Source organism: Myotis nattereri (assembly GCF_964212035.1).
Source record: "Myotis nattereri genome assembly, chromosome: 9".
NCBI lineage: Eukaryota > Metazoa > Chordata > Mammalia > Chiroptera > Vespertilionidae > Myotis > Myotis nattereri.
Genome location: NC_138084.1, coordinates 122,072 through 183,019, shown reverse-complemented (window position 1 = coordinate 183,019; position 60,948 = coordinate 122,072). Strand labels below are relative to the sequence as shown.

Genomic DNA, 60,948 nt, shown 5'->3' with positions numbered 1-60,948 from the left:
ATGAGCAGCACGGCTCTGCTGGGTGTGAGCCGTCGCTGCTGGTGGTCTGTGATACACTCGCTTTTCAGAAACAGCTAGTGGGCTTTGAGACATTAGAACACTTTTTGTGGTAAAAAATCCCCATGCACTGAAGTGGACACGGCCCCAGGGCCGGGTCCCCCGCCTCCCTCCTCCTGGGCCTCCTGCGTGGGCTCCAGGCCTGACGTCTCCTGGCAAAGCTGCGGCGATGCCAGCTGCGCAGGACGAGCGTGCGTCTCCAGGATATTCCTGCCCTGACGCCCGGTCGCTGCTCGCAGCATTCCAGGGCGGCTGTGCCCTCCCTGTGGTCACGTCGGGACCTTTAACCAGCGTTCCTCCTGCAGCGCCTGCTGGTGCTTCTGCAGATAAACAGCCGCAGGGAGCGGCCCTGTGGGCGCAGGGGCAGCTCGGCTCGGGGCCCTGGGGTCTGTGCCCAGAAAGTTCCCAGGTGCCTGCGGCGTCCGGCCCCGCGCCCCCTCCCGGCTCCCTCACGTCTCCCGGCGTTTCTCTCCTGCTCTTTCATGATGTGGTTCAACACTTTCAGGCTCAGGGTGACCGTCTTACGGGGCCCGTTGCATTCTGGGTGGGTGGTGAGTGAAGCGTGCCGTCCTCTAGGAGTGAGGGGCCAGCTCTGCCCTGTGGTCACAGGTGTCTCCCCACAGGTTGGGTGGTGTGAGTGTTCAGTGACTCTGGGGGTTTGGAAACACCTGCCCCTGTTTCTCCCAATGACAAAGGGCCACGTGCTCAGAGTCACCCCCACGCAGAGTGTCCGTGTCCGCGTGAGACGGGGAGTGCCTGCCCTTTCTCCTCGGCTCTGTGTGTGTGTGTGTCGGGGGGGGGGGAGGGGTTGTGTGTGTGTGTGTGTCGGGGGGGGGGAGGGTCCCGGGCGCCGGTGGGAAGAGGAGGCTGTGCAGATGCAGGAGGTGACAGCTGTGTCATGACCCCCGTCTCCCCGTCCCGGCTGGGAAGGGGCCCTTCCTCCTCACAGAGTAGAGGGGCTCCTGGAGCCCTCACTTGGGCCGACGTGGACGGCCCGTCCTGGACCCAGGAGAGGGAGGGGCTGCCCTGCCGGCCTCCGTGAGCCCAGGTGTCAGTGGGAGATGAACAGCTTCCCCCTGGGTGACGGGCTTAGAATAGAGGTTAACCTCCAGGAGGGGGAGGTGGGCTGATCCTGGATGCTGCAGGGGAGACCCCAGGGCCCCGGTGGGCCCACTCCCCTGTCCCCCGGTGGGCCCACTCCCCTGTCCCTGAGGCAGCCCCAGCCCAGCCCTGCAGCCAGGTGAGCTCAGCCCAGCCCACGCCCACACCTGCCCCCTGCTGGACAGCGGTGTCCCTGCAGACCTTTTCCATACACAGTCATGGGACCCTGGCCCAGGAGGCAGAGCCCATGGGATCTCACTCAGCTGATCTCAGGTTCAGGCTCACAGCCCAAGTCAGTGTGGGAGAGGCGGTCAGCGGGGCTCTGGGTGCCTGCATGTGCCCCCCGTGGGCTCTGGACGCAGCCCAGCACCCCTGATGGAGCCCCGTCTGCAGCTGGTTGCTCAGGCGCCTGCAGCTGTGGGCGCCCAGGCCCCGGAGGGGCCGCCTGCTGCTCAGGGCTCGCTGTCCTCAAGCCACAAGGTTGCTGGTGGCTACACGTTTGCTACATGTTGAAGGATTGCTGTCTGTGCAGGTGTCGCCTGGGCCCTGTCACTGTGCCCACTGCTGGGTGCTCTGGGCAGGGGGCGATGCCCGTGTGCTGGCTGGTGTTCCTGCCCACCCACAGGGATGAGTTCCTCTGTGCCTGACCCTCCCTGTCGCATGGAGCCCAGCTGGGGCACAGTCTTCCTGGGGAGCAGAGCTCCTGGTCCCCCGTGCGGCTGGAGGAGGTGGGGGCTGAGTGTGTTTATTTCCCCAGTGACCAGTCACAGGCTGAGGTGTAGCTTGTTACCTGTCACCCAGCACAGGTCTGGCATCAGCATCTTCAACCACAAAAGGTCACTTTCCATTCTCATCCTGTTGGGGCCCACAGGCCCCCGCCTGTCCCCATCTCTCCCCCTGTCTGTCCCCCTGCCTGTCCCCGTCTGTCCCCCCACTTCTCCCCCTGTCTGTCCCCCTGTCTGTCCCCCTGCCTGTCCCCCTGCCTGTCCCCCTGTCTGTCCCCCCACTTCTCCCCCTGTCTGTCCCCCTGTCTGTCCCCCTGTTTGTCCCCTGTCTGTCCCCCTGTCTGTCCCCTTGTCTGTCCCCCTGCCTGTCCCCGTCTGTCCCCCCACTTCTCCCCCTGTCTGTCCCCCTGTCTGTCCCCCTGCCTGTCCCCCTGCCTGTCCCCCTGTCTGTCCCCCCACTTCTCCCCCTGTCTGTCCCCCTGTCTGTCCCCCTGTTTGTCCCCTGTCTGTCCCCCTGCCTGTCCCCCTGTCTGTGAGACCCTGAACTCCCTCTGACCTTCTCTCTCCTCTCCTCCTCCCCCTCCCTGCTCTTCCTTTCTTCTCTATCTCTTTCTCCATCTCTCTGTCTCTCTCCATGACATCTGTATGCAAGGCATTCTCAAGTGACCCTCCGGCCACACCCCTGAAACCCACTGCCCAGACACGTCCTGGCTGCCTCGCAGGCACCTGCCTGCCAGCTCATCCCTGCATGGACTGCGTGACCCCCACTTCCCCACTTGGGGGTCACCGTCCCCCGAGCTGACCCCCCCATCCCACCCACAAGGGGTCCTGTTCAGCCACTCAGAACCCGGCCCTTCCCATGTCGGCTGCCAACCTTTGTGATGTGCCCAGGGCTTTCCTGTCCTGACGGGCTGTCCTCCACCTGTCTCCCTGTCCACCAGCCCGTGGCCATAGGAGGCGGCGGTGGTCTCTCACACCCCGTCCTAGCCACTGCCTCTTCTGAGCCTTGGTCACCGCTGCTGCGCTCAGGACAAAATCGAAGGGCCCTGCAGAGTCTGGGACTGGCCGTGTCCGGAATGTCCTGGGGGCCGTTCGAGACCACCCGTGAGTGCAGTGGCCCTCGGGACACCCCGTCTCTGGGACAGGGCTCTCCCCCCCGCCCAACTTTTATTGTTCAATCGAGGCAACTAATTCAGTTTTACAGCTGAGGCCCCTGTGTCTAACCTTTTTTCATTTCTTTCTGGCTATTCTGTGAGCTGGCCCCGTGTCCCTGGTGAAGCAGGCTGCCCCTCCCGTGTCAGCGGTCGCCACTGGACGGGACAGCGCGGTCTCCAGCGTGGGGCCGGGGCACAGGGGTCCCCCTGAACACACTGCTCCTCCCCGGACCCCACCCGCCAGGTCTCATCAAAGACCAGCCCGGGGTGCAGTCCCATGAGGCTTCCTGGGGTCTTTTTTCTTTTCCGTTTCTTTAACTTATGCTTTTATCTTTACGATTCCCTTCTCCTGGTTCCTTTCCGAGGTTTATGGAACTGGGAAGTTTGTCTCTAATTCCTGACAAGTTGTTGCCAGTAATGCGCTGGCTGTGCTCTGTGAGGACAGGTTTCTTAAGCTGCTCATTCCTCCATCGCGGCCGGACCCTCGGGCCAGGGTCACTGTTGCCAGGACCCAGAGTGAGGGAAGCAGATCAGCACCAGCACCTGCCAGGCCGGATCCGTCCCCGGTGCCTGGCAGCCGGCTGCCCGGTGCTGACGGGGATGGGTCTGCGGGCGCCCCGCTGCCCCCAGAACAGGGCTATGTTGACGTCACCAGGTGCGCAGCTGCGCAGCGTCCAGGCGCCCATCGTGGATAATTATGTTAAGCAGCTGCCCTGCGGGTGGACACCTGGCCATTCCCAGGCCGTTTCCATGGCGCCTATCTCGGGGGCAGGCACCCTGCTGGCGACGGCCTGTGCGGGCGCACGTCCCTGCCACCAGGTATTTGCAATTCAGATGAAAACAGCCCGCTGGCCTGCATGGGTGGAACATTGACCTGTAAACCAGGTCAGGGTTCGATTCCTGGTCAGGGCACACGCCGGGGCTGTGGGCTTGATCCCCAGTGTGGGGTGTGCAGGAGGCAGCTGATCCATGATTCTCTCTCATCATTGATTTATCTATCTCTCCACCCCTTCCTGAAATCAATAAAAATGTATTTTTAAGAAAAAGATGAAAACAAAATAAGACGAGTAGAAAAACAAGCAACGTAACTGGGAATTGGTAGAGGAAGGACACACTGACGGCGGGCGCACGTGGGCAGGCCAGTGCAGTCGGGCCAAGCAGATGCCCAAGGGCTCCCCGGGCCCTGGGGTGGGAGCGGGGCCTGCCGAGGCCGGGTGGCCTGTCGTCCCGTGTGCCCAGCCTCATCAGGTCTCTCCCTGAGCGTCCTGCATCCCAGGCACCCGCTCTGCCTGCCGCCCCCCGCCCCCAGCCCACAACCTGAGTGGGTCTCTGAGGAGTGGTCAACAGCCGGCACTGCCCCTCCCACGTGCGACCGCCCCCCTCCCCCATCTATCCCGGCCTCTGTCCCCCGCGTGGGCAGCACTGCCCCCTGCACGGTGCTGGCGAGGGAACTTGGTCCTCATTGTGGTGACCGGCCTCTGGGTGTCACATTTTAGATTCTGTTCCCGGGGTCTTTGCAGAACGGCCGTTTCCCTGTAAGGCAGTTTCTATCTCTGTTTGACAGGGTGGTTATGAATGGTTGCAGGCCTTATCTCGGGAAGCGTTAAGCCACCGGGGCTGGGGTGCCTGGGAAACTCATGAGTCATGTTCCAGCCCCGGGCAGAGCGGGTATGGTCATCCTCCACTCACTCTGATCACCAGCCAGGAGGGAGGGGGCTGGGCCCAGGCCCCCCAAGAAGCCTGTGGGAGCCAGGCCTCCTGCCCAGGCCCAGAGGTACCCTTCCCGGTGCCCAGACCTCACAATCCTGACAGCGTGTCCCTGCCCCACCCTAGGGCGGCCGCAGCCACGGGGCAGCTGAGACCCCAGTGCCTGTCTCTTTCCACATGGCACAGGGGCCGCCAGCTCATCTACGTGAGGGCCACCAGCGGGACCCCGCTCTGCCTCTGGTCTGGGGGACTCTGCTCGTGCCACACTGCAGGGCACCACCCTGGCCCCCACGGGGAGGGGGGGGGGGACAGCCCTGCTCCATCTGCTCAGTCGGGTCACAGGCTAGTGGCACTTAGGAGGACACCAGAGCGTCTCCTCCAAACAGAGGCTCAGGGACTCAGCTCTGCTTGTTCACTTGGGAGTCTTCCCCTTCCATTGATGTAGGAGAGAGGGACAGAGACAGAGAGAGACCACAGACAGACACACAGACACACAGAGAAGGACAGAGACAGAGAGAGGGACAGACACACAGGGACAGAGAGAGAGACAAAGGACAGACAGACACAGAGAGAGACACACACACACACCCAGAGCAGGAGGCTGAGAGGGAGTCTCAGAGGCGGCAGCTGTGAGCCGAGGATTTGGAGCATCCATGGAGTCAGCGGACTTTAATGGGTTAAAATTCTGCCTTTTGGGCTATTTTTTAAAAAATATTCTTTTATTGATTTTTAGAGAGAGAGGGAGAGAGAAAGAAACCTCTGACTTGACAGGGAGATGGCTCTGGGCTGGCTGCCTCCTGCACGCCCTCTGCTGGGAGCCCAACAGGCTTGGGTGTTTCTAAGACAATGGAAGGAACCTGTCACAATTCGAGTTTCTGGGGCCGGGGACTTTGGAGCTAAAGAGCAGTTGGGGTTGCCACCCCCCACCCAGGAGGCTTGGGCTGTTTCCTGACCATCACAAGGTCCCTTCCCTGTGAGTTTGGTCCACGCCGGGTAGCTGTCCAGTGCCCAGGCAGGTCCACCAGGAGAAACAGGGGGTGGGAAGGGGGGGATCCAGCAGCTGTGGGAGCTCCGGGGCCCAGGGAAGGGTCCCTTTACGTGCCTTTGGCGCTAACTTCTCTTCCAAGTCCCAGGCAGGACCGAAGGCCTGGGTGTGTTTGGTTCTCTTGGGGCAATGGAAGCCCAGGCCAAGCTGTCCCCCAGGGTCCCAGGCTCCCAGGCTTGCCCTTCCAGGCCCTCTGACTTGAGACAAGGAAACAGATGAGCGGGTGAGGGGCTGTCCCTTCGCCAGGGACACCTTGCCCAGGTGCTGGCGTGTTTGCTGCCATGGGGTCTGGGGGGTGCACTGCGGGGGGGGTGGGGTCCTCGGAGGCTGAACTGTCCAGGACGATCCATCCAAGCCGCTGACCACTCTGTCCCCAGTCAGGCTGGTCCTAGCAGCACCCAGGGCAGCCGATCTGAGCTCAGCGGTCAAGCTCCTGATGATGGCCGCTTGCTGACCACCAACACCTCTGGGCAGCAGAGCCGGTGGACAGGAAGTCCACAGAGCCCACGGGCTGCAGGCGTGCAGGGGCAGGACGGGCTGGATGGGCAGCTTCTTGGTGGGGCTGCCATGTCCTGCACACAAAATGCAAACAGTGAACCCACAGGGAGAGCTGGGTATACCCCATCGGCTTTAAGGGGCATCCACACACAGAACCAGTAACACTTTGTCCCTTAAGGGAAGGCCCGGCAGCCTCTCCCCCAAGCATGCCCCCTCGTTCTCAGTGACTCCCAGGCCAGGGCGAGGGCTCGCCGTCCCCAGCCAGGCACCTGCTCTGCCCTGCGGGCACTCACAGGGGGTCCCTGCACTTTCCCTTCCCCTGGAATGGGTTGCATCCCTCCCTTCGCTCCCATTTCCCGGGCAACACTGCCCCCTGGTGGCCAGCTCTGCCTCTCCTGCCGGTCCAGTCCTCTGGTGGGAAAGAACATTTCAGAAAACGCACCCGTACAAAGTGACTTTTCAAATCACGGAGCAGATTCAGGTGCCTGTCTTGGACTCAAGGCAAAGAGCTAAACGCTCTGGAAGCACAGGTTACAAAGCAACCCCTGTTCACGCACAACAGGTGCAGCCCCATGGGGGGAGGCGGGCCTTAGACGCACGGGAAGGCCGCTCTGCACAGGGGTCTGCGCATCAGTGGTGACCAGACCTTGTGCTCTCCAGGCCAGGGCTCCATGCCCTGGGTGTCCCTGACGCCCTTATCCCTGCTCTGGGGACACCCGTCCCGCCTCCCCACAGCCAGCGTGGGCCTCCGCCCCAGGCCGAGGGCTCAGGCCTCACACAGCCCGGGTCCCACGTCCATGATCAATAGGACGGTTTCCAGCGTCTCCTCCGAGGCAGCTCAGGTTGGGCCTCCCGGGGACATGGGGCAGGGACACTTACTTCGTGCGGCCCAGGTTTAGCGGGGACCAGGCTGTGCTGCCGCCTGAGTCTGGAGAGCCCAAACCCCAAGACCAGCCTGCAAGGCTGCACGGCCACAATCCCCAACACAGCACAATCCAACACGGCCGAGCACCGACTCTTCGGGCCTCGGGGCTGCCAGGCGTGTCTCCCTCACCCCCCCCCGCGCCCCCCCCACCCTCTTCCCAGCTTCCTGCATTCAATGAGATTAGAAAATGCAAATACATTTTTGTATCATTTTAAAAGCAGCCCACATCTCAAGCTAAAAGATGGTCATGTTGCCTCGACAGCATAGCTCAGTGGTTGAGCGTCGACCTATGTACCAGGAGGTCCCGGTTCGATTCCCGGTCAGGGCACATGCCCGGGTTGTGGGCTCCATCCCCGTGTTGTGGGCTCCATCCCCAGTGGGGGGCGTGCAGGAGGCAGCCGATCCATGATTCTCTCTCATCACTGATGTTTCTGTCTCTCCCTCTCCCTTCCTCTCTGACATCAATAAAAAAAATTATTTAAAAAATAAAAGAGGATCATGTGTGATGCTTTCACACTCACAAATCAAACTTCAGAAACGTCACCTGCTCCGAGCAGAAGTGGTGCTGCGACCGACTGGCCGTGTTCTCTCTCTGTGCGGAGACCCCGCCGCGGCCTGGCTCAGGGACACACAGAAGCTCCGTGCCCCGCCCCCAGGTGAGCTCCTCCGACAGCCACAGCAGATCTCAGCACAGGCAGCCGCCGCGGGAGGCAGTGCTTCCTAGGATGAGCTGCATCTCAAATCCTTTCACTTACCAGTGAGACAAAAACGTTTGAAATCACAAAGTTTCAAATAGACTGTAATATAAGCATGTCAAACTCACAGCCCACAGGCCACATGCGGCCCACAAGGAATATTTTTGTGGCCCAGCCAATATAATAGTCTGTAAGAAACGTTTTAATAAAAATTTCGTAGCTTAATTTTTACAATATCCTGTCATACATAGTTATTAATAACGAACTACCACATCCGCTAATGACTGATTACTATAATCGTGTTGCATTCATGTCCCTTACTCGCAGGCGCGCCATTTCTCTCCTCTAGCAGCAAATGTTTTAGCGGCCGATGGCCACGTCATTAGTCTTGGACTGACTTGTTTGGTGTGCGCAACAGGAAATATTTCGCTTTCGGAGAACAAGAAAAAATAGTTTATTTGTGTGACGCTTATTAATTTGTGCAGTTATTCAGCTTCTGGTAAGTGAATGTTCAAGAAAAAACATTCATTTGTATTAAAATGTTCTATTATTCTAACGATGACTCATTTGTTTCAGCCCTTTGTATTCAGCATGTCTCTATCGAAATAGACGTTTCTGTGAGAATGGAAGCTTTTGTCTCTGCGGCCACAGACTAGTCCACTTAGACCCGTTCGTTTGCCCGTGTGAACCTGTGAGGGTGACGCGCTCGCTGTCACGTCACGGAAAGGTATTTTGGGCGCGTGGCTCAGCGCCTGAGTGTCCTGGGCGGCTGTGGAGATGGGCCAGGAGGGTCAGGAGAAAGAGCCAGTGGCCTTGCCAGCGCCGGGACCAGCCCGCAGGACGTGCACACACCTCGTGCTGAGAGCTGCACAAGGCGAGGCCGCCAGGCTGCTCCACAGCTGTCCAGCCACACGCAGAGCAACGGCCCGGGATCCCCACAAAATAGCCACCCACCCCCCTGAAGTGGACGACTGACTTCCTCCTGGACCAGACACATCGAGACACCCAATCGCCAAATCCCCTGCTTCCTCAGAGCATCCCGTCCCCTGTGAGCCCCAGACCACCAACCAGTCAGCCAACCAGAGCCCCAACCCCACGCCCTCCCCGAGGGCCCTGAACTGCTCCCAGTGACCCGACGGTTCAACGCAGGTGGGTCCCGGGGCCTCTGCATTGCTGGGCACGGTGATGGGGAGCCTGGCGGGGTGGCCCGCCCAGTCGGAGAAGGTCAGGGGTGGCCGGAGCGGGACAGGTGACTCCATGCAGATGGAGGGGGTAGCAGTGCCACCGGGTACCACACACCTGCACCATATTCATCCCCCGGACCACTCACCACATCCCCACAGCTCCATCCAGCACCCTCCCTCACTGCCTCCAGCCCCACTAATTCCAGCTCCGTCACCTCCATTCCTGTAACTCTGTCCTTTGCTCCCTGAGCTCCAAACACACCAGGCTCCAGCTTCTTTGAGCCTCGGGACCTTTGCACGGGGTCTGCGCCTGGCTCTGTATAAGACGATGATGCCCTGGCTGGTTTGGTTCAGTGGATAGAGCGTCAGCCTGTGGACTGAAGGGCCCCAGGTTCAATTCCCAGTCAGGGCACATGCCCAGGTTGTGGGCTCAATCCCCACAGGAAGCAGCCGATCAATGATTCTCTCTCATCATGGATGTTCCTATTTCTCTCTTCCTCTCCCTTACTCTCTGAAATCAATATAAAATATATATATAATCGGGGAAAAACATTAATAAAATAAAATGATGACAATAACGTCCAGTTCACCTACTTCTACAACAAATATGTCAAATTCAGAGGCTAACACGGGCCAAACAGAGGCACGAGGCCCGCAGGCCGCAAGTATGACTTGCTTGTTCTACGAGAACCAAGCTGCATTCTTCCCTTGGAGCCACTGACAGCCATGGAACCTTCTGGCACTCACTGTGCCAGGGCTGCCACTCCCCTGCAGGCGGGAACCCAGCAGAGCCCAGCCCATGGCCAGGAATCTCCCTTTGCCCGCAGAGCAGCGACGGCTGGGCCGCGGTCAACAGCGACCCCTGGTGGCTCCTCCACGCGGAGCCGCGTCTCCTGCCCTGGCCACAGGCTCCCACCTGCAGCCCAGAAGCAGAGCGAGTTCTGGAACCCGGGCAGAGTGAGGTGAGGCCACACAGCCTCCTGCAAACATGGACTGAATTTCCAGTACCTGCTGGCCCTACTGATGGCGCAGAGCAGGGCGTGATCGAAACGCCAGAGGCGCTGTTCCTGCTGCTCATCCAGCCGGGGCCGGAGAGGAAGCAAGAAGGGCCCTCGTGGATGCAGAGAGAAGCCCTGAGAGGGGGCTGGGCTGCTGCGGCCCTCGGGCATCCTGGGCGCAGGTGTTTGCGTTGGCCTAGGAGAAGGGAAAAGGCAGCACGCAGCGTCCACGCCCACGTGGCCCCCACCTGTGCCGGCAGCTGGGCCCGGCGTTACCTGGGCACCCACTCGGGGGGAAGATGAAACAGGTGGGCGCCGCTCTGACCTCTGCTTTGCACCAACCACGAATCACAGGTGTGTCTCTTGTGCGCTCTCCTTTACCTTCTTATAATTTTCCTTATATTTATTTTTAAAAGTGTGAACAGCCCTAGCCAGTTTGGTTCAGTGGATAGATCGTTAGCCTGTGGACCAAAGGGTCTCGGGTTCGATTCTGGTCAAGGGCACGTACCTTGGTGACAGAATCTTCCCGGCCCAGCCTGGGACCTGGTGGGGGTGACTGCAGGGGGCAACCAATCGGTGTGTTTCTCTCACATCGATGTTTCTCTCTCTTTCCCTTCCCTTCCACTCTCTCTAAAAATCAGTGGGAAAATATCCTCAGGTGAGGATTAAAAAATAATAATAAAACAAATAAAAAGTGTGGCCACCCAGAGAATGTCTAGTGCCTTTCGAGCAACGTCCACCAGTGTGGGCTCGGCCCAGGAGGGAGGCGTGGGCAGGGCAGCCCGGTGTTGCCTGGAGAAGAGCTCCAAGGCCCGGGGGGCCGTGAGGGGCCGGGGCTCCACGGGGGAGAAGCAGCTTGAGTTTGGAGCCCCGATGCCCACAGGTCGACACCCCACCCGCTCAGCCGCAGCCCTGTGCCTGGAGCTCTGACCCCCCCGTGCAGGGAGTCTCCCCTCTCCCGGGTCCCAGGATGTGCATGGAGGCCCGTCCAGGAATCATCCACCACGCGGACGCTCTGTGTCGGCACTTAGCGGGCCCGGGGGACTTCTGTCAGCACCGTGTTAGGAACGAGCAGGTAATGAGACGCCTTTTCCCTGTCGATGCAGCGAAGCATTTGGTAGATTTATCCATATCACGCACATTTGTGTTCTTTTTAAAAACATTTCTATTGGTTTTATTTATTTATATATATTTTATTTCAGAGAAGGGAGAGGGGGATAGGAACATCGGTGATGAGAGAGAATCATTGATCGGCTGCCTCTTGCATGCCCCCCTATGGGGGATCGAGCCCGCAACCCGGGCATGTGCCCTTGACTGGGAATTGAATCGTGACCTCCTGGTTCATATGCTGACGTTCAACCACTGAGCCACGCTGGCCGGCAGAGATGAGAGTTTTATAGCACAGACATGAGAGAGAGAAACTGAGCTTCCACACTTTATCTGGAGGACCCAGGGTGGTCTGGAGGCAGAGGAACCTGAGGGCACTCCACCTCCTGAGCAGGGCCACCTCTGGGTCCCAGCAGTGAGCTGCCCCGTGTCCTCTCTGGGCCTGAGTGCATGTTCGATGAGGTCGGGAGCAGGAGGGACGGTCCGGGAGAAGAGGTGGGTGATGAGCCACAGGAGTCCCATGGGGAGAAGGTGGTTCCAGGTTCTCTCCATCCCATGGATGCATTTCAGAAGCTCGGGCGGGAGACGATGGAGTCAGTGACTGAAGTCATGGAGGCATGAAGTCACGAGGCCCAGATACAGGGCTGGGAGCCTGGGCCCTGCATTCCCAGAGCCACCTGAGGGAGGAGGTCAGAGCCTCAGATCTTGCACTGGCAGCAAACGGGGGCACAGCAGCTGGACTGGCAGCAGCAGGGTTTGCAGCAGCTGGACTGGCAGCAGCAGGGTTTGCAGCAGCTGGACTGGCAGCAAACGGGGGCACAGCAGCTGGACTGGCAGCAGCAGGGTTTGCAGCAGCTGGACTGGCAGCAGCAGGGTTTGCAGCAGCTGGACTGGCAGCAGCAGGGTTTGCAGTAGCAGACAGGCACACAGCAGCTGGAGCCACAGCCCCCCTTGCAGCCTCCACAGGAGCCACAGCCCCCCTTGCAGCCCCCACAGGAGCCACAGCCCCCCTTGCAGCCCCCACAGGAGCCACAGCCCCCACAGGAGCCACAGCCCCCCTTGCAGCCCACACAGGAGCCACAGCCCCCACAGGAGCCACAGCCCCCCTTGCAGCCCCCACAGCTGGAGCCACAGCCCCCCTTGCAGCCCCCACAGGAGCCACAGCCCCCCTTGCAGCCCCCACAGCTGGAGCCACAGCCCCCCTTGCAGCCCCCACAGGAGCCACAGCCCCCTTTACCGCAGCTGGAGCAGGAACAGGCTGGCACACAGCAGCACATGGGCTTACAGCAGCACACGGGCACACAGCAGCTGGAGCCACAGCCCCCGGAACAGCCACAGCAGCTCATGGTTCTGGTGGTTGAGGGTGGAGCAGGTCAGAGGAGCAGGTGGAGAGGGAGGTGGTCAGGTGTGGAGCCTCCTGGGCCAGGGGCCTTTATATACCTGCCGGGGTCCCCCCAGTCCCTGGTCCCCACATCCTGGAGTGCAGGGTACTTCCTGGATGTGCCTGTTTGTTTGCTGGACGTCAGGCTCTCATTGGTCCAGGCTGACGTTTCCTTTGTCAGATTCCTAATGTTGCCACTTCCCCCTGCACGGGACCCGTAATTATCTGAACACCTGCCTTCGCTGCTCCCCTCAGGTGACCTTAGAGGACAGTTTCTACAGCTGCCACCCCCACCCCAACCAAACACCCCCCTGAATTGGCTGCAGTCTCTAAAATATGATTAATAGCACCCATTGCTTCTGACTCCAAACACAAGGGGCTTGTACAGAAGAAGAAACTCAGAAATGCAAGGAGGTGCCGTCACCAGGCGCCCCGGCTCCCAGTGACGCTCGGACAGCTCGCCCTCCGCCATCATGATCTCTGTGGGGACCCCCGGGCCTCGCTGAACTGCCGTCCACACCATGAAGAAGCAGAATGGGAAGGAGCTCTGTGGCCTCGCCCCGCTTCGCCCACGCAGGAACATGCTAACTGTCCCTCGACCGCCAGAGCCTCGCCTGCTCCCGCTTGGGGCTGGGACACGCGGCCTCAGACAGTGTCACTGTGTGTGCTGGCATCTGCGTGGCGTTCACAGCTGGAATCTCTTTCTTCCATTCCTTCTTCGTGAAGGTGTTTTTTTAAGTGATATTTTTCCCCGAGGGCTCTTCGGCTGTACAGAGTTGTTTACAGGTTGAGGAAATGAATTCCTGGTCTCCAAACCAGGCCATTTGTTTTGCACCGGAGTTTACACGGGAGCCGCGGTGATGATGCTTTTAAAGCCATTTTCCGTTTCCTCAACGGCCGTGTTTGTTTTGTGCTGCTGCTGGTTTCCCCGGCCTGGCCAGCCCGGTCACTGGTGTGAGAACGTGTGTTGGAGGGATCGAGCCTCGTCTCGCTGGGAGAGGTGTTTCCAGCTAATTCGCATGGCTGAGGGTGGGCGGGCAGAGGCTGAGAGAAACAGGGAGGGGAAGGGACCAAGGGCTCACCTGTCACCCAGCAGGTCCCCTGTCTGCCTCCCCACCTGAGGCCAGTGCCTGGGAGGACTCATGGGCGACACCATGTGGCTGCAGGAAGAACAGCACGTGTCTGTCCCCTGACCCTGGGTGTATTGACACCAGGTAATATTTGGGACCTATTTATACTTAAACAGCATTTGTTGTCTCTCTGAAACCCAGGTTTCGCTGGGCGTCCTGAATTTCATCTGTCAGCTCTGCCACCTGGTTGATGGGCCAGGTAGACAGGCCTGCAGGGCCCTGAGCAAGGCCTTTGTGAGGACAGGAGACACCTGTGTGTGGGGAGCAAGCACAGTCCTAGGGGTGACACCTGACACCCACCTCTCAGCCACCCCTCGAGACTTCAGGGAAGCCGTCCCAGGTGAGGCATCTGCGGACCAGGGGGCAGAAGCCCCGAGCAGCCCGGGGGAGGTGGCCCTGCCAGGAACTCCCTGCGGACGAAGGAGAAGAGGCCCAGGCTCCCCCAGAGCAAGAGAAGGGGCAGAAGAGATGACGTCAAACAGGAGCGAGCAGAGCCTCCGGGTCCAGGCGGCTCCCAAGGCAGAGTCTGGGGGAAGCTCGGTGCTGCTCCGTGAGAAGGGGACCATGTGTCGGTCGCAGGTTAGGGCTGACCGAGGAGAGCATGGCAGAGCACAGGCACCAGGTGGTTATCAGAACACACAGAAGGTTCCCAGGGAGATGGCACAAACAGGAACCCCAACAGGAAGCGACCATGTGCCCAGCATCTCCCCTGGCCCCTGACCCCTGACCCCGGCAGGTATATAAAGGCCCCCGGCCCAGGAGGCTCCACACCTGACCACCTCCCTCTCCACCTGCTCCTCTGACCTGCTCCACCCTCAACCACCAGAACCATGAGCTGCTGTGGCTGTTCCGGGGGCTGTGGCTCCAGCTGCTGTGTGCCCGTGTGCTGCTGTAAGCCCGTGTGCTGCTGTGTGCCAGCCTGTTCCTGCTCCAGCTGCGGTAAAGGGGGCTGTGGCTCCTGTGGGGGCTGCAAGGGGGGCTGTGGCTCCTGTGGGGGCTGCAAGGGGGGCTGTGGCTCAAGCTGTGGGGTCTGCAAGGGGGGCTGTGGTTCCAGCTGTGGGGGCTGCAAGGGAGGCTGTGGCTCCAGCTGTGGGGGCTGCAAGGGGGGCTGTGGTTCCTGTGGAGGCTGCAAGGGGGGCTGTGGCTCCTGTGGGGGCTGTGGCTCCAGCTGCTGTGTGCCTGTTTGCTGCTGCAAACCCTGCTGCTGCCAGTCCAGCTGCTGCAAACCCTGCTGCTGCCAGTCCACCTGCTGCAACCCCTGCTGCTGCCAGTCCAGCTGCTGCAAACCCTGCTGCTGCCAGTCCAGCTGCTGTGCCCCCGTTTGCTGCCAGTCCAGCTGCTGCAAACCCTGCTGCTGCCAGTCCAGCTGCTGCAAACCCTGCTGCTGCCAGTCCAGCTGCTGTGCCCCTGTCTGCTGCCAGTGCAAGATCTGAGGCTCTGACCTCCCACCTCAGGTGACCCCCGCTAATCCAGCTTTCCCAGCTGTGACCTCTCTTCCATTGCTAACTCCAAAATCTCACTCAAGCCCACTTCCCACCACCCCACGCCCCACCCCCTGTACAATGAACCCTGATGTGACTGCTTGTTCCTAAGTAGAAGCCACCCTAATGCCATGTATCCTGACACATCTCCTCCTGAGTCACACGCGAGCCCAGCTCCTGGTGCCCTGAGCCCTGTGCGGTGACGCGGAGCCTGTGCCGCTGTGGGGACCTTCTCTGGGAACCTGTGGGTTGAAGAGACATTCTCGGAGCTGCTTCGCATGTCACATGCTCTGCTTGTCCTTCAGTTGTTGTTTCCACTCAATAAAGAAATCATTGATGCCCTAACCAGTTTGGCTCAGCGGATGGAGCGTCGGCCTGCGGACTGAAGGGTCCCGGGTTCGATTCCGGTCAAGGGCATGTACCTTGGTTGCGGGCACATCCCCAGTGGGAGGTATGTAGGAGGCAGCTGATCGATGTTTCTCTCTCATCGATGTTTCTAACTCTCTGTCCCTCTCCCTTCCTCTCTGTAAACAATCAATAAAATATATTTTTTTTTAAAAAAAAAGATGAAAGCAATCATTGATGAGCTGAAGCTGTGCTCTTGGAACTCTCTGTCGCGGCCTCCTCACCGCGGCTCTGGGTCCAGTTCTTTTCCGGTGATAACTCAGACTTGGGGGGTTGACAGAGACGTTGGCGGGAGGTGCTGAGGCCTCACCTCCAGGACAAGGCCACTTTCCTGGGGTCACCTCCACTTCTGGGCCCCTCTCCCCTCTCTCGGAACCCCTCTCATCCCCCGTCCTATCAGCCATGGATGGTGGAGACAGACTGTCCCTGGGCCAGGCCAACTGAAACTGTAGAAAACTCCTGGTGTTCAGATGGCGCCCTTCCCCTGGTCCAGGCCTCTGCCATCTACCTTCTTCGGTGAGTGGTAATCTTTTCCTGCAGCTGCCATGGGGGCAGTCCCTGCCTTCATCCGTGTTGCCAGGGCTGGGAATGGAGACAGATGCACCACTGTCCACGTCTGAGGACTGCTCACACCCAGCCTCCTGGGACAGACACTCACCTGCTCACCGGCCCAGGGAAGAGGGTCGGGCCTAGCATCTCCCCGTAGCACTCCTCCTCTCTGACCCAGTCTGGGTGACAGTGGGAACCATCGAGAACAAGAAACCGGACTCAGGATCAGGGAACGGACCCTGAAGGCTCCTTGGTACCTGAGACCCTGACAACATCCATTCAAATGCCTTAAAGGGCAGTAGGAATAGAGATGGATCACTTCATGTCATTTGAAAACATTTCCTTGTGGGATGTGCTGTGAGCGCAAACAACAGGAGACATCGGAGCTGTTTTCAGTGACTGAGTCTGGTGTTCGAAGATGCCGGGGGGAGGGGGCAGCATGTGGAGAAGCAGGTGGACGATGCTGGTGCCAGGATCCGGGGCTTCGGGTCGGGGGTCCCTGAGGTCAGGGAAGATCCTGGGGTTCTGCATTTGATTCAATAGCATCAAAATGAGCCTGGCCGGTGTGGCTCAGTGGTTGAGTATCGACCTATGAACCAGGAGGTCACGGTTCGATTCCCGGTCAGGGCATGGGCTCCATCCCCAGGGTAGGGCGAGCAGGAGGCAGCGAGCAGTGACTCCCATCGTGGATGTTTCTCTCTCTCTCCCTCTCCCTTTCTCTCTGAAATCAATAAAAACAGTTTCTGAAAAGCATCAACATGAAATTGTGGTGCACGTTCTCTAAAGATCTAGAGAAGCCGAAACCGGTTTGGCTCAGTGGATAGAGCGTCGGCCTGCGGACTGAAGGGTCCCGCGTTCGATTCTGGTCAAGGGCATGTACCTGGGTTGCGGGCATATCCCCAGTGGGAGATGTGCAGGAGGCAGCTGATCAATGTTTCTCTCTCATCGATGTTTCTAACTCTCTATCTCTCTCCCTTCCTCTCTGTAAAAAATCAATAAAACATATTAAAAAAAAAAAAAAAAGATCTAGAGAAATGACCAGCTGGTGGCTGAGAGCACTCCTAGCACCGAGACTTCCTGTTGAGCACTGTTTCTGCGTCTACATGGAAACTGGTTCTCTGGGAAGCAGGACTGGAAACAGGCGGAGGAACCTGGTGCGTCCTGTTATCTGGACAGACATGAGGATGCAGAGACCACCAGTCATGGCAGAGGGCCCAAGGGCCCAAACTCAGAGGGACGACCCTGGACACAGTTCCTCAATCGCGCGGCTGCCCACAGACATTCCTGGAAGATGGAGGGAAAGCCCCTGACTTTGGTCTTGGCCATAACTGTCTGGCCCTGGCACCAGCAAAGGCACCGACAGCAAATAAGTGAGCGGGGCCACCTCACAGTACCAAGAGTCCTTCCGCTCAGCAAGGAAGCACTCGAGTGAAAGGCACCTGGGGAATCAGAGACAATACCTGCCAACCACACAGCCATGAGGAGCGAATGTCCAAAACATACACGGAGCTCACACAGCTCAACAGCGAAAAACAAACCCATTAACTCAGTTTAAAAATGGGCAGAGGTCCTGACAGACATTTTCCCAAAGGTGACACATGAACAGCCAACTGGTCCATGAAAAGATGCTCAGTGTCAGTAATCATCAGGGAGATGGAGATCCCACCGCAGCGAGATGCCACTTGACAGCTGTCGGGACGGCTCCTTTCACACATCCACCAACAGCGCTGGTGAGGACGTGGAGAAAAGGGAGCCCTGTGCATGCTGGGGGGGAGGGAGGGTTGTAAACAGGCGCAGCCACTTTGGGAAACAGTATGGCGGTTCCTCAAGAAAATAAAAATAGAGCTACCATGTAACCCAGCAATCTACTTCTGGGTATAAGCCCAAGGGAAATAAAATTAATATCTGGAAGAGATGCCTGCACTTCAGGGTTCATTGCAGCATTATTCACAAGAGCCGAGATGTGGAAACAGTCTAAATGTGTGTCAACAGATAAAGAAAACATGGTATCTACACAACGGAATATTAGGTGACCTTCAAAAGTGCCCAGCCAGTGTGGCTCAGTGGTTGAGCATTGACCTATGAACCAGGAGGTCACGGTTCAATTCCTGGTCAGGGCACATGTCCAAGTTGCAGGCTCAATCCATGATTCTCTCTCACCATTTATGTTTCTATCTCTGTCTCCCTATCCCTTCTTCCCTGAAATCAATAAAAAATACATTTAAAAAATAAAATAAAATAAAATAAAATGAAGAAAATCCTGCCATTTGCAACAGCATAGGTGGGCCTGGGAGACATTACATAAAATAAGCCATAGTAACAAAGAATAGAATGGTGGTTGCCAGGGGTTGGAGGGAGGGAAGAATGGGTAGAAAGTTTCAGTTATAAGAAGAATAAGTTCTAGGATCTATTGTTAACTGGTGACTACAGCTAACAATATTGTACTGAATATGTCAGTTTTGCTAAGAGAATAAACCTTGTTACTCACAAAGAAGGGTAACTGTGATAGATATATTGATCGACTTGATTGTTGTGATCATTTCTCACTGTGTATATATATCAAAACATCACACTATGCAGCCTAAGTAGATACAAATTTTCTTCACGAGTCATACCTTAGCAAAGCTGGTGGGGTGAGTACACAAAATGCAGACCTCATCAGTTGCCTTTGGAGGATCCTGGGAATCAATACATCATGTTGAACATATGTAAATACAGGAAAAACTCGTGCATTTATCCTATTTTTTACATAGAAACTCTATCTTATAATAACCAAGGAATGAGTCGAAGTACTCAAGCTTATAAATAAAGGAGAAATCCTAGGACTAGACTCTCACTATTGTATAACCCTAATGAAATAATGGATCTATGTGATGACAATGAATCATTACATGTCAAATTTACCAAATGCAACCCAATCTGTGCTGAGAGGAAACTCCTACCGTCCATGCATATGAAACGGGGCTACCGGACTCTCAGTCCAACTGGTAACTATCTAGAAGCTCTTTGATCAGCAGAAGATGATGAAAACTCGACTTAAAAGGTACCCACTCTGCCCAGCTGGTTTGGCTAAGTGGTTGAGCTATGAGCCGGGTCGATTCCCCAGTAGGGGGCGTGCAAGAGGCAGCTGATCATTGATTCTCAACATTGATGTTTCCATCTTCCTTTTCCTTCCTCTTTGAAATCAATAAAAAAAAATTTTTAAAACGACAACAACAAAAGCACAGAAAGTACCCACACTCAGCGAGAGGTTTCACAGAGACGGGCCACAGCACAGGCAGGGGACCAGCAGTCACCCCCAAATGGCAGGGCATGCCTCGGAGGACGCCGCAGTGACTAGAAGGAGCTGGTGTTTATAAAGGGCATGAGAGAGCAGCAGGAGTGGAAGGCGCTGTTGACGGCACCTGATCCCCAATATGTATCAAAGGTGGAAGCCCTGGGGGCGGGGACCCAAAGGAAGCCCAGCGCCCGTGCTGTCGGGGCCTGTCCCTCAATCGCCCGTGTTTCAGGGGTGGTTCCCGGCCGCTCCGAACCTTCCTCAGAACCCGGGCATGGAGAACCGCTCCTCCCGGGTCCCTCTGGCCACCTGGCCCAGGTGTGCTGGGTTCTGCCAGGGCAGGGCCGGGTCCCCGGGTGGAAAGGGCCACCACACCCTGGAAATATTCAAAGGCAGCTGAGGGTGCTAAACCACCTCCCCCTCGGACAGCGCACCTGCCAGGGGCGCCGTGTACCTCGTCCCACCTCGGGCTCCTCTGCGCAGGCCCGGCTCTGGCTCGCTGCTGCTCAGCAAGATGAATGTTCGGAAAGTGAGGCCCACCCCACACACTCACGAAAACATGCTCAGAGACAGACGGGCCGCCACCCCCACCCCCACAGGAGCTGGAGACCCACCACAGCATCCAACCCAACTCAAACCCCAATCGCTGAGGCTCCTGGAGGAAGCACCCCAGTCAGTCAGAGTTTAAAACGTGAGGCTGGACGTCATGAAAACATGAAACATTCTTTCCTACTTACAGACGCCATGAAACCCTGGCCGGTGGCTCAGCTGCTTGGGGCATGGTCCCCTGCACCAAAAGGTTGTGAGTTTGATCCCCAGTCGGGACACATATGGGAGGCAACCCATCGATGTTTCTGTTTCTGTTTCTCTCTCTCTCTCTCTCTCCTCCCCCCCGCCCCCCCTTACTCTCTCTAAAATCAATGAACACATGCTCAGGTGAGGATTTTTTTTAAATGCTATTAAATAACAATGAGACAAACCAAATACTAGGAGAAAATTGTACGTAACATTTATGTAATTACATATAATATTTATATATGTAAAAGGCTAATATGCAAAGTTCCCCTTGGTAACTCGACTGGAAGGACGAGAAATTGACCGCTCATAAGGTGTGTGCTGACCACCAGGGGGCGGCGCGGATAATGGTGAGCGACCAGCAGCAGCTGAGGGAGCACGGGAAGGAGGAGGCGGAGAGGCGGGGAGGCTGGAAGCCTGATCGGCCCTGATCGCTAGCCAGGCCTAGGGACCTACCTGTTCATGAATTTCATGCACCGGGCCTCTAGTACTAACATAATAGTATGTAATATATATAATATATAATGATGTAGAGAGCAAAACACTTCATTGAGTCAGAAAATATGAAGAACTCCAGCAAATCAATAACAAAAAGACAAAAACTCGGAGGGAAAATGGGGTGGTGGCCACACCAGTTCACATGTAGCAAAACTTGTGGGATGTGTATTTCAAATATGTGCATTTCCCTGGGTGTAAATTTTCATCTCAAAGAAAAAGGTAAAATTTATTTCCCAGAGAATAAAAGTTCATGAGAGACGATGGCTCATCAAATTGTGTCCGATCCATTCAAACTATTTTCATGGCTTTGAAGGAAATAACCTTCAATTCTGCCTGTGACTTGCAGGGTTTTTACAGAGACAGACGGAGAACCAGCGAGTGCCCCGGAGGCAGTGTGAGCCCAGGTCTGCGAGAGCGGCAGGACCTGTTTCAGGAAGACGCCGACCAGAGGGAGGGGGTGGGAGCAAAGGGCCTCAAACGGTTGTTTCACAAATTTAACAAGATGGTACTGGTGGCTTTTAGGTGGTGGAACTACAAACCATCTTATCTTCATGCCTGATTCATTTATTTACAGAAATAATTACCCATGGATTTTCAAGTCAGGAACGAAACTCTTGTGGGTGATGAGGATTCAAACCAATGAGCAAAGACAGGAGAACCCAGCATGGGCCCAGGGGCCCAACGAAGGAGTTCAGTCGGTTTTTACAGAGAAAAGCACCCAGAGGAAGAGGCCAAATTTAGAAACATAAGAAAACTGTCAGTGGACCCAGGAAACGGGAACTCCCCAGGAAAGTGACACAAACACAAACATGACCCTGAGGCAACAGTCCAGACACAAGGAAGCGACCATGTGCCCAGAATCCCACCTGACCCCTGACCCCGGCAGGTATATAAAGGCCCCCGGCCCAGGAGGCTCCACACCTGACCACCTCCCTCTCCACCTGCTCCTCTGACCTGCTCCACCCTCAACCACCAGAACCATGAGCTGCTGTGGCTGTTCCGGGGGCTGTGGCTCCAGCTGCTGTGTGCCCGTGTGCTGCTGTGTGCCAGCCTGTTCCTGCTCCAGCTGTGGTAAAGGGGGCTGTGGCTCCTGTGGGTGCTGCAAGGGGGGCTGTGGCTCCTGTGGGTGCTGCAAGGGGGGCTGTGGCTCCTGTGGGGGCTGCAAGGGGGGCTGTGGCTCCTGTGGAGGGTGCAAGGGGGGCTGTGGCTCCTGTGGGGGCTGTGGCTCCTGTGGGGGCTGCAAGGGGGGCTGTGGTTCCTGTGGGGGCTGCAAGGGGGGCTGTGGCTCCAGCTGCTGTGTGCCTGTCTGCTGCTGCAAACCCTGCTGCTGCCAGTCCAGCTGCTGCAACCCCTGCTGCTGCCAGTCCAGCTGCTGCAAACCCTGCTGCTGCCAGTCCAGCTGCTGCAAACCCTGCTGCTGCCAGTCCAGCTGCTGCAAACCCTGCTGCTGCCAGTCCAGCTGCTGTGCCCCCGTTTGCTGCCAGTGCAAGATCTGAGGCTCTGAACCCAGACCTTCGGTCTCAGTGTTTGGGGATCCCCTGAATCAGGTCCTCCCTGCAGCACCGCAACCTCCTCCTCCTGTCCTTCATGCTCGGCTCCCCCTCTGTGCTCAGCGCTCCCGGCCATCTCTGTCCTCCTCCCGCAAGAGCAGTGTGTCCTGGTCACTGGAGGTGCCTGGAGGCAGGTGCCAGCTGACAGCCGAGACTGGCCCTCTGGCTGGTGTGTGGGTCGTTCTCTGCCCCTCGCGGGCGGCTGAGATGCATGGACGACCCTGCACAGCCAGGGCGTGTGTCTGAGTGATGGCCCAGGGCTGCTGTCACCTGGCTCCTCAGCCACCAGGGCCCTGGCTCGTCCTGGCCACGCCCTCCTTCCCCGCGACCAGCCTCCCCTATGAGGCTTTCCTTCCCCCTTTGCTTCCACTTTTTCTGTAAAAAAGTAACTGAATTTCCCTTTAATAAAACCTCTGTGTCCCTGTAGCCAACTGTATACTTGGTGTGATTCTTTCCTGGTGGTGACGCATCACTAACCTCTTCGTAGATGTGACTCTGGTCTGTCCCCTCTGCCCGGGATCCATGCAGCGTGCCTGGCGCATTCCCAGGAACCACCCACTGGCTTCTGTCTTCCCAGGGGCTGCCAGACCCATCACCCTGTCCCCTTCCAGGGCGAGAGTCCTCAACCGGAGCCGTGGGCATTGGATGCCCGCCGGGGAGGCACCATAGGGCCGGCCGACGGGTACGGGCACCACAACGTCCAGCTGTGCACCCACGTCCTCCTGCCTGGGTGTCTCCTCTCAGCAACGCTCTGAAAGGAATGAAGTTCTGACACCTGCCGCACACAGTCCAGCTCTGAGAGAATGACATCACATGAAGCAAGATCGTCACAAAGACACGTGTAACTCCATTTATTTTATGTTTTTACATATTTTTATTTATTTCAGAGAGGAAGGAAGAGGGAGAGAGAGAGGCAAAAACATCAATGATGAGAATCATTGATCAGCCGCCTCCTGCAGGCCCCTCACTGGGGAGCAAGCTTGCAACTTGCGCCTGTGCCCTGTCCAGGAATCGAACCATAATCTCCTGGTTCTAGGTGGACGCCCAACCACTGAGCCGCGCCCGCTGGGCTATGACTCCATTTCAAAGGAGTATCCAAGGGGGTGAACAGAGCCAAAGAGCAGTGAGTATTTCCTAGGGGCGGAGAGGGGGATGCAGCAGCCTGCTACGTGTGTGCAGTCTCTTTGGGCCGGAGGCGGAGCAAATGCCCTGGAATCAGAGGACAGCGATGGCTGCAGTTTGTGAAAATACCAACACCCGTGGGTTGTCACTTTAAAGGGTATGTTTATGGCACATGAATTCTATCTCAATTTTAAATTCATGTTATGATTTTGTTTTGGGATTAATTGTATATGTTTAGATACTTTTTAATATTAGAGATTTTTTCCTGGCCGGCATGGCTCAGTCACTGAGCACCCATTTGTGAACCAGGGGGTCACAGTTCAATTCCTGGTCAGGCACATGCCCGGGTTGTGGGCTTGGTCCCCAGTAGGGGGCGTTCAGGAGGCAGCCGATTAATGATTCTCTCTCATCATTGGTGTTTCCATCTCCCTCTCCCTCTCCCTTCCTCGCTGAAGTCAATATAAATATATTTTTTTTAAAAGCTAACCCTTTTGTGCCCAGCTCGCCAGGAGCTTAGAAGTGACACTGTCATCCACGCGGCAAGAAAAAGCTGGACAAACCCCCAGACAGCAGCTTCTCTCCCATTAACCACAGACTGAGGCCAGAGCACAGAGCAGCCCGGAAACTGAGGGAGGGCAGCAGGCTGGGAGGAGCCGTGGGGAGCCGGGCTGGCAGGAGCCTGGACTCGGACCACACACTGCGGCGGCCCAGCCTGCACAGGTTCAGGCGCGGGAAGCTCGGGGACCCGGGGCTGGAGCAAGCGTTGTGAGCTTTGCCTCTAGGTTCTCCGCCATCAGAGAATTCGCTGGTGCTTCTGAAATCCCGGCGCACCCTCCGAGGCCGCCTCAGGGAAGGGCGCTCTCAGACAAGCTGCCTGCGGGTTCTCTGCACCTGCTGACCCCAGGGGAGGGGCAGGCCAGCTGTGGCCCCTCTGGCCTTCCTGGGACACTTAGGGGAGCAGAGAGGCTGGGAGCCCCTTGTACAGGTCACAACTCAGGTCCCTTCCAGTGCTTCTCAACCTTCTGGCCCTTTAATACCGTTCCTCATGTGGTGACCCCCAACCATAAAATTATGTTCGTTGCTACTTCATCACTGTCATGTTGCTACTGTGATGAATCGTCATGTAAATATCTGATATGCAGGATGGTCTTAGGCGACCCCTGTGAAAGGGTCTTTGACCGCCAAAGGGATCGCGACCCACAGGTTGAGAACCGCTGCCTTAGACGACGATGGAACCACAGGCCTAGAGAACACTGCCTCTCCCCCCACCTTCCTACACGGGGCCTTTTCCCAGGCCATCGTGTCCAGCTTTCAACAAAAAATGACAAGGCAGCTGGCACGCATGGCTTAGAGGTTGAGCGTCAGCCTATGAACCAGGAGGACACGGTCGATTCCCGGTCAGAACACATGCCGTTTTTTAAATAGCAAGGCGACCAAAGGCAAGCACAGACCTTGGAGACACAGCAAGAAATAGAAGTGGCCCTGGCCACTTGGGCTCAATGGACAGAGCAGTGGCCCGCAGACTGACAAGCCACGGTTCAATTCCGGTCGGGGGAACATAGCTCGGTTGCAGGCTTGATGCCCATGTGGGAAGCAACCAGTCGATGTGTCCCTCTCACATCGATGTTTCTCTCTCTCTCTCCCCCTCCACTCTCTCTAAAAATCAATGGAAAAATGTCCTTGGGTGAGGATTAACCAAAAAAAAAAACAGTCAGGAGTGGACAGGCAGGGCTGCGGGCATCGTCATCTGGGTGCTCAGGGCTCTGGCTGCAAGCACAGCGGGTGCCGTGCACAGAGAGATGACATCCTGAGACAGAATCAGAAATGCCCGAGTCAGCAAAAGTGAAGACTGCCCCTGGCGGGCTCACCAGCGATGGGACGTGGCTGAGGGGACAGTTGGAGGCCTGGAAGGGGGTCGAAAGAAGCCTCCAACTGGAAGAAATGAGAGAACACAGGGTCCATCGGATGCTGCTCAGGCAGTTGTCATCAGAAGGAACAAACTTGCTCCCCTTTTCTGTTGTGCCTCATGCGAGGATGGACGTCAGCTAAGTGACAGGTCATCCTTTCACAGTGTATGTAGGCAAGGCATGACCCTTTCAGCCTCAGCTTCTATGGTGCTGGACTAATTACAAACCAATAAAACTGGGGGCGGGGTGCCTGGCAGGCGCGGCTCAGTGGTTGAGCGTCCACCTAGAACCAGGAGATTATGGTTCGATTCCTGGACAGGGCACAGGCGCAAGTTGCAAGCTTGCTCCCCAGTGAGGGGCCTGCAGGAGGCGGCTGATCAATGATTCTCATCATTGATGTTTTTGCCTCTCTCTCTCCCTCTTCCTTCCTCTCTGAAATAAATAAAAATATGTAAAAACATAAAATAAATGGAGTTACACGTGTCTTTGTGACGATCTTGCTTCATGTGATGTCATTCTCTCAGAGCTGGACTGTGTGCGGCAGGTGTCAGAACTTCATTCCTTTCAGAGCGTTGCTGAGAGGAGACACCCAGGCAGGAGGACGTGGGTGCACAGCTGGACGTTGTGGTGCCCGTACCCGTCGGCCGGCCCTATGGTGCCTCCCCGGCGGGCATCCAATGCCCACGGCTCCGGTTGAGGACTCTCGCCCTGGAAGGGGACAGGGTGATGGGTCTGGCAGCCCCTGGGAAGACAGAAGCCAGTGGGTGGTTCCTGGGAATGCGCCAGGCACGCTGCATGGATCCCGGGCAGAGGGGACAGACCAGAGTCACATCTACGAAGAGGTTAGTGATGCGTCACCACCAGGAAAGAATCACACCAAGTATACAGTTGGCTACAGGGACACAGAGGTTTTATTAAAGGGAAATTCAGTTACTTTTTTACAGAAAAAGTGGAAGCAAAGGGGGAAGGAAAGCCTCATAGGGGAGGCTGGTCGCGGGGAAGGAGGGCGTGGCCAGGACGAGCCAGGGCCCTGGTGGCTGAGGAGCCAGGTGACAGCAGCCCTGGGCCATCACTCAGACACACGCCCTGGCTGTGCAGGGTCGTCCATGCATCTCAGCCGCCCGCGAGGGGCAGAGAACGACCCACACACCAGCCAGAGGGCCAGTCTCGGCTGTCAGCTGGCACCTGCCTCCAGGCACCTCCAGTGACCAGGACACACTGCTCTTGCGGGAGGAGGACAGAGATGGCCGGGAGCGCTGAGCACAGAGGGGGAGCCGAGCATGAAGGACAGGAGGAGGAGGTTGCGGTGCTGCAGGGAGGACCTGATTCAGGGGATCCCCAAACACTGAGACCGAAGGTCTGGGTTCAGAGCCTCAGATCTTGCACTGGCAGCAAACGGGGGCACAGCAGCTGGACTGGCAGCAGCAGGGTTTGCAGCAGCTAGACTGGCAGCAGCAGGGTTTGCAGCAGCTGGACTGGCAGCAGCAGGGTTTGCAGCAGCTGGACTGGCAGCAAACGGGGGCACAGCAGCTGGACTCGCAGCAGCAGGGTTTGCAGCAGCTGGACTGGCAGCAGCAGGGTTTGCAGCAACTGGACTGGCAGCAGCAGGGTTTGCAGCAGCTGGACTGGCAGCAGCAGGGTTTGCAGCAGCTGGACTGGCAGCAGCAGGGTTTGCAGCAGCAGACAGGCACACAGCAGCTGGAGCCACAGCCCCCCTTGCAGCCCCCACAGGAGCCACAGCCCCCCTTGCAGCCCCCACAGGAGCCACAGCCCCCCTTGCAGCCCCCACAGGAGCCACAGCCCCCACAGGAGCCACAGCCCCCCTTGCAGCCCCCACAGGAGCCACAGCCCCCCTTGCAGCCCCCACAGCTGGAGCCACAGCCCCCCTTGGAGCCTCCACAGGAGCCACAGCCCCCATTGCAGCCCCCACAGGAGCCACAGCCCCCTTTACCGCAGCTGGAGCAGGAACAGGCTGGCACACAGCAGCACACGGGCTTACAGCAGCACACGGGCACACAGCAGCTGGAGCCACAGCCCCCGGAACAGCCACAGCAGCTCATGGTTCTGGTGGTTGAGGGTGGAGCAGGTCAGAGGAGCAGGTGGAGAGGGAGGTGGTCAGGTGTGGAGGCTCCTGGGCCGGGGGCCTTTATATACCTGCCGGGGTCAGGGGTCAGGTGGGATGCTGGGCACATGGTCGCTTCCTTGTGTCTGGACCGTTTCCCCAGGGTCATGTGTGTTTGTTGTCCTTTCCCTGTGAGTTCCGATATTCCTGCCCATGACAGTTTTCTTATGTTTCTAAATTTGGCCTCTTCCTCATGCACGCTGACTTCAGTCCTTCCTCCCTCAGAGTCCCTGGCAGGTGGTCACCTGCTCTCTGTGCCCACACGTGACTGTCGTGACCACGTTTTGCCAGGTTCCTTTCCATCTGGTGGGAACACGTGCCGTTGATGAAGGTGAAGAACTGGAGGCAGAGAGGCCGTCGGGGCGGTTGGGCCGTACGTGCAGCCACAGGCTTCCTGCTGGGAGGGAGGCAGCTCGAATGGGACCACACACAGAGGGGGAGGTGGACAGAGAGGGGTTCAAGGTGTTGGCTTTGAGCCTGGCAGCCGCGTGCCGCAGCCTCCAGAGGTGACAACCGGGTGGTTCCTCCCTCCCAGCTCCCCGGGGCCGGCAGCCCGGGGACTCTCTGTCTGTGGCCGGGGCTCAGCCAGGAAGGCTCGGGGGCAGTTCCGGGCTCCAGATCTGGGGGGATCTGTTTCTGCTGTTTTATCACCGCATCTGTCGTAATTTGTTGAGTAGGGACAACAAAATTGTACAATTTTGACATTGGGAAGCGGTTTGCAGTGATAGCAAGAATCTGAAAGGGTGGAAGTGGTTTGAAATCGGGTGGAGGGATTTTGAGGTGCACGACCAGAAAAGCCTGAATTGCCCCAAATGAATGCCACAGAAGTCCAGTCGGACGTTCCCGGTGCCGGGTCAGACGTGGTGTTGGAAATGGGAGGAAAGTTACGACCTGGCAGAAAGCACAGCTGAACTGTGTGTAGAATCATGAGGAAGACAGAACCCCCACCTCAGTTTTTCAAAATATATATATTTTTATTGATTTCAGAGAGGAAGGGAGAGGGAGAGAGAGACAGGAACTCACGAGGAAAAGGACAACAAACACACATGACCCTGGGGAAACGGCACAGACACAAGGAAGTGACCATGTGCCCAGCATTGCCCCTGACCCCTGACCTCTGACCCCAGCAGGTATATAAAGGCCCCCGGCCCAGGAGGCTCCACACCTGACCACCTCCCTCTCCACCTGCTCCTCTGACCTGCTCCACCCTCAACCACCAGAACCATGAGCTGCTGTGGCTGTTCCGGGGGCTGTGGCTCCAGCTGCTGTGTGCCCGTGTGCTGCTGTGTGCCAGCCTGTTCCTGCTCTAGCTGCGGTAAAGGGGGCTGTGGCTCCTGTGGGGGCTGCACGGGGGGCTGTGGCTCCAGCTGTGGGGGCTGCAAGGGGGGCTGTGGCTCCTGTGGGGGCTGCAAGGGGGGCTGTGGCTCTTGTGGGGGCTGCAAGGGGGGCTGTGGCTCCTGTGGGGGCTGCAAGGGGGGCTGTGGCTCCTGTGGGGGCTGCAAGGGGGGCTGTGGCTCCAGCTGCTGTGTGCCTGTCTGCTGCTGCAAACCCTGCTGCTGCCAGTCCAGCTGCTGCAAACCCTGCTGCTGCCAGTCCAGCTGCTGCAAACCCTGCTGCTGCCAGTCCAGCTGCTGTGCCCCCGTTTGCTGCCAGTCCAACTGCTGCAAACCCTGCTGCTGCCAGTCCAGCTGCTGCAAACCCTGCTGCTGCCAGTCCAGCTGCTGCAAACCCTGCTGCTGCCAGTCCAGCTGCTGCAAACCCTGCTGCTGCCAGTCCAGCTGCTGTGCCCCCGTTTGCTGCCAGTGCAAGATCTGATGTATTGCACTAACTTCTTCCAACTGCTCCATCTAGTGAAGCTTTTGGTCTCATCACCTCCTCTGCACACATCCAGCTCCTGCCAACCCCATTCTCATTCTCATCGTTCATGAGAGTGGCCGTGTCCTCTGCGATATCCTGACTCAGAGAAAGAGCATATTCCAATGCTCAACAGCTCCTCTAAAACCAAGTGGCCAGGCCCTGGCTGAGTGGCTCAATGCTTAGAGCATCTTCCCAATAAGCCCAGGTTGCGGGTTCGATCCCCGGTCCTGGCACATACAAGAACCAGCAAATGGAGGCGTCAATAAGTGGAACAACAAATGGATGTTTCCTTCTCTCTCTCTCTCTCTCTCTCTCTCTCTCTCTCTCTCTCTCTCTCCTTCCTTTCTCAATAAAAAGTAAATAAATAAAAAGTAAAATAAATCAAGTAGCCACTGCTCGTGTTCCTGACTCTTCTAATCACTATTATCTACCACTTGCAGGCACCAGCCCTGTACCAAGGAGCTGCCCGTGACTGGCAGGGACAGGACCGCTGGCTCCTCAGTGAGAATAGCTCCGCCCCCTCCCACCCCAGCCACTTCCTTCTCCCACAAAATCAGTCCCTGGGAACCCTTTATCTCCAACAGTTTTCATATTTGTCTGTTAAACTGTAATACACTGTCCTGCCCACGAAACCATGCCTGTCTGTCCCTGCAAACACGTTCATGGTGGTGTGACTGCACGGCAGTCTGCCTCCCAGGCTCATGGGTAAGGAACCCACTGGGCCCAGGCCAGCCAGCTGGCACTGCCTCCAGCCACGCGCGTCCTCCACTGATGTCTGGCAAGGGAATGGTCTGAGCCATGGCGAAGGAGTAGGGAGCCCTGGGCCGTGTCTGGGGCAGGGCTTGTGTCTTTTGTCTGGTACTGCCTAGCGGTGGGCCTCTCCCTTTGGGGCAGTGGGGTTAGTGTGCTGGGACCAGCACCCTCCTACCCTCCTTCCCCCTCCTGTCACAGAGGCCGGAAAGCACTTCCCCGACACCCTTGCAGCTATGGGCCCAGATACAATTAGGCTCAGTCATTCTGCTTTCTCGTGATATTAGGAAAACAAACTGGGCAGAAGCCTGGGGCGTCCGGGACCTTCATGGGTGACATGACCACATTCCGTGTTCCGGCCATGGCCAGCAGGCCTGCCGAGGACAGGGCCCGAGGAGTCATTCCTGGAGGTCGGCTTCTCAGTTCTCTCAGTGACTCTGAACCCACCTCGTCCCCATATCAAACCCCACTGTGGTTAGCCCAGAGAGGGGGCAGAAGGACGCTCCCCAAACTCCCTGTCCTGATCCCCACAACCCGTGACTCCGCTTGGTGACCTGGCAAAGGGAATTCAGGTGGCGGGACTTAAGGCTGCTGAACTGGACTTACGGCCAACTTAGCTGGGGGGCCTCAAACAGGGAGAGGGAAACAAAAGAGTCACAACCAGAAAGACACTGGAGAGTTGTCCCGTGAGAAAGACAGAACCTGGGGCCGCTCCGAGGTGTGAGCCCCTGGCAGCTCTCGGAGGATGAGGTTGCCTTTTAGGGGAAGTGTGGGCGCATCTGGGGAGCATCTCGGTGGGGGCAGGCAGTCCGAGGTGCCAGTAAGACTCCCCAGAGGGGACCTGTGGTGGCAAGAGGGGGTGAGCATCCGAGGTGTGAGGCTGCAGGACCCCAACATGCTCAGCATGGCGGAGAGAGCATGGGAGAGAGGGAGGGCCAGGCCAGAGCACCACTCCTACTAATGAGAATTTTCGACAACTTGAAAACCATCAAATTAATATGTTTTTGCACAGCAAAGCAAACCATCCACAAAATGAAAAGGAATTTACTGGATGGGAGAACACATTCACCTATGATACATCTGATAAGGAATTGATTTCCAAAATATATAAAGAACTCAAATAATTCCACACCAAAAACAAACAAAAACAAAAAAACAAACACACACAAAAAAATCCAATTTAAAAATGGGCTGAGGACCTGAATAGACTGGTCTCTAAAGGGGCACAGATGGCCAACTGACATGAAAAGATGCTAAGCATCACCAATCATCAGAGAGATGTAATTAAAACCTCAATGAGATACCACCTCACACCAGTCAGAATGGCCACCACCAATAATCAACAAACTACAGGTGCTGGCGAGGATGTGGAGGAAAGGGAACCCTCGTGCACAGCTGGTGGGGATGCAGACGGGACAGCCACTGTGGAGAGCAGTGTGGAGTTCCCTCAAAACTAAAGGTGGTGCTGCCTTAGGACCAGGAATTCACTTCTGGGGATAATCCAAAGACACCCAAACGCTAATTCAGAAGAGCAGGTGCACCTCCGGGTTCACCGCAGCATTATCTACCCTGAGCCGAGGTTTGGAAGCAGCCCAAGTGCCCATCGCAGATGAGTGGATAAAAAAGCTGTGGTTTATCTACACAATGGAATACTGCTCAGCAACAACAAAAGATGGAAATCTTACCTTTGCGACAGCATGGAGGGACCGGGAGAGCATTCTGCTGAGTGAAATAAGCCAGTCAGAGAAAGACGAGTGCCATAGGATTGCACTTACCTGTGGACTCTAATGAACGAAATAAACTAACAAGCAAACTAGAAACAGACTCGCAGACACAGAGAACAGACGGGCAGCGGTCAGAGAGGAGGGGTGGGGCGGTGGAAAAGGTGAAGCCATGAAGCAAAAGCAAACAAACAAACAAAACTCAGGGACACCAGGACGGTGACCACCAGAGGGAGGGGGTGGTGGGGGCTGAAGCGGGTGAAGGGGGTTAAATGGTGACAGAAGGAGATTAGGCTGTGGGTGTGAACGCACAATGTAGAGATGATGTACATACAATTGTACACTTGAAACCTGTATAATCTTATTAACCAATGTCACTCCAATAAGTTAAATAAATTTTTAAAACATAAATAAAAAATTAAAAAGCCAAACTCGTAAAAAAACAAACACTTTATGTGCTGCATTGTAATTAAAAACTTAAATTAATTTTTAAGCCCAGCCTGCGTGGCTCAGGGGTTGAGCACCGACCTATGAGCCAGGAGGTCAGGGTTCGATTCCCGGTTAGGGCACATGCCTGGGCTGCAGGCTCCATCCCCAGTGGGAGGCGTGCAGGAGGCAGCCGATCCAAGATTCTCTCTCATCATTGATGTTTCTATCTCTCTCTCCCTCCCCTTTCTTCTCTGAAATCAATAAAAGTATATATTTCTTAAAAATTAAATTAATTTAAAATAGTCAATAATAAAACTAGTATGAAAATTAATTGAGAGCTAACAGTTTTCTAAATAAACCAAAGGAATGGACCGTGGGCATTGAGACCAAATGAGGCTCGCTTCCTCCGTGCCCCTCCCTTCCCTGCACAGGTCCCGGAGGCTCCTGGGACTCCTGTCCTTCAGGCCTGAGCCACCCTATTGCAGGTCACACATGATGAGCAGAAAAGGCAGGTGAGCAGCTCCTGTCAGCGCCGAGAAGCATTAAGCAAGTGGGAGCTGAGTCTCTAATCATGAGACACAAAGAGGAAGAAATCAAACTAGAAACCTAAGAACGTGAATGCAGCCTGAGCCAGCCAGAGGCCAGGGGCAGCGAGGGAAAAACACAGCACAGAAGTGGCATAAGCAGGAACCAGGAAGCGACCATGTGCCCAGCATCTCACCTGACCCCTGACCCCGGCAGGTATATAAAGGCCCCCGGCCCAGGAGGCTCCACACCTGACCACCTCCCTCTCCACCTGCTCCTCTGACCTGCTCCACCCTCAACCACCAGAACCATGAGCTGCTGTGGCTGTTCCGGGGGCTGTGGCTCCAGCTGCTGTGTGCCCGTGTGCTGCTGTAAGCCCGTGTGCTGCTGTGTGCCAGCCTGTTCCTGCTCCAGCTGCGGTAAAGGGGGCTGTGGCTCCTGTGGGGGCTGCAAGGGGGGCTGTGGCTCCTGTGGAGGCTCCAAGGGGGGCTGTGGCTCCAGCTGTGGGGGCTGCAAGGGGGGCTGTGGCTCCTGTGGGGGCTGCAAGGGGGGCTGTGGCTCCTGTGGGGGCTGTGGCTCCTGTGGGGGCTGTGGCTCCTGTGGGGGCTGCAAGGGGGGCTGTGGCTCCTGTGGGGGCTGTGGCACCTGTGGGGGCTGCAAGGGGGGCTGTGGCACCTGTGGGGGCTGTGGCTCCAGCTGCTGTGTGCCTGTCTGCTGCTGCAAACCCTGCTGCTGCCAGTCCAGCTGCTGCAAACCCTGCTGCTGCCAGTCCAGCTGCTGCAAACCCTGCTGCTGCCAGTCCAGCTGCTGCGTCCCTGTTTGCTGCCAGTCCAGCTGCTGCAAACCCTGCTGCTGCCAGTCCAGCTGCTGCGTCCCTGTTTGCTGCCAGTCCAGCTGCTGCGTCCCTGTTTGCTGCCAGTGCAAGATCTGAGGCTCTGACCTGCTGCTAGGTGGTTTCTGGCCGTGAGTGGAGACACATCCGCGGTCAGGACCACAGTGTCAGTCCAGGAACTTCCTCATCTTTGCTGACCAGACTTCGCCATCTGCAGGCTCTTCGGAGGCTGAGCCCCAGAGAACCAGCCCTCACGTACCGCACGGGGCACAGACCTCCCAGCTCTCCCTTTGTCCGGCCTCTCCCTGCTCAGTCCTTATTCCCAGGGAACCCCAGGGCTGGTGCTAACCCCAGAGCCTGGGCCCTGACCCACTGAGCACCCCTTCCCGTCCCTGGCGTCCCCCGGACACCAGCTCGTCTAATTCTTGATCTAATAAATTCCTCCCTGGACGTGGGGAACCCTCCAAAGAAGCAAATTCTCCAGTGACCAGCCTGGTCTTTCTGTAGTTCTCTCCTCACTGCCGCTCTCGGGAGAAACCTTCCCGGACACAGAGCACTCTGCCTGCTCCCACGGGTGGGGCCTGCGGGGAGCTGACACACACCTACACACACGGAGACGGAGTCAGCCACCGCCCACAGTGGAACGCCCCGGCGCGTAGGCTCCCGGGACACATCCTTTGGGGACCCCCGGCCTGCGGGGCCTCTATCGGCTGGGTTTGTTCTCACATCACAGAAAAAAGTGATCACAGCCACGAGTATCCCAGAGATAGGTGAGGTGGCATGGATTTAATTGTTTTATTTTTAATTTTTTAAAAAACGCTTTTCAGTTCGGTTGGCGTGGCTCAGTGGTTGAGCATCGACCTATGAACCAGAAGGTCACAGTTCGATGCCCAGTCAGGTCACAGTTCGATGCCCAGGTTGTGGGCTCAATCCACAGTGGCATCGTGCAGGAGGCATCCAATCAATGATTCTCTCTCTTCATTGATGTTTCTCTCTCTCTCTCTCCCTCTCCCTTCCTCTCTGAAATCAATAAAAATATGTGAAATAAAATAAAAGTGCTTCATTTTTTAAAAAGACTCAAAGCTACCGCACCGAGTGAATGCTTCACCAGGAAAGGGCGAGGGCTCCCACAGGAGTGCTCTCTTCCGAGGGGGGCGGGGGAGCATTCTAACGCACCTACACCCACTCCACCGCCAGCTCAGTAAGGACAACGAAGGTGGCAGCCCTGTGCCCAGCGAGGGGTCCAGCACCAGAGGGGCAGAGCGGACCTTGCCCGAAGGAAGCTATGTGTCGGCTCTGACCCACATGGGGCTGGCATGGGCTTCACCTATTGCAGACCCCTCCCTGCTGCCACCTGGCTGTGCAGGAGCCCTCCCTGAACACCTGGGAAGGCAAGTATCATAGATGCACAAACAACGACATACCGAAATCTGGGAGGAAAGCTGAAGATGAGACACGCGGAAAATAAGGGCTTGGAAACCACCACGAACACCAGGGAATTCAAGGCCACACGCTCACGGGCTGAGGGCGCTCAGAAAGGCCCAGAAGACTGGGGCTTCTCCTCCAGCTGACGGCAGGCCCAGGGCAGGAGGCAATGAGCGCCGGGCAGAGCTAAGGACCCAGGGAGTGCCCCACACAGAGCCGCCTGCCAACCCCGAGGGAGGACCTATTTGTCGTTGTTCTAAGCATTTAAGAAAAGTGTCATCAAGCCACCGGCTGACGACTAAGCGCCAGAAACACAGATCTCAGAGACCACAGACAAAGAACACAGTCTTTCTAAAAAATGTCTAGAAACTCACTAAGTAAGCAAACACCTACCACTCACATGAGCAATGGCAACGACCTGGGGCGGGGAGAGTCTGACTGAGTCGCCGTATTATCATATGGAAACGTCCAGTTTTCAGCGACAACAAAGTGACCCCGAAGTGGGATTGCTGGTTTTACGGTCGCTCTACCTCTGGTTTCTTCAGGGCCCTCCACACTGTCCCCACAGCGGCCGCACTGATAACCCAGCAGTGTGGAGGGCTCCCTTCTCCGTGTCCTCGCCGGCCCTGGGCTGTCGTCCTGCGCTGACGCCCTGGGCTGACGACAGCCATTCTAATGGGTGTGAGGGATGCCTCTGTGAGGTTTTGATTTGCGTTTCCCTAACGACTAGTGACATTGAGCATCTGTGGGCAAAGCCATGTCCCAGAACCACCGAAGGGGGAAGAAGAGTCTTTTAAACAAATGGCACTGGATGCCCTGGTGCCAAAGAATGAAGGTGGACCCGACTTCAAAACAAAACTGACTCCAAATACATCAAAGACATAACTGAGAGAGTTCGAGCAATGACACTCTTGGAAGAAAGTGTAGTGTGTTCTTAAAATAAACAAATAAAAAATAGACCGAACCTGGTTAGAGAACCTGGCTGGAGAACCTGACTAGAGAACCTCGCTATGCTGATCAACTGAACGCAGTCCCCGTGTCATTCCTTCTTCGCCGACTCCGTCCACACCTTTGGGAACCCCTGGACCCGCCGGGACTGGACCCCAACAGGTGTATTCTACTCTGCCTTCCCTCCCTCACTGCCATGCAGAGTACAAGAGGGGAAGGCCTCTCCCGGGGCTGGGTGGGCTGGCGAGGTCAGCAAGACGCTGTGGGTGCGCTGGGGACGGTGTGGTCAGGGTTCCTTTAGCAAAAGCGCTTGACTAGAGTCCACTAGGTCTACGATTTTGAAGCCTCAAGAACGTGCTCAAAGGAAGAGCCGTTTCATCCCCTGTAATAATATTTACTTCTCCATTTATAAAACCAAAATGAGTCAGTTTCTTTGGAATAAGCGGAAATGAGAAGAGATGTCCAGCTTCATTCGCCCTCCGTGTCCTGAAGGAGAGCCCCCTCATTCTTCCTTGTGACTTAGGAGTGAAACCCTGTCTACACGGACCTGGCCTTCCCCCTGGCAGCCGAACATGGGGGAACATTTCAGGAGAACGTGGTCTGATGCCAAGCTCTCCCATGGCAAGAAACACAGGTGCACTCACTACTTTCACTTAATATAATTTGTCTAATGTCCTCATCATTCCATCATCACAAAACCCAGTAATACCTGGGTTCCAATTTGGGATTTGGCCATTGTGAGAGCTGGCAAGCTTTCGGGCCTCCTTTGGTTGGCAGGTATGAGTTTCTCATCCAAGACCATTAGTGACGTGTGAACACTGACTTACTGGCTACATCATGGGACATCTGTTCCTGGGCAATGGGTTCCTGAGACCCCGTTTGGGGGGCCACAGAGCAGTGCCTGCTCTGGCCTGGCCTGGGTTGGCTCATCTTCATGGTTCCCACAGCTAGTTGGGAAAGTAAAGAAATGAGGTCAAACTGGCATTGGTTGCTCTTCCAAAGGGTTCTTTTTATTGGCTTCAACACTATTTTAAAATAAGAATTCCACTGACTTCAGTGATGTCTGCCTATTGCCTATCATGGCCTTGGCACTGTGTTAGCCACTTGGGATGTAGCAATGATGTGGACAGGTGAGAGTCCTTCATCCCTGACTGACCATTGAGTGGAAAAACAGTTAAACCGACAGTTACAGGATATGCTGTGATGGGGAAGCCCATGTGCTGGGGGTCCTGGAAAGTGAGGGGCTGGTCAGGAGTTAGGGGGTGGGGATGGCCTCCTAGGATGTGGGTCTAATGCGTGACCTTCAGGACATAGAAGTTAGACAAGAGAGGGTGAGGGCCCAGGGAGAAGGTGAGAGTGAAGAGGAAATAGAGGGTGGGAGAAGGAGAGGCGCTGGCCATCTGCTGCTGTATAATAAACAACTCTGAAGCAAAAAATAAGTTTAAAAAAATAAATAATAAAAACTAATAATAAAATAAACAAAACAATTTTTAAAAAAAGAAAGTATAGTGTAGGTAGCATGTGAGATCTTGCTCCCAGGCAATTGTCATCAATTTGGCTCAACTAAACCCTTAAAAAAATTCAAAACAAAAACAAACAAACAAACACCATAATGTAAATCTTTATGACCTTGGATTTGGCAAAGAATCCTTAGATTTGGTTCCAAAAGCACAAGCAGCAAAAGAAAAATAGACAAATTGGACTTTGTCAAAATTAAAAATGTTTGTGAGTCAAACAACACCACTATGAAAGCGAAACGTGAAAAGACAACACAGGCGGAGAGAAAACATTGGCACATTGTGTATCGGACAATGGATGTGCATTTGGGATATATAAGAAATGCTTGCAGCTCAGCAGGAAAAAGAGAAATAACCCAGTTTACAAATGGGGAGAGAGTTGAATAGACATGTCTCCAAAGAAGCTCCACAAATGGCCGATCAGCACATGAAAAGGTATTCGCCACCATTCGTCATTGAGGAAATGCAAGTTAAAACCATGAGGTACCATGTCATAGCTCTCAGGGCGGCTATTGATAATGTTAATTCACATTAAGGGGACCCACGATGAAATGGAGGTGGCCCCCGTGGCCCAGCCCTTGTCACAAATCTGAACCCAAGTCGTCCACACTTGCTGGGACACCTGTCAAGGAAACCTGACACCACCAGTCCTCCCGTTCAGCTTCAGCCAGCCCACTCACCGAGAAACAGGACCTACTGCAGTGATGGTGAGCCTTTTGAGCTCGGTGTGTCAGCATTTGAAAAACCCTAACTTAACTCTGGTGCCGTGTCACATATAGACATTTCTTGATATTTGCAACCATAGTAAAACAAAAACTTATATTTTTGATATTTATTTTATATATTTAAATGCCATTTAACAAAGAAAAATCAACCAAAAAAATGAGTTCGCGTGTCCCCTCTGACACGCGTGTCCTAGGTTCGCCATCGCTGCCCTACTGCCTTACAAGGAAACCCCGGCCTCCTAGCCAGTCTGCCCGGCCCCATGCTGCCTCTGCAGCTCCCTGTAAGTGGGCGGAAGAAAGTGGAGGTGAATGCGTGCCTGCTAATGCTGACAAATTTTCTTTTGGGGATGACGCAATATTCTAGAATTAAAATGTGATGATGTTTATAAATATATTAAATCATTGAGTTATGTCATTTAAGTGGATAAGCTTTATGCTGTGCAGATTATGTCTCACATAGAGGTGCTTAAAATCACATTAGCAAAGTAAATATGGGCACACAACCCATCAAAGATCGAGGACGAGGTTTTAAGCAGACAAGGTGCATTGAGCTCTTGAAATCAACCATGGAATTCACCACAATAACAAAATGTTCTATGATGATTTAAATGAAGAGGAAAGGCACTTAAAATATTCAGCATTCATTCATGATTTTAAAAAGAAAGACACTGCAATACAGAAGTGAGAACTTGCTGAATGAGACGGGGCTAAAAACATAAAAAACCGCCAAGCACCATTCTTAGTAGTGCAGTATTTTAATATTTGCCCCTGAGGTTGTGAACAGTGAAAACTTTCACTATCACTGTTGCTATTTCTCATTGTCCTGAAGGAGCTAATGCAATAAATAATTTAAAAATTAAAGTTTTGAGGATTAGAAAAGAGGTCATCACACAGGTCCACATGACTGTGCATGTGGAAACGCCAAACGGCGGCAAATACACTAGTAAATGTATTGCTGGGATGATTCAATTAAAATTATGACCGATAATCAACCATTGGAATAGGCCTACATCTGTTAAAGAAAGTGAACCCATCTATATACAGTGGGGCCTTGACTTACGAGTCTAATTCGTTCGGAGACTGACCTCGTTAAGGAGCTCGTTAACTCAAATTACTCTATCAACTTAATGCAAAAAAATCAGCACTCATAAGTCAAGGCCCCACTGTATATAAAAGCCCAGCAACCAGAACAGCAGAAAAACCAGGATGACCGGAATGACCGGTGGCTATGATGTGTACTGCAGCAGCCAACCAGCCTGATCTGGGCCCTGATCGGACCCCCATGGCTGGCCCAGCCCTCGATTGGCCCCCAGCACCCTAATCAGGGGAGGGGCCAGCTGCCAACTGCCTGCATCCCCTCTCCCTGCCGGCCCAGCCTGATGGGCCCTCATTGGGGCGGCTGGCCGGACCCCACCTATGCACAAATTCGTGCACCTGGCCTCTAGTAATTAATAATCTTCCAGAGCAGAGAGCACCAGATCCCAATGGGCTCTGGTGAATCCGACCAAACGTTTAAGGAAGAAATTTCACCAGCTCTCTACCTGCTGTTTCAGAAGGTGGGAGCCGAGGGGGCACTGCCTGACTCACCCTGTGAGGCCAGCACCACCCTGATACCAAAACCAGACAAACACATCACAGGAAAAGGAAATCACAGACCAATGTCACTCATGAAGGTAGATGTAAATTTTTCAAAAAAAAATTAGTAAATCAAATCCAACACAAGCATTAAAAAAAAAGTATACACCAGGACCAGCTGCAGTTTATCCCCTATCTGCAAGGCTGGTTCAATATTCAAAAATGAACTAAAGTAACTCATCACTTTGACAGACTGAAAAAGGAAAATGTCACAATTGTGTCAATAGACGCAGCATTTGACAAAATCCAAACCCCTTTATGACAAAAACGCACAGTAAACTGGGAACAAAGGGAACCTCCTTGACTTGACAGAGAACATGAACAAAGACCAACAGGTAACATCACACTTCCTGGGAAACAAGGTTTCCTGCAAAGATCGGGTTCGAGCAAGAATGTCCCCTCTCACCACTCCTTTCCAACACCGCACTGGGAGGCCTTGCTGGGGCAATGAGACAAGAGAAGGAGGTCAGAGGAGCACTGATTGGGAAGGAAGGAAGGAAGCTCTTCGTTCATAAATTACATGATTGTCTATGTAAGAAATTCGAAAGAATCTGCAAGAAAAAGAATCCGAGAACTTACAAGTGATCATAGAAAGGCTAGGGATGCAAGGTTAATATACAAAAGTCAGTCACTTTCCTATTTTCCTGCACAAATAGAACTGGGCATTATAAACACAGTATCATTTACATTAGCTCCCAAAAGTGAAGACATCAGTATACACTTAGTTTAAAATATCCAAGATCAGACCTAGCCAGTTTGGCTCAGTGGATGGAGCGTCAGCCTGTGGACCAAAGGGTCCCGGGTTTGATTCTGGTCAAGGGCACGTACCTCGGGTACAGGCTTCTCCCTGGTCCGGGCCCTGGTCCAGGCACGTGCAGGAGGCAACCAATCGATGTGTTTCTCTCACATCAATGTTTTTCTCTCTTTCCCTCTTTCTTCCACTCTCTAAAAATCAATGGAAAAACTTCCTCAGATGAGGATTAACAAAAATTAAAATAAAATAATAAAATAAAATGTCCACAATCAATATGAGGTAAGCTACAAAACTCAGATAAAAAAACATAAAAGAAGAAATAAATTAATGAGAGATAGTCCATGTTCATGGATAGGAAGACACAAATTGTCAGGATATCAGTTTTCCCCAACCTGACCTATAGAGCCAATGCGATCCCAACCAGGTCCCAGTGAGCTATTCTGTGGGTGTTGACAAACTTATTCTAGATTCACACGGGGGCAACAGACCCAGAATAACCCACCGGATGTGGAAGGAGAACAAAGCTGGGGGGCCGACGCTGCCCGACCTCAAGGCTGACTCTTCAGCCACAGGAGTCAGGAGAGGGTGGTGTTAGCAAAAGAACAGGCACATAGACCAACGTATCCAAACAGAGAGCCCAGAAACATCTCCACATAAATATGGTCGACTGATCTTTGGCCAAGAGCAAGCTCCCCTGCGGGTGAGCGAGGGTCTGGGCTTCACCTGGGGCGCAGACAACAGACAGCACCCGCCTGAGAGTGCAGGAGGCCCCACCTAGAGGATTCCACAAACACTAACAGTCCTGGAAAGTACTTGCCATGAATAAAGACTAAGCAAACTGGGAAGAGATTACATTTAGAAACATGAGAAAGAGGACCACAGACACACACACTCACACTCGTACAACAGGCCCTGGAGAAACGGCCCAGAGAGCCAACACGACGCTGTCACCCACACGCAATGCAGTCGGCACAGAAAGCAGGTGACCACCTGCCTGGATCCGAGGGAAGAGGGACGAGGAAGAGCCCAAATTTAGAAAACTGTTGATGGACCAGCAATAGGAGACACGGAAAAGGACAACAAACACAAACTGACCCTGAGGCAACAGTCCAGACACAAGGAAGCGACCATGTGCCCAGCATCTCCCCTGACCCCTGACCCCGGCAGGTATATAAAGGCCGCCGGCCCAGGAGCCTCCACACCTGACCACCTCCCTCTCCACCTGCTCCTCTGACCTGCTCCACTCTCAACCACCAGAACCATGAGCTGCTGTGGCTGTTCCGGGGGCTGTGGCTCCAGCTGTGGGGGCTGTGGCTCCAGCTGCTGTGTGCCCGTGTGCTGCTGTAAGCCCGTGTGCTGCTGTGTGCCAGCCTGTTCCTGCTCCAGCTGCGGTAAAGGGGGCTGTGGCTCCTGTGGGGGCTGCAAGGGGGGCTGTGGCTCCAGCTGTGGGGGCTGCAAGGGGGGCTGTGGCTCCTGTGGAGGCTGCAAGGGGGGCTGTGGCTCCTGTGGGGGCTGTGGCTCCTGTGGGGGCTGCAAGGGGGGCTGTGGCTCCTGTGGGGGCTGCAAGGGAGGCTGTGGCTCCTGTGGGGGCTGTGGCTCCTGTGGGGGCTGCAAGGGGGGCTGTGGCTCCTGTGGGGGCTGCAAGGGGGGCTGTGGCTCCTGTGGGGGCTGCAAGGGAGGCTGTGGCTCCAGCTGCTGTGTGCCTGTCTGCTGCTGCAAACCCTGCTGCTGCCAGTCCAGCTGCTGCAAACCCTGCTGCTGCCAGTCCAGCTGCTGTGCCCCCGTTTGCTGCCAGTCCAGCTGCTGCAAACCCTGCTGCTGCCAGTCCAGCTGCTGCAAACCCTGCTGCTGCCAGTCCAGCTGCTGTGCCCCCGTTTGCTGCCAGTGCAAGATCTGAGGCTCTGAACCCAGACCTTCAGTCTCAGTGTTTGGGGATCCCCTGAATCAGGTCCTCCCTGCAGCACCGCAACCTCCTCCTCCTGTCCTTCATGCTCGGCTCCCCCTCTGTGCTCAGCGCTCCCGGCCATCTCTGTCCTCCTCCCACAAGAGCAGTGTGTCCTGGTCACTGGAGGTGCCTGGAGGCAGGTGTCAGCTGACAGCCGAGACTGGCCCTCTGGCTGGTGTGTGGGTCGTTCTCTGCCCCTCGCGGGCGGCTGAGATGCATGGACGACCCTGCACAGCCAGGGCGTGTGTCTGAGTGATGGCCCAGGGCTGCTGTCACCTGGCTCCTCAGCCACCAGGGCCCTGGCTCGTCCTGGCCACGCCCTCCTTCCCCGCGACCAGCCTCCCCTATGAGGCTTTCCTTCCCCCTTTGCTTCCACTTTTTCTGTAAAAAAGTAACTGAATTTCCCTTTAATAAAACTTCTGTGTCCCTGTAGCCAACTGTATACTTGGTGTGATTCTTTCCTGGTGGTGACGCATCACTAACCTCTTCGTAGATGTGACTCTGGTCCATCTCCTCTGCCCGGGATCCATGCAGCGTGCCTGGCGCGTCCCCAGGAACCACCCACTGGCCAGATTGGCATGGCTCAGTGGTTGAGCATCTTCCTGTGAACCAGGAGGGCACAGTTCAATTCCTGGTCAGGGTACATGCCCAGATTTTGGGCTTGATCCCCAGTAGGGAGCGTGTAGGAGGCAGCTGAACAATGTTTCTCTGTCATTGATGTGTCTTTTTTAAATTGATTTCAGAGAGGAAGGGAGAGGGAGAGAGAGAGAGAAACATCAATGATAAGCGAGAGCCCACACCGCAGGGCTCTCATCCATATTTTTATATCTCTCTTCCTCTCCCTTCCTCTCTGAAGAACCACCCACTGGCCTCTGTCTCCCCAGCAGCTGCCAAAGGTCATTGCCCTTCCAGGATGAGAGTACTCCACCAGAGTAGTGGGCACTGGGTGGCACTACTGGGCAGACAGACGGGTACTGGGTACCCACCACCACCGAGTGGGGACTTGGTGGGAGCGCCAGTGGGTCAGGGTCAGGGCCTCCCTCCCACCTCCCTCCTCCCAAGTCCCAGGACAGAAAGGCTGGTTCTGGAAGGGCCCAAGGACACAAACACCAGGATCCCCTCCCACTGAGCCTCCATCCACCTTCCATCCAAACACAAACTTAGAGCTTAGAATTGAAAGTGAAGGGTCACCTCACAGCTCCCTGGACCAGTGTCCCACTGGGAAAGTGAGACCCATGGGCACATCTGGGGAACCGCGGGCAGTGGGACTGTCCTGGGACCGGGCCACCTAAGCAGGGCTCTGGAAATGGCACCGTTTCTGGGGAGGAGGGGCCCAACATTACTGAGGAGGTTCTGCAGCCAAAGGGACCTTGAATAAGAGAAAAATGTGCCGAAGCCAGAAACACCCTGTGAGCACTGTGGGAACAGGGTGGAGGGACAGATGCAAGTCTGAGGAACGGGTTCCTGAGACGAAGGAGGGGGAGGGGAGAATGATCTAGAAATACAATGTCAGCTATTTTCCACGACATTCAGGAGAGGGAGTGAGTGCTGCAGGGCCCCATCCCACCCTGGAGCGTGGTGGTGTTTATCTGATGGTCTTGAAAGGAAGTATTATTTCAGACCCTGGAAAGGGGGGTGCGGGAGAGTGACATAGTGGAGCGTGGGTTTCTGTATCATCACAATCACACGTAACGGCAGGCCGAGCAGCTAGGAACCAAAACTCACGGCTGACTTTGATGCCAAGACCCGGTGAGCCCCAAAGCATGGATTTCCCTCAGGGCACGGCCTCTGCAGGAGAGACGGACGCTGACCCGCCTGCAGACAGGGCAGCCCCAGACGGCCATCAGGGAGTTACTGGGAAAGCACTTGAAATGGGGGTAGGGGAGCAGGGGGTGTCCTCCCTCGGGAGTGGGGGGGGCGAGTGCCCTGGGGAAGTCCTCCCGGCAGAGTTGGCACCACTGTGAGACACGCCCTAAAACAGACCTCAATGCAGCCCACTCTCCCCAATCAGCAGACAAGCCCCTGGAGCGAGTCCTGGCCCCCCATTTCTCCTCGGGTTCCCAGCCTTTCCATTGGCTGCGGAGGCTCTGGGGCATCTCCACCTCAGGCCTCGGGGCTCACGAACCCACAGACGTCTCCTCCCAAAAGCCACCTCCTCCTTTTAAAGATGATTTTAGAGAGAGAGGAAGGGAGAGGGAGAGAGAGAGACATCAGTGATGAGAGAGAACCGTGAGCCGGCTGCCTCCTGCACGCCCCACACTGGGATGGAGCCTGCAACCCAGGCACGTGCCCTGACCGGGAATCGAGCCGGTGACCTCCTGGTTCACCACTGAGCCACACCAGCCGGGCTGTTGCTACTTTAAATAATGCCTGATTTTCCACTTGATTTTCTAATTATTTATGCAAAAAGAAAGGCTCTGCTTTTTGTTTGTTGGTCTAGAAACCTCGAAAACATTTATTTTACTGTTACTGCTCGTTCTTTGAGGTTTTCCAGGCAAATTATCATATCTCTGCAAGAACGGACCTTTCAGCTGGTCCTGGTGGCCAGGAGCGCGGCCCCAGGTGGTGCCGAGGTCTCTCCTCCGGGTGGTGTTGGCCCTGGGCCCTGGCAGCACCAGCTTCACCCACCCTCCTCTCCCAGGAGCGCTGCCCACAGAACATGCCCTCTGACCTCCCAGCCCCACCAGGTCCCAAGCCCTAAGGGCCCAGGGCCGGCAAGTGGCCCGTTGTCCTCCACATCCCCTCCCTTCCCTCGTTTCTGCAGAACCCGGACCCTGGCTCTTGGCGCCGCCTCACCTGAGCCCAGAGCCATGCACATCGTGTGGGGTGGGGGCGGTTCCTCTGAACCTCCTGGCCACTGGCAGCCTCCTGCTGGGGAGGGTGTGCAGCTCTGTCCCGCAGCACCCAGGCCTCTCCCCGCTCCTCGGCCTGCTGCCCACTCAGCCTCAGAATGAGCGGTTCTGGTTCCGGTTCCGGTTCCGAGGTCAGGAGGCAGCTGCAAGCAGCATGGGGAGGCACCTGCGGCCAAACTCGGAGCAGGCGGGTGGTGAGCAGGCGGGTGGTAAGCAGGCGGGTGGTGAGCAGGGGGGTGGTGAGCAGGCGGGTGGTGAGCAGGCGGGTGGTAAGCAGGCGGGTGGTGAGCAGGGGGGTGGTGAGCAGGCGGGTGGTAAGCAGGCGGGTGGTGAGCAGGCGGGTGGTGAGCAGGGGGGTGGTGAGCAGGCGGGTGGTAAGCAGGCGGGTGGTGAGCAGGCGGGTGGTAAGCAGGCGGGTGGTGAGCAGGGGGGTGGTGAGCACGCGGGTGGTGAGCAGGCGGGTGGTGAGCAGGCGGGTGGTGAGCAGGCGGGTGGTGAGCAGGGGGGTGGTGAGCACGCGGGTGGTGAGCAGGCGGGTGGTGAGCAGGCGGGTGGTGAGCACGCGGGTGGTGAGCAGGCGGGTGGTGAGCAGGCGGGTGGTGAGCAGGTGGGTGGTGAGCAGGGGGGTGGTGAGCACGCGGGTGGTGAGCAGGGGGGTGGTGAGCAGGGGGGTGGTGAGCAGGGGGGTGGTGAGCACGCGGGTGGTGAGCAGGGGGGTGGTGAGCAGGGGGGTGGTGAGCAGGGGGGTGGTGAGCACGCGGGTGGTGAGCAGGGGGGTGGTGAGCAGGGGGGTGGTGAGCAGGCGGGTGGTGAGCAGGGGGGTGGTGAGCAGGGGGGTGGTGAGCAGGGGGGTGGTGAGCACGCGGGTGGTGAGCAGGGGGGTGGTGAGCAGGCGGGTGGTGAGCAGGCGGGTGGTGAGCAGGGGGATGGTGAGCAGGGGGGTGGTGAGCAGGCGGGTGGTGAGCAGGGGGGTGGTGAGCAGGGGGGTGGTGAGCAGGCGGGTGGTGAGCACACGACTGTGTAAATAAACAATGAGCTGGAGGGAAGGAAGGGCCGAGGGGCAGCCCAGACGCTGGCAAACACCCACGCATGACGCGAAGGGGTGAGCGGCCTCCGTCCCAGTTCCTGGCACTCCTGGGGCGGGGCAGGAAAAGGTGTCATTATATTTAGACAGTCTTGTCTAAAACAGGCATGAAGTGAAAAATAAACAAATAAATACATTTTTCAGAATAAAATGCATAGGGTTGTCAATGAAACGGAATGTAGCGTATAACTTCTAAATCAGTCAAAGCAAAAAATGCGTGGCTCAGTAGTTGAGCATCAACCTATTACCCAGCAGGTCACAGTTTGATTCCTGGTCAGGGCACATGCCCCGGTTGGGGGCTTGATCCCCAGTGTGGGGCGTGCAGGAGGCAACCGATCCATGATTCTCTCTCATCATTGATGCTTCTATCTCTCCCTCTCTCCCTCTCCCTTCCTCTCTGAAATCAATACAAATATATTATATATTTAAAAACCATATGACAGTGCTTGCTGATGTGGCTCTGTTGGCTGACACGGCATCCATGAACCAAAAGGCTGTGGGTTCAATTTCTGATCAGGGCACATGCCCAGGTTTCGGGTTCAATCCCCCATTGGGTATGGGAGGCAACCGGTCGACCTCTCTCTCTCTCTCTCTCTCTCTCTCTCTCTCTCTCTTCCTCTCTCTAAAAAACATCCTCGGGTGAGGATTTAAAATAAAAGAGACAATAGTTAGAACTGACTGATCATGAAGATACTAGGTACCCAGACTTGGGCTACCTAACCAAACCTTACTTTAAAGTAATGTTCAGCCCTAAATGCTGGAGCCAGAAAAAGGAAGATTGGAGATGAATGAGCATTCACATTAAGAGAGTAGAAAAACAACAACAGAGAAAAATAATAGAGAAGGAGGAAGTAAACAAATGTTGAAACAAGCCGTAAAGGGCGTCAATACCATCCCAAGCTGGTCTTTGAAAAGGCTAAGAAGATTGCCACCAGCGAGCAAAGTTGGTCAGAGACCTGAAAGGGGAGGAGGGAGGGCGGAGCGGGCACAGACGCCCCCCGCGGCGGGCGCTCAAACCAGAGGCCGCGGGAAGCGTCTACAAGCCACGGAAACCTGGATGAGCCGCCTCTCCCCGGAGGAAGAAACGGGAAAGGACGAGGGACGGGTCTGCTCTGCGCATCCCGCGAGCAAACCTTCGCCCTCCCCGCACTCCCTGCGGGGTCACTGCACGGACAGGTTCTGCCCAGCGGTCAGGGAATGAAGAGCCCCACGGCGGACAGACGTTGCCACCGGCAGGAAGCCGGGGCCACAGCAGCTCACAGGCGCCGCCAGAGGGTGGCGGTGGGGAGAAGTGAAAGCACTGCCATCTCGTTATTCGCCTAAAAACGCGTTATTCACCTAAAAACGCGTTATTCACCTAAAAACGCGTTATTCACCTAAAAACGCGTTATTCGCCTAAAAACGCGTTATTCACCTAAACTGTGTGCCAGCCACTGGGGACGACGCCCAGGGAGGCAAGGCCACTTGCATGTTTAAATTCATTCTGAAAGTCACCATAGTAACCTCAGGATAAACCTCTCCGGCCGTTTCAGTGGCTGCAGAAGGGCATTCAGGGAAGGTCTACGCCCACTGAAGACAAAGGGAAAATTATTGCCAAATTAGGAATAAAGGGACCTCCCTGAATCTGACGAAATTTTCTGCCAAAAGTTTACAAAAGGCATTTCCCCTAACGGTATAGGTTAGAAGCATTACCTTTAACATCGGGAATGAGCAAGACTATAAGGCAGCGTCCTGACAGCACAGTAAGGCATAAAGAGAAATAAAGTTATAAAGATGGGGAAAAAGGAATAACGAATAATTCACAAAAACACATGAGTGTCCACAGGAAACCGAGGAGCATCTACAGATACTTTATTAGAATTAAGCCCTAGCTGGTTTGGCTCAGTGAATAGAGCATTGGACTGCAGACTTGAAGGTCCCGGGTTCGATTCCAGTTGGGGGCACATGCCTGGGTTGTGGTCTTGATCCCCAGTAGGGGGCATGCAGGAGGCAGCCAATCAATGATACTTTCTCATCATTGATGTTTCTCTCTCTCTCTCCCTCTCCCTTCCTAACTGAAATCAGTAAAAACTTAAAAAAAAAAAGAATTGAAAATAGGACCCAAGGTTGCTGAGAACAAGATCAATATACAAAAATGAATCAACAGCAGATAGAAAATGTAACTCTATAAGGTACCATTTATAAGAACAACTCCCTCCCCACGAAGGTAATGACGAACAAATAACAAACGCAAGATCTTTGTAGAGGAAAAAACATTTAAGTTTTACCTTCTAAAGACCTTCTACATAAATTGACAAACATATGGCAGTCATGGATAAGAATGTTCAAACATTAAAATGGTCATTCTCTCACAAATTAATCTATTGATTCACTGCAAGTACAATAAATATCCTGACAAGGTTACTTCATGAAACTCCAGGACCTGGTTCTGTAGAGAAAGAGAGAGGAAGGCTGGCCCATGCCAGGGTCACTCTTGGCTCCGCTGGTCAGGGAGCGGATGTCCCAACACAGTCCTGGAGAGACGCCAGGGACAGACGGGAGGAAGGCCGGGAACTGGGCAGGACCTCACTCTGCCGACCACCGGGAGACAGCGACACCAGGCAGGTCAATTACTCACTTAGTAAATGGAAGCCCTACATCAGGTAATACACAAAATTAAATTCCAAATAGACTTTTTAACTCCAAACTTTCAAACTGAAAAAAATAATACATAGAGGATTATATCTGTTTAATAATTTTAGGGGAGGAAAGGATTTTCCAGATTAAAAAAACAAAACAAAAATATGAACTCTTAAGAAAAAGATGAATACATCTTACTACCTTCAAATTTTAAAACCCGGTATACCAGAAATCACCAAAAAGGGGGAAAGTTCTTTTTTTAAAAAAGCCACAGACAGGGAAAAGATAGTTGTGATGCATGTTACTGATTAGAATCCAGAAAACTGAAAGAACTTCAGAAATCCACAGGATAAGAAGCAGCCCGATTTTGTTCAGTGGGCAAAGGAACAGAGAGGAAATTAACTGAAGATTCTAATGGCAAAGAAGCAGAAAAGGCGTGAAGTGTCACAAGTAACCGGGAAGGATCGCAGTACTAAGTTCACAGTGACAAGCGCAGGCTGGGATGCCGGCTGGGACGATGGCTTTAGAGGGCAAGTTGGCAATGCCCGCTCCGGGCTCAGGGTGCAGCGCAAGACCAGCTGGGAGCGCCAGTCCCGGGCTCCAGGGGGTTCGAGGGTCAATAGTGCAGGATGAAATAGCAACAAACTGGAAACAAAATATCCACCAGCAGGTAAACAGACACTCAAGGTTGCACCTTCAGCCACCCCGGGGCCCCCTGCACAAATCTCTAATGTGGCCCTGACTGGTGTGGCTCAGTGGAGAGAGCGTCGACCTGCGGACTGAAGGGTCCCAGGTTCAATTCCGGTCAAGGGCATGTACCTTGGTTGCGGGCACATCCCCAGTAATGGGTGTGCAAGAGGCAGCTGATCGATGTTTCTCTCTCATTGATGTTTCTAACTCTCTATCCCTCTCCCTTCCTCTCTCTAAAAAAAATCAATAAAATATATTTTTTTAAAATCTCTAATGTGATCATTTCAAAAGCAATTTGCAGGAGAAATATAGTATCTTACCAAGTCCATAAAGTGTAAAGTATGCAAAATGCTGTGTTGGCAGAACATAAATATTTATTAAGAATGTAAAGACCTCATGGGAGTGATAAACTCCAAACTCAGGAGTTTGCCAATGGGGGGAGGGTGGGGACATCTGGACAGATGCGTGAAGGAGCTTATCTAGCTTTGTGATTCTTTTCGTAGCTTATTACATGTTTATTTGATGCTAGCGGCCCAGTGGGCGATTGAAATCGCCGGAGGAGGTGCCCCAGCCTCCCCGTGGCCACTGCAGTGGGGGCGGCACACAGTCCCCTCCCACCCATCTGCTCGCGCAGCCCCTCCTGAGCAGGCATGACGCCGGCTAATTAGCGTATTCCCTGTTTATAGAGAGATATTATTTATACCCTTTGCACAGCTAAAATACATCGTTTTTAAAAATCAAATCAGCCCAGCCAGTGTGGCTCAGCAGTTGAGCGTCAGTCCACCCAGGAACCAAGAAATCACCAGTCCAATTCCTGGTCAGGGCACATGCCCAGGTTGTGGGCTCGATACTCTGTCAGGGGTGTGCAGGAGGCAGCTGATGGATGTTTCTCTCTCATCAATGTTTCTCTCTATCCCTCTCCCTTCCTCTCTCTCTCTCTAAAAAAATATTTAAAAAATCAAATTGGCCCAGCTGGTGTTGCCCAGTGGTTAAGCATCGAACTATGAACCAGGAGGTCATGGTTTGATTCCCAGTGGAGCACGTGCCCTGGTTACGGGCTCCATCCCCAGTGTGGGGCGTGTAGGAAGCTGCAAATCAATTATTCTCTCTCATCTTGATGTTTCTATTCCTCTCTCCCTCTCCCTTCCTCTCTGAAATATATATATACACACACACACTCCAGGCAATGGAAATGCGCTGGACCCTAGGGTGAGGGGGCTCCCTCAAGTCTGAACGTGGACTGAGCAAAGGAATTGGGTCACGATGTGCGATTGACAGCCAGTAATGGCACATGGATCTAACATCTAGGAAAACAAGTGAAAGAGGTCCTAAATATGGCACAAACAGGAACCAGGAAGCGACCATGTGCCCAGCATCTCCCCTGACCCCTGACCCCTGACCCCGGCAGGTATATAAAGGCCCCCGGCCCAGGAGGCTCCACACCTGACCACCTCCCTCTCCACCTGCTGCTCTGACCTGCTCCCCCCTCAACCACCAGAACCATGAGCTGCTGTGGCTGTTCCGGGGGCTGTGGCTCCAGCTGCTGTGTGCCCGTGTGCTGCTGTGTGCCAGCCTGTTCCTGCTCCAGCTGCGGTAAAGGGGGCTGTGGCTCCTGTGGGGGCTGCAAGGGGGACTGTGACTCCTGTGGAGGCTGCAAGGGGGGCTGTGGCTCCTGTGGGGGCTGCAAGGGGGGCTGTGGCTCCTGTGGGGGCTGCAAGGGGGGCTGTGGCTCCTGTGGGGGCTGCAAGGGGGGCTGTGGCTCCTGTGGGGGCTGCAAGGGGGGCTGTGGCTCCAGCTGCTGTGTGCCTGTCTGCTGCTGCAAACCCTGCTGCTGCCAGTCCAGCTGCTGCAAACCCTGCTGCTGCCAGTCCAGCTGCTGTGCCCCCGTTTGCTGCCAGTCCAGCTGCTGCAAACCCTGCTGCTGCCAGTCCAGCTGCTGTGCCCCTGTCTGCTGCCAGTGCAAGATCTGATTTTTAGGTTTTGCTGGGACTCTTCCCAAAGCTGGTGCTGTCTGGGTCAGGAGTCATGGGTTCCAGCCTAGCCCGCTCCTGCCTCTCCCCTGAAGGACTGTCTCTCTCCAACACAGCCCTATTTCCCATCCTCCTCCCTTGCCACCTGTGAGCGTCCTCTTTGACCTCCTGCAAGAAATGCCATGGGCACCTGTGTCCAAGAATGACTTGCAGAGCTCTGTCTCCCACCTGCAGCGAAGGCCTGTCCCCAAGCCCTGCCCACCTGACACCTTCTCCAGTGGGGACATCTGAGCGGGACAGCACAGGTCCCTCCGTCCTGCTCCTGCAAAGGCCACTGGGTGGTGTCTGTCTTCCTTTTAGCAGCGAATAAAGCCCGTGCCCCAGACCCCATTGCTGTGTTGGTGTGTCTGTCTGTTTATATTCCTCTGTGGGGAGACCGCAGGCTTTGCAGTGGCACCTGTGGCCACGCTCAATTCAGGGATCCCCTTCCAGGGTGCCCTCTGCCAGCTCTGACCTGCCCTTCGTCTCCCAGACTCCCTGTGTGTTTACTACGCCGACTGGCGAACAGCCTGAGTGATCCCTCTCCTCCCAGAACCTCCGTGTCCGCACCTGTAAAGTGGCCAGGAAGTGGTCTCCGAGCGGTAACAGCCCCAGGGACGGGACTGGTGATGGCTGGGCAGGTGAGTCTGCACACGCCCGCTCTGGGCTCAGGGCTCAGGGCTCAGCAGGGGCAGGTGTGGACGCATTACCTTTGCTGAAGCAGCCAGACCAAAAGGCAGTCGCCTCTGTGTGCTCTCATGTGGCTCCGGCACCATGCTGGGCCCTCACGGCCGCCTCACGCAGCCCTGGCCGCTGTGGCTCTGTTGGTTGAGCATGGTCCAGTGCACCGAAAGGCCATCAGTTTGACTCCCAGTCAGGGCACATGCCCAGGTTGTGGGTTTGATCACCAGTTGGAGTGCATACAAGAAGCAACTAATTGATATTTCTCTCTTACCTCAATGTGTCTCTCTCTCCCTCTCCCCTCCTCTCTCTAAAATCAATTTAAAATTTTTAAAATAAACAAAGCACAAAGAGTAAGTGCCACATGAGCCGGACTCCATTGTTCATGTTGGACCATTGACGGTTTTCAGCCCTCCCCCCTCCCCACCCCACACACGCACACAGGGTGAGCCAATGAGAAGGCCCATTGCCGCTGGTGGGGAAATAGAACCCCAGCCTGCGCAGACACCCTAAGCCCAGACTGCTCCCCTAACAGAAGCATGGTCCTGCCAAAACCGGTTTGGCTCAGTGGATAGAGCGTTGGCCTGCGGACTAGAAGGTCCCAGGTTCGATTCCGGTCAAGGGCATGTACCAGGGTTGCAGGCACATCCCCAGTGGGAGATGTGCAGGAGGCAGCTGATCAATGTTTCTCTCTCATCGATGTTTCTGACTATCTCTCTCCCTTCCGATTCTATGAAAAATCAATAAAATATATTAAAAAAAAAAAAAAAGAAGAAGCATGGTCCCTCTCTTCACTCAGGCCACTGTGCCTGCCTGCCCCCTCAGGGCCTCCCTGTGTGACTAGTGCACCTTGTCCTGCCCTCCCAGATACCATGTGGTATCCTCAGCCGTGATATCTCAACCATGTGGGGCAGCAGGCTGGTCCCGCCCGCCCTGGGACAACCACAGAGCAGGGACCCTCATCTACAGCCTCGCCGTGGACAGCTCTGGAGCCAGGACAGGAGCTACGCAGCCTGTTCTGCGCCCACAGTCCTGACCTCTGAGAGGCCTGGTGATCTCTCCCGATGAAAACCAGGAGAGCGAGTTCCTGCGTCTGAGGGACACGATGCTTCTGGGAGGGCAGCCATCCACTGCAGCAGTTAGCAAAGGCCACTCAGGGACAAAACCCACAGGCTAAAAGGCACCAGCAAATTGCAGGTGGCGTTTCAAAGTGTAAGAATAATCCTATATGACGGTAGAGATCGGGGGAGGCCATGGAGACCACAGAAAAGTCTGAAGAGCAATGCCAGTCTGAGATGCCCTGAGCATCATTTCTGTGCTCTCGTCCTTTGGGGAATTAGTCACATCTGGGTGTGGGCTGACCCACAGGCTTCACCCAGAAAGAGGGGCTCTCCCCGGAGAGAGAGAAACCAGCAGAGCTGCTGGCACTCGCCAGTGCTGGCATAGGGGACAGGGCCACTGTGATCTCTGGGCCCTGAGCGAGGCCACGTGGCTGACCTGAGGCTGCCACAGCCACTGGACTCTAGTCACCTTGTGGTGCTGAGCCCGCAATGTCCTCCCAGATAACAGTCTCTGCCACAGACACAGGCAGATCTTCCCCTTAAGACATTTTCTGAATTTTGAAGCTGCCTGAACAGAAAACTAATTCCTGGTCAGGGCCCACGCCCAGGTTGCAGGCTCGATCCCCAGTGTGGGGCGTGCAGGAGGCAGCCAGTCATGACTCCCTGTCATTATTGATGTTTCTCTCTCTCTCTTCCTTTCCCTTCCTCTCTGAAATCAATAAAAGTATATTTAAAAAATAAATAAATGAAGATACACTAACTGAAATTAAGAATAATCTACAGATAATCAACAGTAGAGGCTGCCCAGACTCAAATCAGGGATTTGGAATATGAGTAAGCAAAAAACAACCAATCAGAAGAGCAAAAAGAAAAAGTAATCCAAAAATATGAAGATAGTGTAAGGAACTTCTGGGACAACCTCAAGTGTACCAACATTCGCATCATGGGGGTGCCAGAAGAAGAGAGAGAGCAAGATACTGAAAACCTATTTGAAGAAATAATGATGGAAAACTTCCCCTACCTGGTGAAAGAAATAGACTTACAAGTCCAGGAAGCTCAGAGAGTCCCAAACAAGAGGAACCCAAAGAGGCCCACGCCAAGACACATCATAATTAAAATGCCAAGAGCAAAAGACAAAGAGAGAATCTTAAAAGCAGCAAGAGAAAAACAGTCAGTTGCCTACAAGGGAGTAGCCATACGACTGTCAGCTGATTTCTCAACAGAAACCTTGCAGGCCATAAGGAAGTGGCAAGAAATATTCAAAGTGATGAATAACAAGAGCCTACAACCAAGATTACTCTACCCAGCAAAGCTATCATTTAGAATTGAGGGTCAGATAAAGAGCTTCACAGACAAGAATAAGCTAAAGGAGTTCATCACCACCAAACCAGTGTTACATGTAATGTTGAAGGGCGTTTTTGAAAAAGAAGAAGAAGAAGGGGAAATAAATACATAACTATGAACAATTGAATGTAAAAATAAAAATAAATGAGCAAGAAATTTAATGAACAAAATAAACTGATGAATACAATAGAACCAGAGGCATGGAAATATGGAACAGACTGACGAATCTCAGAGGGAAGGGGTGGGGGGTGGCAGAAGAGATTAACCAAAGAATTTATGTTCATATAGGCATTACCTATGGACACAGACAATAGAGTGGTGAAGGCCTAGGGTGGGATGGAACTGGGTGGAAAGGGGCAACGGAGGGAAAAGGGGGGACATCTGTGATAGTCTCAACAATAAAGATTTTAAAATAAATAAATAAATTGAATTAAATTACATGTTAAAAAAAAAAAGAAAAATGCTGACATGGTGAGGCCTAGAGCAGTGGTCGGCAAACTGCGGCCCCTTGAGTGTGGCTCTTCCACAAAATACCACGTCCGGCTGAGCACGTACAGTGCGATTGAAACTTCGTGGCCACACTCAAGGGGCCAAAGAGCCGCGTGTGGCTCACGAGCCACAGTTTGCCAACCACTGGTCTAGGGCATAGGTGTTTGTTATAGTGTTCTCACTGTGCTTATTTGTAAGTTTTTAAATATCATAATAAAAAACACAAGAAATAAAATCACCTGTAATGTGTTACTAAGGGCACATAGAAAGACGCTGCCCACTGCATTGTTCTAAGTAGCTGGAATGGGGGAATGAGCTGACAACATAGAGAGCTGGTTGAATATCACCGCCCGTCCATAAAATACAAATACCACCGAGATTGATCACTGGGTGGTGGGAATCTCAAAAGCATTTCCTTGAGTGAACACAAAAGCGGGCCGTGTCCGTGAAGTTCAAGAACAGGCAGCATGCCCCGCCGCGATAGGTCCGAAGGTGAGTGGACCACTGTCTGCGAAGGGGCAGGGAGCTCTCTGAGGACGGAAATGCCTGGTAACCAACCGGGCGCATATGGTTGTCAAAACCATGTTCTACTGTTCATCCGAGACGTGCATTTTACTAACTGGGCCTTGGCCTTTTAAAAAGTCAGGTCGTGGGAAATGGAAACCCTGCATCAACGGCTACTAAGCGTGCGCTGAGTTGCAAATTAGCAAGAAAAAAGCGAACCGCTTTCCCGTTGTACCGGAAGGAAGGGTGCTTTGAGAAACGCCCGCCTAGGGCGTCCTCCCCGCTGCGCCAGGGGTGCAGGCGGGCGGCAGAGGGCGCGCACGCACCGCCGGGAGCGCAGGGACCGCGGCGCTCCGACCTGCCCGACAGGGAGCGCGGGTCCCACCTGAGGCTGCCCAAGCCGCGAGCCACGAGCCCGAGCCAAAAGATCCGGCTGGACCGGACCAGACACCGGACGCCGCCTCGCCACCTCCCGGGCTCTGCGCGGGGCCCTGCACGCCCACCCAGGCCAGCGTGGCCGCGATCGTCTGTGGGGAGCCGGGGAGCCAGGGCCCAGCTCACGTTTGGGCTTGGACTTTGCTCCGCCTGGCTCGGCGGCCACTGCGGGAGGCCAAGACCCGCTGCGGAGCTGTAAACCCGAGAGGTGTTCAATTTCGCCGGTGGCCCACCTCAGACCCTCCGCAGCGCGCTCCCCGGGCCTCCCTGCCCCTCCACACCTGCGCCCAGAGGAGGTGCAGGCTGCCCTGCGGAGCTGAGCCCGGCTGGGGGCCTGAGGCTCAGAGCCCATGTCATCAGGTGCCAACGCTCTGATGGGAGGGCGCAGCCAAAAGCTGGGGAGGGGTAGACTCTAGCTCCGGGGCTGGAAAGAACCCAGGGTCAGAGCTGGTGGCTTGGAAAGTCACCGCCCTCTCCAGAGTGGACACCTCCCTACCCCGCTGCCCCTGTTGCAGAACGCCAGGTTTTAAGGGCTCATTTGGGGGAGAAATAACCGTAGGTTATAAAATACTCGTGGTCTAAGTATATTCCCCTGGTCAGGCACAGCCTGGGAACCTGTCACCCACACACTGGCTACTTCCAGAAGGGGACCCCGAGGACAGCCACTCAGTTACTGTCATCTGCTCAGAACACAGCCAGAGTTCTTAGGGATCAAGGGTACCCCCAGACCATATCTGGGCTTGGCAGAAAAGGAGCTCTCCCACCCCCCCCCCACCCCCCTTGGACACCCCCACCCACCCCTAGCCCCCTACCTCTACCTTCCTCCCACCCACTGGGCCCACCCTGGGCCTGGCAGGGGGAGAAAGCTGGTTTAGGCATCCCCCTCTCTCAACCCTCCCCCTCCCACACACAGTTCTAGAAAAACATGGACAACTCCTGTGGGTCCAGGCCCTTGCGGGTCTGTCGGGGCTTCCATGGTCCTCTCCTGGCCCTCCCAAGGCCCAGCCTCCCCACTTTTCAGACATGGAGTGAGCCCAGTGCAGCCAGGCCCACCACACCCCCAGTAGCTGACCTGGCCATGCATCCTTGCTCGGTATCTCCCCTGTTGCGCTCACAGTCCCCTGCTGGCCAGGACCTCTCTTCTGAGCAGGGCTCTCCTTCTTTGGGGCCCAGCCTGGCTCAGGGAAGGAGGAAGGCCCTGAGCCCAGCTCCAGCCCAAAGGAGCCCCTGGTTCCCTGTGCTTCATCCTCCTGCCCCCCAAGTTGTTTGTTTCTCCTGAGTGCTGGCTCTGAGCCAAGCACTACACACACACACACACACACACACACACACACACACACACACACACACACCTGCTGCTCTTCAGGCCAGCAAGGGAGGAGGCTCCAAGCACTTAATAAACTCCTACTATGTGCTAAGCTCTGAGCAGCAGTCTGGTGGGGGAGTTGGGTATGGGACGGGGAAGGGCCGCTCCTGAACCCTGGCCAGCACACACCTCCTGACCCTGTTCCTGCTCAGAGCTCTGGGGTCCTGATTGCCCACCTGGCCATGAGGAGACAGGCCAGTCCTGCCTACTTCGTCTTCCTGACCCTTCTTTCAACCAGCGATGGCTGACGGCCATCACTCCTTCCTCCATGAGGAGGGGCTGTGCTTCCTGGGGACTGAGCCCCTCTCAGAGTTCGTGGCCCTAGAGACCTGCACTGGCTAGGGCTCAGGCTGGAGGAGGAACCACCTTCACTCTCCATTGGGTAGCCCAGGGAAGGAGGGGTTCAGAAATGTCTGGGCCTTCGCTGGTTTGGCTTATTGAGTAGAGCAACAGCCTGCGGACTGTAAGGTCCCAGGTTCAATTCCGGTCAAGGGCACTTGCCCGGGTTGCAGGCTCGATCCCCAGGAGGAGGCATGCAGGGGGCAGATGATCAGTGATTCTCTCATCATTGATGTTTCTTTCTCTCCATCTCCTTTCCTCTCTGAAATCAATAATATATATATATATATATATATATATATATATATATATATATATTTTTTTAATGTCTGGGCTGTCTAGCTACACCTCCCCCAAATAATTACCTTCCAGGCTCCCAGGGCTGGTCAGCTCCCGGAGCAGAGCCATTTGTGCCCTTTCTCTGAAAGAAGTCGCAGCGCTGGCACGGGGCCTGGCCCTGAGAAGGCGCTCAGTAAATATTTGACGATCAATAGGTGCGTGGCTGCCTGTCCTCTGCCCCTTCGGCGCCCCGGCCTCCTTCTGGGGGAGAGACAAGGTCCTCTTTTGCGAGGGTCACCACCCCAGGAGGTGACCTCTGGGGACGCCCACCTGCTCCATGTACCTGGCCCTGTTTGCTTCCGGCCACACTTGCCCGAGGTGTAATTACCTGTGTTTGTTCCCGCTCTGGACTCCGGCGTCCCAGCGGCCGGCTGGTGTGTTCCCACAGGGACTGGCTGGGGGCGGACCCCCATAGTCTTTATTGGAGGGAGGCACACTGTCGGGGTGGGCCCGGTGAGCCTGTTTAGGGGTGCTTTTCACTGGAAACGTCAAGGGCTAGAGGTTTTCGGTGGGGCGGGGGAGGGGGGACGGCGCGGCACTGTCCCCCCCACACACCACAGTCCATGAGATGTGTGACCGTGACCGAGGCGACCCATCCCGCCTCGGAGCTCCGAGGCTCCTCCCCAGCGAAGTGGGGACGCGCGCTCCCACCTCCGGGAGTCGCGGAGACGGGTGAGCGCAGATGCCGCAGGGAGAGCGCGCGCAGGGCGTCCTCACGGTCCGGCCCGCTGGCGAAGGCTCTCCCGGCGGCAGGCCCCACGCGAACAAAGGCTGCGGGGGGCGGGGGGCGGGGGGCGGGGGGCCGGCGCCAGCTCAGGCCCGACCGGCGGGGAGAAGACTCGCGGGGAACCCGGTCAGCCGGACCCGCCGCGGGTCTGTGTGCGGTGAGGCGGGGGGGGGGGGGGGGGTCCCCGCGAGAGGCAGAGAGATGGAGCTGGGAAAGATGGGGTCCCAGGCGCGCACAGGACCTCTCGCGGCCCCTTTAAGAGCCAGTGCCCGGGTGCGGGGTGAGGGCAGAGGGCGGAGGGCAGTAGCGGCGAGCCCGGCCCCCCGCCCTCCGCCTCTCATCTGCACCCAAAGCTGGGCTCCGGCTGACGTCACCTGCCCCCGAGCCCCGCACGCTGATTGGCTGCAGGTGACGTCAGGGGCTTTTTTCGCTCGGCATGACCTCATCCCCGCCGGCGGCCCCGCCCTCCGCCCCGGGCCTGTCACTCGCGGGCGAGCCGTGGCCGAGCCGGCTCCGCGCCCCCCATCCGGACGCCCGAGCCCGAGCCCGAGCCGAGCCCGAGCCTCAGCAGCACCGGCCGCGCCCGCCGAGCCGCGGGTGGGATGCGCGCCGTGAGTGCGCGTGCCCGCCCGCAGTGCGCGCGTCCCGGCCCGAGCCAGCGCTCCCCGCCGCGGCCGTGGCGGCGACGGCGGCGACGGCGACGCGGCCCGCACGCTCCCCGGTCCCCTGCCCCGGCTGCGTGCGCCCCAGCCGGGCCCATGGGCGGCGCATCTGACCCTGCGCGCTGAGCGCGACGTGGGTCCCCGGTGCGCCCCGGAGGCGAGCGTGAACGAGGTGAGCGGGTCGCCGGGCGGGGGACGCCAGTGGGGAGGTGGGTAACCGCACGGAGGAGCCCGTGCGTCCGGCCCGGGGGTGCGTCACCTCGGGAGCGCTCGGGGGCTGCGTCTGGAGGGCTCCCGGGAGGAGGAGGCGGCCCGAAGGTGAGCGGCCCCGGCGCGCGGGTTGCGGGCCCTAAACCCAGCTCGAAGGGATGCCACGACCGGACAGGGAAGCCCTTCCCCCGCCTCTTGCAGCGCCCAGCGGCCCGGGGCCTGGCCCACGCCCTGCCACCGCTTCCCCGCCTTTCTCCTTGTGATTGCTGCTTATCTTGGTGGGGGGAGGGGTATGGATTAAGGACCCAGAGGGACCATTTGAGATCCAGAGGGTATCTGTCGGGGCCACTGCGCTAGCCTGCGACGCCGCCGCCGCCCCCTCTCCCCCCCCCCCCACACACACACACTCAGCCCCCCCTCCCCCTTTGGGGCGCAGAATTGGAGAAGGTCGTCCCTAATGCGGGCTTGTGCGGGTGCAGAGGCTGTCGCTACCGGAGCTGAGGGCCTTTGGCCTGTGGAAGGCTCAGGAAAGGACTCATGGGGGGGGGGGGGGGCTGCAGATCCATCTCTCCTGTGTACCCAGGCCGCCGCTGGCACCCCCACCTCCGGGTGCTCAGCTGGCCACTGCGGAATAAAGACAGTCGCCAGGCTGCTGCGGAGGCAGCCCGGGTGCTGGGGGAGGGGCTGGCACTGCCAGGCTGAGTGTAGCCGGCCTCCCTCTGCCTGTCTGCCCACCTGGGGTGGTACACAGCAGTCTGGCCTGGAGGGGAGGGGGCATCACTGGGCTCAGCCATAGCAGGTTATCACGTCCTGGGAGAATGTGCCTCTGGCTGCAGCAGTGGAGGGAGAGTGGGAAGGGGGCTGGAGGAGCAGTGGCAGGGTCTGGTGTGGCATCTGCAGTGCTCCTGTTGTGCAGCGTGGGGTGCTGTGGGTGTGCTGCGGGCCAGGAGAGCAGTGCTCTCTCTGCTCTGGGCCCCAGACCTTGCCCCCAGGGCAGCCCTGGGCTGTGAGCAGCATCAGCGCCCCTCCCTGCTCAGAGGACAGATGTCCCCTGCCCTCTC

At 55.8% G+C, this 60,948-nt stretch overlaps 4 protein-coding genes and 1 pseudogene across 12 annotated transcripts in view; 4 read left to right on the top strand and 1 right to left on the bottom strand.

Annotated features, from left to right (window-relative positions):
- Positions 1–11,894: 11,894 nt before the first annotated feature.
- LOC308524811 (uncharacterized protein) lies at positions 11,895–27,351 on the bottom strand (the record flags this gene model as incomplete). 3 transcript variants are annotated; one of them, XM_081099369.1, is made up of 2 exons in its annotated part: positions 11,895–12,546; positions 26,948–27,351. In XM_081099369.1, 2 exons carry the CDS (start codon positions 27,349–27,351, stop codon positions 11,895–11,897), a joined length of 1,056 nt encoding a protein of 351 aa, XP_080955495.1. The 3 variants fall into 3 exon arrangements, with proteins under 3 accessions (XP_080955495.1, XP_080955497.1, XP_080955496.1); XM_081099371.1 differs by having other exon boundaries at positions 11,895–12,365; positions 26,983–27,351; XM_081099370.1 differs by having other exon boundaries at positions 11,895–12,454; positions 26,985–27,351.
- LOC308524809 (uncharacterized protein) lies at positions 14,538–29,228 on the top strand (the record flags this gene model as incomplete). Of its 6 annotated transcripts, XM_081099362.1 has the most annotated exons (3): positions 14,538–14,880; positions 21,763–22,008; positions 28,708–29,228. In XM_081099362.1, 3 exons carry the CDS (start codon positions 14,538–14,540, stop codon positions 29,226–29,228), a joined length of 1,110 nt encoding a protein of 369 aa, XP_080955488.1. The 6 variants fall into 6 exon arrangements, with proteins under 6 accessions (XP_080955488.1, XP_080955492.1, XP_080955491.1 ...); XM_081099366.1 differs by lacking the exons at positions 21,763–22,008; positions 28,708–29,228 and adding an exon at positions 22,052–22,208 and having other exon boundaries at positions 14,538–15,127; XM_081099365.1 differs by lacking the exon at positions 28,708–29,228 and having other exon boundaries at positions 14,538–15,127; positions 22,004–22,208.
- Positions 29,229–33,005: 3,777 nt separating this feature from the next.
- LOC308524819 (uncharacterized protein) lies at positions 33,006–33,626 on the top strand (the record flags this gene model as incomplete). Its single annotated transcript, XM_081099408.1, has 1 exon — positions 33,006–33,626. The coding sequence occupies one exon, from the start codon at positions 33,006–33,008 to the stop codon at positions 33,624–33,626; it is 621 nt and encodes a 206-aa protein (XP_080955534.1).
- Positions 33,627–41,792: 8,166 nt separating this feature from the next.
- Positions 41,793–51,691, top strand: LOC308524816 (annotated as a pseudogene). Its single transcript has 2 exons — positions 41,793–42,230; positions 51,220–51,691. The product of its transcript is annotated as an uncharacterized misc_RNA (transcript).
- Positions 51,692–59,685: 7,994 nt separating this feature from the next.
- Positions 59,686–60,948, top strand: part of DUSP8 (dual specificity phosphatase 8) — a 15,434-nt gene continuing 14,171 nt past the window's right edge. The window contains exon 1 of the mRNA XM_081100353.1: positions 59,686–59,849. The gene's annotated coding sequence lies outside the window, so the exon portion shown is untranslated. The remainder of the gene's footprint in view (positions 59,850–60,948) is intronic.